We start from the raw sequence: 62,267 nt of genomic DNA, 5'->3' as shown, positions 1-62,267 counted from the left end.
TCATATGAAATACCCTATATATATATATATATATATATATATATATATATATATATATATATATATATATATATATATATATATATATATATATATATATATATATATATATATATATATATATATATATATATATATATATATAGGGGATGTATCAAGTAGGAGGAGTTTTTAAATAAGAGATAAGAGGATCCAATCCTAACCATTGGATTAATTAAGAGAGAGAAATTAAATTATTTATTAAAATATTAATATAACTATTATTTCTCTCTCTTGATTAATCCTATGGTTAGCATTGAATCCTCTCATCTCTTATTTAAAAACCCTCCTACTTGATACATTCCATATATATATATATATATATATATATATATATATATATATATATATATATATATATATATATATATATATATATATATATATATATATATATATATATATATATATATATATATATATATATATATATATATATATATATATATATGGGGAGGACGCAAGTGAGAACACTTGGTTATTATGAGAAATGAGAATAATGAATCACGACCATTAAATTTTGATTTTGTTGATTTTAATGAACGAGATTGGTTTCTCTTTCTATGTTGATTTAAAATAAGTATTAAGGATTTTAGATAGAGAAACCAATTCAGTCCATTAAAATCAACAAAATCAAAATTTAATGGTCGTGATTCATTGTTCTCATTTCTCATAATAATCCAGTGTTCTCACTTGAGTCGTCCCCTATATATATATATATATATATATATATATATATATATATATATATATATATATATATATATATATATATATATATATATATATATCAAAATTTTAATTTTATAGTTAATATAAAAAATATATAATAAATAATATAATATCAAGTAATGTTTCTATGTGTGATATTAATTGAATCTGTCGTAATATAATATCAAAATTTTTATTTTATAGTTAAAAATATTATTTTAGTTGTGTAAATAAATTATAATAATCGTTAATTATTTTATAATAATAGCCATTAATCAGTGTTTAAAACAAATAAAAAAATAAAAGTTCACACAATCATATTTTAACAATCTTAAAAATTTGTATTGAATTTAGTGTAAATGAATTTTTTTACCCTTCTAAATATCTTAAACTTCGTTTTTAGTCGCTCTAAAATATTCATCAAAGAATGGTCCTCCTAAAATTTTAAATTTTAACTTTTGATCTCTCATGTCATAGTTAAAATGGTCTCTAATTCCGTTGCTAAAATAAAAAAACCGCTAAAACTGTCGCTAAATTGCAGGAGGGATCAAAAGTTAAAATTTTAAATTTTAGGAGAATTATTCTTTGAAAGAAAATTTTAGAAACGAAGTTTGAGATACTTAGAAGGACTTGTATTTAAGTATGGAGTATCTGCCCGGGGTGACATTATGACTCTACTGATAAGGGAAACCACCTTAAGTGAAAATGTGGCTAGATTTTACATGGCACAGAGTGTTCTTGCCATAGAGTCTATTCACAAACATAATTACATTCACAGGTTCAGTTTGGTTGTGCCTATGTAGCTGTTGGCTTAATTTGTTTAATCATTGATGATGATTTATTGGATGGTTATATGGGCCATTTTAATGTGCTAATTACATGATTTTTCATCTTTCAGAGATATTAACCCGATAACCTACTTCTGGATAAAAATGGTCACATGAAGCTCTCTGATTTTGGCCTCTGCAAGCCTATCGATTGCATTACCTTGTCTACACTGCATGAAAATCAAACCATGGTTGATGAAACTTTGGCTGAGCCGATGGATATCGATAGCTGTGTTTCTGATGTGAATCGGAAAAACTGGAGAAGCCCGCGTGAGCAGCTCCAACACTGGAAGATGAACAGGAGGAAGTTGGTATGCTGACAAATTTACTCATACATTATTGTTGAGATTGGAAAAAAAAATTGTCAATCATGTTTCTAAACATTATGCTTATACTTAAAATGTCGTAATTCATCAGTCCAATAATATGTCTATTTGCTTCAGTACCCAAATGCTTTCTTCCAGCTCTCTTTTCTGAATGCAAGCTACTATAAATCGCTAATTAAATGTTCATGAAGATGGTCTGAGCTTTCATTAACATGTATCGGTCTGGTTTCTTGATCTGGATTTGCATTTTGCTACATAAATCAAACCTACATTGGTAGTGATATACAATTCCTTTTCTCAAATTGGATGGTACTAAAGTGTACAGAGGTGTGATTAAAACCTATAAATGTTCCAACTATGAGGCCTATTTTTGATTTATGTGAAGAACCTTCCAATTAAAGGAAAATTAGTTTTCTGCCTGTTGCTTGTTGCTTGTGGGAAGGTGGAGGGTTAGGGAAATAAATGTAAGCTTGATTTGCATTATCAGATAAGTAAAGATGCTGATAACCCACGCCACAATTCAACTTATTTCTAGTGAAACTGTGATAAGAAATATAGTGAAACAAATTTGAACTGGGACATATGCAATCTAACTTATGAAAATGAAAAAAACACATGAACCTTCAGTTCTAATGTTATCAATGACCATTAGAATCATACACTACTATTTGATTAGGTTGGTAACCGTAATTTTTGTATATGATTATGAAGTTACGTATATGCGGGTCAGGGATAGAAATTCATTAAGTCGAGCTTTAAATAAATAATCAATATAAAACTAATTTACCATACATACTTGTACTTAGTAACATTGAATAACTGCTCTGGAATCCTTTCTCTAAGATCATTTGAATCTAACAGACTACAAAGGAAACGTATGGACAATCCATCATATGGTAAAATGACAGTGAAATATACTAAGATTGAGCAGATGGCGTCGAAGAGTAGTCCACTTACAGATTGATCAAGTTTGGGACACTGCTAAGTGATTCTGGAATAGTCCCTTTGAGAAGGTTCTGACTCAATGTCCTAGTTGCAAAATCAAAATTAGACATTTTTAAACATTTCACAAGGATAGTAAAATGAGCTTGCAAGGACTCATCACGTACTTACATACAGGAATTGAAGCCTTTTAAGATTACCAAAGGAAGATGGTATTCCACCGGTTAACATGTTAGTTTCCAGATCCAATCTCACTAAGCTGGTAAGATTTCCAACTTCTTTTCGTATCTCACCGGTGATGCGATTCCCCTGTAAAGAACTGTGTTACCAATTCATATCATTAAAACAATATAATCCAATGCACCAAGAATGATGATACTAAGAACTATAATGATGCGGGCGGATACTTCATATATACGTACAGAGTTGTAAGACATTTTAGAGCTCCTATTCTTAGGGTCAAGGTTCCAGTCAATCCCATAAAAGATAGTGAATGATAAGTGATAGATTGTAGTTATTTATGTATATAGTTTTACGACACTTATCGTCTCTTTTCCTCAACTTGTGTGTGAATTCACATGTTTTAGTTAGATTTATACATATTGTGTATAATTTGTGTTTTTGATTCATTTATGTATCGTTTGATAGTTTTTATGTCTTTTTGTAGGTATTCATGCATGGTTGGAGCATTGAGTAATAAAGGCCAAAGGTTAAGCTTCAAGAATGCAAATTTTACCAATTTATCATAGAATAAGGCTCAAAATAAGGATGATAAAAATCATCAATTTGGTTGTCATTTTGTCATTGTTAGATAGATCATTGAATAAGCTTTCCAACGCTTCGAACCAGACTAAAATCGGAGTTACGGTTCTCAAGTTATGGCCGAAACAGTGCCGAATTTTCTGCTGTTTCTGGTGTAATTCGCCGGGCGAAATTTGGGCTCGTCGGGCGAGCCATTTAGTCGCCCGGAGAAATTGGCCTGGACAGTAACACGTTTTAAGGGCCAAAAATACATAATCTTTTAGGCTATGTTTTGAGTAATATTGGTCCCAATTCATCAAACCTTTATTTTTTTTAGGTATATTAGCTTAGAAAACAACTTTGGAGCTTGCACACGGATGATCCGGGGTGGATTGATCATCAATCGAAGCTTACAAACTGTGAGATGTTTGGTTCATTTCTCTTCCTCTTTGTGTATTTTCTCTTTGGTTGGATTTTATATATGATTTTACTTTGAACTCATGTATATTTGTTGATCATGGTGTTGTATAAAGCTTTATGTTTGGATTTGGGTTGTTATAGACATATACCTCACAAATTTTGATTAGAGATGGATATCTATTAGTTCTAGACTCTAGAGATAGTTTTTGGAGCTAATATATGTCGTGGGTATCGAAGCTTAATGCCTCTGTGTTTGTGTTGGTTGAGAGATCATCGACGCGAGCAATACGGTTGTCTTCTGTGTAGTTTTGGTTGGCTGAGAGATCGTCGCCGAGATGATATAGTAGTTCTCTTTACTTTGGGTTAGAAATGACTTAGGGTGTGAGTGATGCTTGATGATATTGATGAGTATTGTAGGTTGAGTATAACTGGTCGATAAGTTTAAGTTTGTGATAAGTAAATTATATGCAATGTTTGATAAGTCTCTTCTCTCTAAAATAATGAATTCTTTTTGTGTTGATATATACTTTTCTGTTTTTATGCTTTAAACAATTCAATCCAAACTCATAACTTTGGAAACCGTTGAACGGCAGTTCAATGCGCTAATCCCTGTGGAGACGATAAATTTCCCGAATAAATACTTCCAAAACTTTTGTTGCTTGGCGCTTTACTGCTTCAACCGTGAACTGCAATGAATTGAATAAAATCATTGACCATCAATAAGATAAACATGTTCTCCGGATCAAGAAAAACCCTTACACTTCAACAACATTGGTATTCTGGTCGCAGTAAACATTAGACCAAGTACAAGGGTTTACTTGATTTTTGTTCCAATTTGTAAGCTGGCTAGGTGAAGCATTCAGAGATAGGGTACAACATATGAAACCATATAGGTTAGTAGTAACGGCAAAATAGAGAAGAGATACAAAGGCACCAACAGGAATTTCATTCCTAAATTAAACTATTTCCTATTGACAAAGCATAAACTATAAACAAATATTCCTTACCTCCAGGTCATCATAGTTCTTACGGTGAGATGGAACGTTATTCTATGAATGAAAAAAAGAGAAAGTTGAAACATGACAAGAATAAAAGAGAAAGATTCAATTGAGAAATAATGACTAAATAACTAATGATAAATACGGCTCATGCAATCTGATAAATTGTATTAAAGTGAAGTCACTGTGATCTATTCAACATGTTTGAATAGGAATCAAAATGAGTTATCTTCATCCATTCTTAATAAAAATGGAAGAAAAAAAACGAAAAAAATAATGATACAGCAGGATACATGATAACTAACCGACTCGAGGATGACTCATAATATTATCACTGAATTTAAAATACATAACATTATAAAATCACACTCTGAATTCAACATTTGCAGCAAGGATATGAAGGTTTATGAATTCCATACCTTGAGTTAGATTCATTCATGTTGAAGTAAAAGCCCTGAAATAGGAAGAGGAAAAGGAAGATGAAGAGGAAGCATATAAATAGATAGAGAGAGAAACATAATGGGCAAGTGAGAGAGAGACACAGTTAATGAGTCAAGAATGTGAATTGAAGAACCGTTTTCGAAATAGGAAGACAAACTGTTTATGTAACCGTGTGTTGAAGGATTTGTAGAAATCAAATTGAATGGAGGAGATAAAGGCCGATGTGGAATGATAGAATAGAAAAATCACAATATTTACTCTCTTCTCAAGCTTCCACATGGCGGAACCAGAACAAAAGTTGAGAAAATATATATATATTTTTCTTATATTATAGATAGATGTAACATGTCAAAAAACTTGTTAGATATAATATTTCTTGTTTAAGTAAAAAAATTGTCATGTTTTAAGTTTAAATTCAAAATATAATTACCGATTCAATAATATAAGCATTTGTAAGTTGAATTAGACTACGCAAATATATAAGTATATGAATTTGGATTCTCGGCAGCTAGAACTTATGCAGCGACATAATAACCATCGGATTGGTTGAAATTATTGAATTTGAAATCCGATCATTATATTTTAAAGTTGATTCTTTTTAGAATAACCACTATTTTCAAAAAAATTACGTAAATAACAAATATTTCAAAAAAATTACAGAAATGACCATTATTTCACTCATTTTACACATTGTCGCAATCCTAGGTGGCGAATACACCTAAAAAAGAGACCAAGTCGCCACCCCATGTGACGACAACACTTAAATTTAAATGTTTTGTAAATTGTGGCGGTTCAAAACCGCCGCAAATTTAATTTTTTAAAATAAATAAATTTGCGACGGTTTTGAACCGCCACAATTTATAAAAAATAAAAAATAAGTTTGCGGCGGTTTTGAACCCCAACAATTCACAAAAAAATTTAAATTTAAATGTTGTCGCCACATGGGGTGGCGACTTGGTCTCTTTTTTAGGTGTAGTCGCCAACTTAGGATGGCGACAATGTGTAAAATGAGTGAAAAAAAATGATATTTTTGTAATTAATTTGAAACATTGATTATTTACGTAATTTTTTGAAAAATTTAGTTATTTTAAAAAAAATCTCTAAAATTATCTTTTATATCTTTAATTATTATTACCTATTATGAATCAATTAAATATTAATGATTCAAAATGAAATTTTTTATTTTTCAAATTTATCCATAACTAATTTTATTGTTCAATTTTAAAATGTAATGCAATTATTTTAGCGGGAGTTATTTTTGGGAGTCCAAAACTCCCACTTTTTCAATGTTTTTTTATATCTACTATTCATTATTGTTCATCATGTTTTGAAGTTATTTAGCGGAGATTTTATTTATTGAGGATTACTAACCGCCATTAAATTGTTAAAAATGCAAAAAAAAAAAAAAAAAAAAATTTGTTCACGTTAGAAGGTCTTTCACCGTGCCTGAGTCACCATCGAGTCTGAAGAAACTTGAATGAAGTTACTAAAAGATGGTACTCCCTCCGTTTTTTAGTATAAGTCGTTTTGGAAAAAAATTTGTATTTAAATATAAGTCGCTTTACAATTCCAATGAAAAATTAATGTCATTTTTCTTATTATATCTTTAAATATTTATTATTCTCTCCTTTTAATTATATAAATTTATCTTCCACATGTCATTAATGAAGGATAATTATGTAAAAACCTTCATAATTTCTCATTTTCATACAATAATTAATATTTTTCTTAATATGTATGAAAAGTCTAAAACGACTTATAATAAAAAACGGAGGGAATAGTAAACATACAAATCCAGACGTGAATCCTTATGATTTTGTTTCAAGCTGTCTTGAATAGAATTTACAAATGAAGAAGGCTTCCAATTGTCTTATATCCAATGCCATTTAAATTATTGGTTGTCTTTTTTGTTTATTTATCATAAATAATATATCTGTCTAACATGTATGCACCCTAATGGGACATCACTCTAATCATATATTAATTAAGTTTGTTAGTTTGTTTATGGAGTAGTATCTTTCCTGAATCAAACCAACTACCTTAAACTGGCCTATGATTAATGGATAACAACACAACAGAAAAATACAAACCATAAAGTAGTTAATATATGAAACTTATGAGTTGGATAATTGAAGGTTAAAACAGAAGGAGAAAGTAACAAGTGTGTTTTTGTATGTTGAGCCAAATGCCAGCTTTGAAAGCAGCATATATAATATCTGGTTCCAGCATTTTTGTCAACTAAGTAATGATTTATTGTTTATTTTATTTTAATAGAGAATATTGTAGACATGATCTAAGATAAAACTCAAGCACATTCATGCGCACCCACCCACCCACTATATATGCGCGTGTCTTATCTGTCTCTATAGTGCGCACCACAATCACAAAACTATTATTCACAATCATTATATCAAACTTTAAAATCTCAACATTTTTAAATATTATTTAAACTAATTTAAATTGTTAAATAGATTCTAGATTTCTTTTTCAAAATTTCTAAAGAGCCATCAATATGATAAAAACAACAACATATTATGCTAATAAATATACAATATGATAATTTATTTAACATAAATATTGTGGCTTAGTTGGAGCCTTGGAGGGCTATTTATCATATTTTTCTAACAAGAATGCTAAGTTTACACCTATTTATGACACTACACCGTATTTCATACGGGTTTTTAATTTTTTATAGTATTTTATTTCAACCTAGAAATATGTGCCTATATTTAATTGTATCTTACTCTCACATAGTATCATACGGTGTAGGTTTTAGGTGTAAATTTTAGTGTAAGTATAGCATGCCTCTTTTTCTAATGTTCATGGTTTGAATCCGCAAAGTCTATTTCTTTTTTGTTACATGAGAATTTTTCTCATTGGTCATATGATGCTTAACCTATTAATAAGTTACACATTTGTTACATTAACTTAACTCATTTGATAACCATATATGAATATTTAATTGCATAAATGTGAGTTTGAATCTACAACATTTTATTTATTTATTTTTAAAAGGTAAAATTTTGGCCCTTAGACTATTAAAGTAAAAAAAAACTAAGAACTTTTATTCTGTGTTCAAATTTGTTTTGGACGGGTCAAAATAGACCAACATTGATTGGGAATCGAAATTAGTGGTAGTTTATATACAACACTCATATAACTTAACTTAACAATACATTTTTTTGAAGGACAAGTCTTTGAGAGTTTTCACACCCAAAATAGACAATACCTCACACCCGCATTGACGCAAACTTGAAGTCGATCGAAACATTGGTGTCAAATGTGGGAACTTGAAGTTTGCATTGTGCTCCTTAGCCTCAATGGATGGGGAGCAATTGTTACGAATTGGTCAAAATAGTCACACATTGTTTAGAAATTGAAGCTAAATATAATTTATATATACAACAATCATATAATACACTCAACGAGGTGTCTTTTCTAAAATATAAAGTCACGATTATTCTCACATCCAAAACTAACAATCTCATATATATATATATATATATATATATATATATATATATATATATATATATATATATATATATATATATATATATATAAGATAGTTAAATGCCTTTCATGTAGAAAGGATGCACCAAGGTAGACATAAAAGTTCCGAATCAAGGACAAAAAACAAAGGGCTTAACACACACACACACATCAATCGGGGCCCAAACACCTAAACACAAAGACAACTGATATAATTCAAGAAAATCCGAGGCAAAATCATCTCCCAAATAAAGGTAAGGTTAGATATCATCCTAAAGGAACCCCTGTCATCATAAAAGATTCTTTTTGACGAGCACTCAAGAACACTACACTACAAGGTCAAAGACACTCAATCACTTGTTGGCTCAGACACAGAACTGGGTTCTCAAGCCAGATTGAAAAATCAAATAAGATTCATGCAAACCTACCAAGATACCATTTCAAAGCTAGGAAAATGCTCTTATCTTTCTCATCATTCAAGCTAGTAGAGGAACATAAAAAAATATAATTATGGAATTTCGATATTGATCCTATTGTTGAATGCCAAATCATAGAGAAATTATCCCTAATACTAGACCTACCACTAAATGATATACACATATGAAAAATAGTCGAAAGATCCATATAAAAGACGAAGCACCACCTAAAAATTGTACACCAAACAAATGCTCCAAGTCGGAGGTCACAAATAAAATGTAACCAACTCAATATACAATGGACAAGAAACCCATTATAGATCCACTAACATATTAAGCTAATTAACACTCTTTCTATTAGAGATCTTATCTTGGAGAAATTTATAGTATAAAATAACTACAAAACTACATTACCATCAACACGAACCCTAGCCTGAGTAACAGACAAATCCTACTGATCAGATATACTAAAGAGTCTAGGAAACATGACAGAAAAGTGAATGTACTATACCCAAGAATTCTTCTATAAGAAGGTAAGGCGACTATATTCCACTTTCTTACTAAGGTTGTCTACAAATTATATTAGAAGAATCACTAGCTTTAGAACCTAAGATGGACACATATTCCCACCAGGTAAACACATGACGAAAGCAGGCCTACCTACCCTCTAATGATGAAAAAGTAACACATACACCATACATGGAGACTAAACATCATATTAGAGACAATTTGCTCCTTAAATAAATTTCCACCTCCACTTAGCCAAAAGGAGCAAGTTGACCAAATAGAGATCTCTGACTTCTAAACCACCGTGATACTTTGGCTTACAAACATTAAACTGCTTCACCCAAGAGATCTTAGAATCACCTTTAACCCGAGGAACCTCCTTTTGGACCCTAATAACCTTATTCAAAACCTTAATGGGTACTTTTAGGAAAGTTAAGAAGAAAATAATGAAACATCCCAAACAAAGTTAAGTAAGATCACCGACCCCAGTGTTAACATACCGATGTCTCCATGAGTTGAACTGTCTAGAAAGCAGACTAACTAGAGGTTCTAACATAAAATAAAGGCAAGGGCTAGCCCCATAGAAAGCCTTAAATACTTGAAAGAAAGGATTTCTTGCTTACAATTGAGAAATTCACCAGCTAAGTCCAAAAAAGTATACCACATTAATCCCTATAAGACCAATTTTTTGCAAAATTAACCTAAAGACTCGAAGTCAGCTCAAAGCCTCGAAGAATGGCCTTAATCGACCTTAGGTTATATACATAAGCATCTACCAAGATGATTATTTCATTTGCATTCTGGAGATGGGAGACATTAACATTTGAGAAGTCGACTCGGAAACCAAAGAAAAGTTCTAGGTCAACCTATTTGGTAAATAACCCATTAAGACCTTTAGGCACAATTATGAAAAGGAACAAAGCTAGGGTTCACCTTGTTTCAACCCCCTTTGGGTGCTAATTTCTTAGGTTGGACAACCATTGACCAAAACCGTAAGATTTCCAAAAAAACACAAGCACGAGTCCAAGATCTCTACATAGCATTAAAACCGAACATGATAAGCATATAATCTATTAAACATGAACTGACTGAATACTATATCTTTTCAAAATCCACCTAAAAATTATACAATTTTTTTAAAATTTCTTTACCAGATCCACCGGGTTATTCACACACACCACCTCATCTACTAACAATCCACCTTTATGAAAACTTGATTGATTCGGGGAATATAGGTAACCCATTACCTCATAGAGTTTAAATACCAACACTGTGACAATAATTTTATAGAGAGATCCCATCAAAGAAATGAGCCTAAAATATGCCAAATAGAATAGACTCGACTTTATGGATCAAGGTGACAAATATAATATGCAAAAAAATTGATCGAACATAACTCCCATATCCTCCCTAAGAAAAAGTCAACCGTCTCAAAAGATAGAAGTTAAACCCATTAGCACCATGACTTTTATTACCATTACAATGGCTAACCACTCAATCTAACTCCAAGAGAAAAAATGAGCAGTAAAAATATAGCATTGCCTTCCTCAAAATAGTCCAGTCTAACTGACGCTTATCAACCAAAAGTTATCTAAAATGATTAGAGAAGAACTTGACTACCTCGTGACAGATCTCAAAAGCTCTTTCTACCAAATCATCACTCGCTTTAAAAAGTAAAATTGCATTGTATTAAATGTCTATCTTTTAAGAAAATAGTTGAATAAGTTATTTTTACGGTACAATAAATGAGATATTAAGTCTGTGTTTGATAATTGAGTGACTCAACGCAATTGTACACCTAATATCGTTTTATAGTGATTTTGAAAAACTGATAAATATTTATCTTCAGGCTCAACATGAATTTTTATCATAATTTCTTTGATCAACCAACAAACCCTAAATAAAAAATAAGCAAAAAAAATTATATTAAAAATAAATTTATGAATAAGTAAAATTAATACTTTATTAATTATATATATAAAATAAAAACAATACGACTAAAACAAATATGTTAACATTTGAAAAGATAATTTCTCAAATACTATTTCTATAGTGACATTATACATACATACCATTGTTGATATTTGCAAGTCAAATTTTTAAGTCAAATTTTATACATACCATTTGAAAATTCATTTTTATGTTACCTAAGACATGTTTGTCTATATTTTATCATAAATGAAAAAGGGAAACAATCCCATATATTCAATCCGAAAAATATCTTATTATTTTTTTCAATTTAATGATTTTGATTGAATAATGTATAAAAAGGGAACTTTAATATATGGGATTGTTTCCCTTTTTCATTTATGATAAAACTAGATGTATGGCCCGTGCGTTGCACGGGATTTATTTATCTTTACCTCAAATATTATTTTAAATAATATATATTTTAGTAAATTTAATTACATATAATTTATACTCATAATAATAATAATTAATATTATGAATTTATATTTTGGTGTTTTCCGTGGAATTTTATAAATCAAAGACAGCATGAAAACTATTATGAATTTATTAAAATCTTACTAAATAAGTATAACATGTTTTCAAATTGTTACCTCCAATTTAAAAATACACTTATTTCCTCAACTCACAGCTTTTTTATTTTTATTTTATACAATATATTTTTATCTCACATATTTCATATTTTGTGGTCTACCATTCTCTTTACATTATATTTAAAATTGAATAATTAATAAAAAAAATACAATCTACAAAATATTTATTACAAAATATAATACAATTGAGATTCTGAAAAAGATTGAAAAAAATTCTATTATTCTTGTAATACAGTGTTACAATATATATATATATATATATATATATATATATATATATATATATATATTTATATATATATATAAATAATTTTTCTCATTCTATATAATAAAATATTTTATAGTAAAAGGTTTTTAATCCAAGTTCCTAACAAAGCAAACATAAAATGTAATTAAGTTAAAAATATAATCATATTCAATACAATCAACTTAAAAAAAATATAAATTTTTTAAATATAACATAATATAAATACGTTTAATGCCAAAATTTTATTATAGTAATACTGAATATTATAAAAAAATATATATCTTTCTTCTTTTATTTTGGTAAGGTAGAGGGTCAAGACCCAAAATATAAAAATAAAAAAACTACAAAACAACAACTGGCATACATCTAAATCTCTCAAACTATATAATTGGTAGCATGTTACATCCGATAAAACTTTGTAGGATATGTAATTGGTTTGCCAGTTTGTCAATGTATCTATTCCATTCACTTTATGCATGTGAATAATAAAAGCATATGGAGACTTTTATTATGCGTTGTATTTGTGCAATGAGGTAGAATAGTACTCTAACCTTCAAGTTAATTTCAATCTTGCCACCCAAAATTTCATACTGGAGTTATCATGGAAGGATACCTACAAACAACAATAAAACAAAAAATTTATCATGTAAAATAAAAATACAAAATACGGTATGTTAATGATATGTTTTCAATATTAAACATTGTTAGTCATTTTGACTAATCTACTTAAAAAATTATCTATGTGATGAGATGACTAAATGTAGATATGTGTATGATGAGATGGCCAAATAGAAATAATGAAGGAGGTATTTATAAAGAATAACAAAAATATTAATATAAATATGATTTAATATATATTTGGGAGTTACAAAAATATTAATTAATATAAATGTAAATTATATTATATTAATGTGATTAATGATGGTTAATCATACTCCACCGTTTTTTTGTTGAGATAATACGTACTCTACTGTTTTAACAAAATATATTTAGTAATAATAAAAATTAATTTGGAGTTAATGTGGAGAATTTGTAAAAAGAGTAACTATAAAAACTGAGGATACCTAGATTTTTAATATGAGGTGAATTCATTAATGATGATTAAATTCCGTTTTACTAAATTCATAATTGTAATATTTATTATAATCCACCGTTTTATTTTTTTTGTGAGATTTTATTCCACCGTTTTTGCAAAATATATTAAGCAATAAAAAAATTGACTAACGTGTGTGGAGAATTTAAAAAAAAAAAAAGGGGTAACACAAAAATTAATGTTTAATATTCATAATTTTTTATTTCAATTGTTTACCAATTATTAACTACATTACTTTCAATTATATTATTTTTTTTAATTTAAATAAAATAATGTTAATCATTTATAACAATTATTTTTTTAGAAAAATAATTAATTAATAACTGAAAAAATGAATGAAATAAGTAAAAAATTTAGTTTTTTTATTATAATTTTAAAAATGTAATGATATTAGAAATTATATGTTTAATTTTTAGATTTGTAACTGAAAAAATTACAGTTGAGTGATTTATAAAAAAAATAAAAAAATAATCCATTAATTATTTAATGGTACATTAATTGAAGAGGTGAGTGATTAAAAATGATTTATTATTTTTTATTTCTTTTCTATTATAAATTATTTATATAAAAAATTTCATATTATGTGATCGACATAATATTTATGTTGTAAATAAGAAAAATAATATTGTATAGAAGAAAGATATGTTTAACTTATATTTTAAAAATGACAAATCTATATTAAAACTTTATATATATAATAAAAAATAATTAATTATTTGAATAAATTTTTTCATTAATATTTTACTTTTAATTATATTATTTATAATATTATTATTTTGTTTATTATTATTGTTATATATAATACTTAATTATTTTAATTTTTTTATTATTAATATTATACTTTAAATATATTATTAATATTATTATTATTTTGTTTATTATTATTTTTATTATTATTTTAAGTATAATTATAATTATAACTATTATGTTTATTATTATTATTATTTTGTTTACTATTATTGTTATTATTATTATTATTATTATTATTATTATTATTATTAATTTTTAATATAGGGATAAATTAGTAAAAACATAATTAGAGTTGGATACATTAGTAAAAACACAATTAGGGTTTATGTTTAGAGTTGCTACCAAGGTGACATGTGGCTAGGGTTGCCATCATGACAACCTTGGATTTATATTAAGTAGATTAACTACATTACTTTCAATTATATTATTTTTTTTAATTTAAATAAAATAATGTTAATCATTTATAACAATTATTTTTTTAGAAAAATAATTAATTAATAACTGAAAAAATGAATGAAATAAGTAAAAAATTTAGTTTTTTTATTATAATTTTAAAAATGTAATGATATTAGAAATTATATGTTTAATTTTTAGATTTGTAACTGAAAAAATTACAGTTGAGTGATTTATAAAAAAAATAAAAAAATAATCCATTAATTATTTAATGGTACATTAATTGAAGAGGTGAGTGATTAAAAATGATTTATTATTTTTTATTTCTTTTCTATTATAAATTATTTATATAAAAAATTTCATATTATGTGATCGACATAATATTTATGTTGTAAATAAGAAAAATAATATTGTATAGAAGAAAGATATGTTTAACTTATATTTTAAAAATGACAAATCTATATTAAAACTTTATATATATAATAAAAAATAATTAATTATTTGAATAAATTTTTTCATTAATATTTTACTTTTAATTATATTATTTATAATATTATTATTTTGTTTATTATTATTGTTATATATAATACTTAATTATTTTAATTTTTTTATTATTAATATTATACTTTAAATATATTATTAATATTATTATTATTTTGTTTATTATTATTTTTATTATTATTTTAAGTATAATTATAATTATAACTATTATGTTTATTATTATTATTATTTTGTTTACTATTATTGTTATTATTATTATTATTATTATTATTATTATTATTAATTTTTAATATAGGGATAAATTAGTAAAAACATAATTAGAGTTGGATACATTAGTAAAAACACAATTAGGGTTTATGTTTAGAGTTGCTACCAAGGTGACATGTGGCTAGGGTTGCCATCATGACAACCTTGGATTTATATTAAGTAGATATAGACAAACATGTCTTAGGTAACATAAAAATGAATATTGTTGCGACAGAAAAGAAAAACATAACGCGCGTAAAAGCCGCAAACAATTGGAACATCCGCCCAAGAACACCTTAAGCTGCCAGCACTTTGGTTTTCAATCCCAGAGGAGAGAGAAAAACACTTTTTAGAGAGAGAAAGAAAGAAAATTTTCGGAAACTTTCAGGAAATTTTTCTATTAGAAAAAAAAGGGTCATGGAGATTCTCTTCCTCCTCTGATCCCTTCGTTCAATCAAATTTTTCCTGTTTGTAATTTGGTGTCACAGCTTTGTTCTGTGATTCCAAACAACAAACAACAAACATCTTTTTCTCTTTCTCTCTCTCTCTCTCTTGAATCTTCATTCTCCATTCTCAGTGCAGAGATAGGATAATTGTAGGAACCCCTGATCGAAATTTTGGATTTTTAACAAGATTCTGAATCTGGGTTGATGCTTGCTTGATTTGGGTTTTTATGGGTTTTGTCAAGGTTGGAGATATATTTCTGTGACACAGTCACACGTGTGCTGCTGCTGCTGCAATGATTAGGAGTAGAAATCAGCAATTTGGGTCTCCTCCTTCGGGTGTTGGGGCCCATGATATGAAACCGAGGAGGCTCTATCAAGTTTGGAGAGGAGGCAATGTCAGTTCTTATTTCTTTTGTTTTCTTTTGGTTATTGCTAGTTCCTGATTATGACATCAAAATTTGATTTTGTATATGCTGTTGATTGATTGCTTGTGTTCAGTTTTTGTTACATTTTTACTTTTCTATCAATGTTTTTTTTTTCTCTTGCTGTGTGGGTAAGGGTTTTTCAGCATGATTGTTATTGCTTTATTTGCATAATTGATGTGTATTGAATGCTTAATTGCTTGCAATGCTATGAATATGTTTGGTTCTGCGGTGTTGCCACGAGAGGCACGTTGATGTGGAAGCTTAGTTTTGGAGCTTTGATGAATCATAGTGGAAACAGTCTATGGTGCAAGATTAAGATCTCTGACGCGAAGCTAAACATATGCTAAATTTGGTTTTGTAGTAAATTACGAACGTTGACTGATGCATGCGATTACAAATATTTGGTAGTTAAACTTGTTTGGTTGTTGTTTATTTTCCCTTATGTCCGTTATCGTACGGATTTGAATGCAAAATCCATGATGTTTTGATATCGTGAAGCTGTTGAGGTACCTGTGCTATTTCAATTGAACACTTTTCTCGTCGGCAATTTTTTATTTCAATAAATGCATTTTTTGTCATGGATGTGGACTTTTAAGCTTTATATGTCTAACTTTGGAAGCTTTTACGCTGTTGTATTGGATTGAAAATAAGTGAATTTCTTTTTTTACGTGTGAATTAATGACGCATTACGCATATGTTATTCTTTACTAATTCTGCTTTGTTTTTTTCGCTTCTTTTTATTCAGAAGTTTCTCTGTGGTGGGAGACTGGTTTTCGGTCCTGATGTAGCTTCCTTGTTCCTTACATCATTCCTAATTGCTGCACCTGCAATTACATTTTGTGTCAAGATGTATCTTAAAGCCAAGAATGAGAATGCCAGTAGTGGTCGTGTTTTTTGGTGTCCCGTAGTGATTGTCGGTCTAACTCTCACTATTCTGGTAGATTCCTCGATTCAAACGCCTTTCTCTTTCGAAAGTTAAAATTTAAAACTGATATGTAAGTCAACTCTCATGTGCAGGATTTCCTATTCCTTCTCTTGACTTCCGGGAGAGATCCTGGAATTATCCCTAGAAATTCAACACCTCCTGAATGCGACGAAACATTTAATATACCTACTCCTTCCATGGAGTGGATTAATGGTTCGACCCCTCATCTGAAACTACCTCGAACTAAAGATGTAATGATTAATGGTCACACGGTGAAAGTGAAGTTCTGTGATACATGCTTGCTTTATCGTCCCCCTCGTACTTCTCATTGTTCTATATGCAACAACTGTGTCCAGAAATTTGATCATCACTGTCCCTGGGTTGGCCAGTGCATCGGAAGAGTAAGTCCGCGTTACTGCAAAATGTCTTCTTAGATTTTTGTTTGGATTGATTTTATTGTCTTATGCATTTCATTTGTCACAAGAAGTAATCGTTGTACATGGTGTCATAATTGCAGCGAAACTATCGGTACTTCTTCATGTTTATTACAACATCAACCTTTTTGTGCCTATATGTCTTTGTGTTCTCTTGGGTCAATCTTTCCAAGACCAAGGACGATGTTTGGGACGCAATCTCACATGATTATGTATCGGATTTTCTCATTATATATTGCTTCATTGCTGTCTGGTTTGTCGGGGGCCTCACAGCTTTCCATTTCTATCTTATTTGTACAAACCAGGTGACTATTTTATCCCTCAAAATGCGCAAAATTTCGTAATCATTTCTGATTTTTGATTCATCTCCATCGCATGTTTGTGGGTTTATTGTCCAAACTTACGGTGTTTACATTTCTTTTCTTTGATTGTGCAGACAACTTACGAAAACTTCCGGTACCAATATGATAAAAAGGGGAATCCATACAATAAGGGACCACTGGCAAATATTGGAGAAACACTCTGTTCCAGTATTCCCGCTTCAAAGAATAATTTCCGATCATTTGTACAGCAAGATGAACATACGGTGGCTGGGTCATTGACTCCGAATAATGCGGACGGACTTTTGACACCAAAGGAGAAAATTGATGTTGAAATGGGATCAAGGCGTGCTGATGACGGTGGTTTTCCGATTCCTGAACTTCTGCGGAATTTTGATTTTGATAATTTCGAGGATGACATGAAGTTTGGAGATGATGAGGAGGGACGAGGCTCATTTGATCCATTCTACAGTGTCGATGAAAATGTTAAGGACTCGGCCCGTACATCTGTCGCCACAGTTTTAAATTTCCACAGCATCACAGTTGAAGATGCAACGGAAGAGTCTGTTCATAGCTGCCGTGCTGATTTCGAAGTCAAAGAATCTGCTAAAAGGCCTGTCGCTATTGATGAAATAAATGCAGTTAAAGAAACTGATGACAGAAATGACTCATATTAAGCCATAATGCCGGCTTTTGCTCTTTAATGCACAGAGGTTTTCTTCTTAAACTTCATACTTTTTTTAGTTGATTTTTGTTTGGAATTTTTGAACCAATAAAACCATAGGCTTATGTGAACCACGTCCACTACACGGATGCCAGAAACAACACAGACACATAGACACTAGACATGACATGGACGCTAGACACTACACAGACATGTAGACGTCATAGATGACATGGACGCCAGACACAACACATACATGTAGACGCCAGACATGACATGGACGGCAGCCACAACATAGACACGCAGACGCCAGACATGACACGGATGCCAGACACATAGATGCCAGACATGAGACAAACACCAGACACGTATACGCCAGACATGACATGAACACCAGACACAACACACACAAACGGACACTAGACACAACACACACATATGGTTTACCATAAATATGAATAAAACCATAGTTATATTCATTCATAATCTGCTCATTATTTCAGGTCCTCTCTTTTGATTTCTTGTTTACCTTGAGGATTGAAGTGAATTGGAGAATAGGTCCCTTCCATACTGGTTTGCAGCGATGATTGATGCTGGAAATGAGGAACTGACTTTGCTCTTCCTTTCTCATTTTGGTATAAATATTTGGCAAGTGTGTTTGTTGTAAGATGTGTAAACTCCACTTGCATTCAAAATAATGCAGAAAGATTTTTCTGGCTAAGTTTTATGATAGGTACTGTTGTAGGTGTGTCTGTCTCTTTCACTCAGAGTCTTGTTAAATTCTAGATTGATTGATTTTTTATTTATGAGTAGATATTTAGAATTTCTGTAACTAGTACTACATTGATACTTATTTATCTTTTCTGTGATTCAGTTTATCTGTCCCTCTCAATAGGTCCTTGCTAGAGAACCATGCAATATCTTAGTGTCACCTTAAAGTTTTTGATGTGTGGGAAAGTGCCATTCAACTTTTATCAAAATTAAAAAGAGAACAATAAAACTCTCTGTCCAGAGTTTATTGTATTTTCATGGTTGAATTTGAACTTGAAACCACATGATTAAGTCAGAAGATATCTAAAAGTTGTGAAACCTGTGAGTCTAGTAGAGTTTATGAAAAATAAAAAATAACCTTTTTAGAGACATGTAAATGACAGAGACACATAATATAATACAATTAATACTTTTAATTTTAAATTCCATAATAAACAGACAAAATAGCAAAAAATAGAGCACATAAAATTAGCAACAACATAAAAACAAAAAAGAGCACACAATGAAGATTTAATTTCGTGAATAATATAAGTAAACAGGGGATAAAATTACAATTTTACTTTTTCATATAATGAATCCTTATTATGGATGATCATGAGTCAAAGATTGATTGATTTCTTTTTGTGAAATAGAATTTTTGATCGTCGAAATAGATTGATCACGAACATAGTATGAACAACGAGACCTCTGCTAACCTTACACAAAAAAATCTATAAGAGAGCTAACCTTACACAAAAAAATCTATAAGAGAGTCACCCGCCTATAGTTATGACACTACGAAAATAGTTTATGACACTTACATAACACACCATCTAGTATCCTCATGGTGAACCAATCCATTATAAATATTACTCATAATATTTATGCATAAGTGAAGACTCAATATTTCATATCCATGCCTCATGAGATATGATCATCAATCTACTCACATAATAGTCTATACACATTACTCCCTGATGTGAGAGACAAGTGGATATTTTTTTAGCCTTGCCTCATTTTCTTCCGCATTGAACTTTGAGCGCCGCCAAATGGACATTTTGATTTCATTAGGCAACATGGTGTCTGCTCCGTATACCATTGTGAATGAAGTATCTTTCATGGTTGAATAAGGAGTGGTATGATATGACCACAACACTTCATGAAGGTGTTTAGCCCAAAGTCCTTTGGCGTCATCTAACTTCTTCTTTATCCCCTTCAATACCACCTTGTTTGCTGATTCATCCTGTCTATTTGCATGTGGATGGAAAACATAAATTAACTCCGTTAGCAGTCCTAGGTCTTGACAAAATTGACTACGGTAGAGTTGACAAACTGAATACCATTGTCTGAAATAATAATGCCCAAAAAAATCGAACTTGCACATGAGTTGTTGCCAATAAAAATGACAAACTCTTTCTGCTATGATCTGGGATACGACTTCAGCTTCTATCCAACTTTGTGAAATAGCCTACACCGACGTTCATAGAATTTAGATGACCTGACGCTAATGGGAAATGGGTAAAAATATTAACGGCCCATTGGTAGAATGGCCAAGGTGCCGTGACAAAACGAAGGAGTTTAGTTGCTGCATGATGCAAATTGACGTGCTTCTTGCATTTATCGCATTTCAAGGAGAAAACCTTAATGTCCTTCATCAGGATGGACCAATAATAGCCCACCCATAACAGTTTATGGGCCCTGGCTCGTCCACCAATGTGACTTTTGCAAGCCCCCTAGTGCACGTCTACAACGACGAGGGTGATTTCATTATCCCCTAGGCATCTTAGCATGGTGGAAGCCCTTCCCATTTTATAGAGCTTTCTTGACCTCATGGTGTACTTAGTTGTGTGCTTGTAAATTTATTCTCCTCTAACTCGTCCAATGGCAATTGGTCTTATTGTAGATAGTGTATTACGGGTGTCATCCAGCTGGTTGTTTGGGCGACTTTAAAAGTATTGGCTTCATCTGCCTCGATATTGGGGGGTGAATAGAGTCTATTGAATTACAGTGCGATTATGTCCTGATCTCTTTGTGCTGGAGATTTTGGAAAGAAGGTCCACCCTAAAATTCAATTCCATGGGCACATACATTACCTAGAAAGATTTTAAACGTTCTAATAAGTCATGTAAATTTTTAGATATTTGACGAGTTAGGGATCCTTCGCTTGATATTCTTTGACGATTTGACTTGCCACCAATTAGGAGTCGCTTTTGGCCTATAGACTCGAAGCACCAATTAAGAGTCACACACGATATATGAGACAATGTGTATAACATGCTTATAACAGATAAATAGATAATAGAAAGAAAATCATAAAGTAGTAAATAACACAGAAGATTATAAGCTCAGTTCGATGCAACGTCACCTACGTCTAGGGAGCTTCCAGCCTAAGAAAGAAAATCCACTCTTAATAAATTAGTACAGATAGTCTTAGATGACCAAACCTTGTTCAATGCCTCTCTTCCTAATACTACCTGTGTCTCTCTATTTAGAAATTTCCCTTAATATGAGAACCCCTCTCACTTTCTCTTAATCATTGATCCTTGTGATTAATACATAAAACAAATCAATAATTGTTGAATTACAACTCAACTAACACAACCATCCTTTATGCTTTTAATATGTAACTTAGGCATTATGGAGGTGCAGAAAGAGCAACAATTACAATGACTCAAATAACAAATCCTAACACACTAGATCTTGAACTCTTTCCCTCTAATTCAATGTTAGGATTGAGTCTTCTTATACAACAAATCATCTGTTGGGATTTTCTCCAATGGGCTTTTGATTTGAGAACAACCAAATATGATTTTGATGTAGATTTAATTTGTTTTTCTTAAATATCCACCAAGAGATTTGATCTTTATGCAAATTAAATCTTATTTAATTTGATTTGGTCTTCGAAATTTTTATAGAAAATCTTCCTTAATAACATATTGCTAAAAGATAAACAACAAAACTCCTTGAAATCAAACAAAATCACACTCTGATTTACTCACGAAACCTGGTTTACAAACTGAGGCCAAATGTTGCACACATGTTGTAACATCTTGTCCTACATGATGCATATTCCCAATTTACATCTTATATCTCCCATGTTATTTTACCTAAAGCATCCAATCAAAAGAACAACAAAATTCAAATTTTAAAAGGGTATATCTAGAGTTTGAAATCTAGACATTTTGTTGGGAAAATGAGGCGTCTCTTTGATAAAGTGGCTTTGTTGCAAAATGGGTGCGTCATGATTTCAATCTCCAGACACTATGAAAGTTATTTTTGATTTTCGATAGGGTGTGCTATCACTACATATGGTATAGTGAATACCACCCATTTTAAATGTAAAAGAGGGTCAATCCGTTGGCAAATCTCTAGAGTCATTTACTGTCTTAGTAAAACTCAATACAAAACTCCTTTATGACGAGTATGGTAAAAAATAACAAATGCACATGTAATATTTGATAAAGAAAGTATCTCCCGTTCTTATTATTCACTTAAACAGGTTTCATCACATAAAATTTAATTCAGAAGTTCAAACTAATAATAATACAAATCTTAGGGTTTTAACTTTACATAATGTTTGTTCAAATTACCTGAGACTGAGTTGACAGGATGAATCAGACGGGGATGAAGTTCTCGCTATTTCTGGCGTGGTGTAAGTCATAACAGTGTTTTAGCGGTGGAGACTTGGTTCGTTGAGATGATGGTGAAGGTGAGGGTATTTGAAAAAGAATTTTACAAAACCTTGAATATTGAGTGAGGTGTTTTTGACTCCAGCCGGGATCGAACCCGGGTACTAGCCGGTTCCGTCTCTTTTTGGAGAAAGCTCATTTGCCAACTGAGCCAACCCTTTGAGGTTAACTGAAGTAGATTTTTTATTAACACATAGTTAATTATTACGTTCTTAAATATAAGATTCCATAAATTACATTGCGGGAATTAAGAAAATTTATTAGAGTATAAATTTTATCGACTATTTTATATAATTTTATAAGTTTATCCTCGAAAGAAATAATTAATGGGGTATGTAACTGTATTTATTACATATTGCCTAAAAATATATAATATAAATAGATGAATTTTTAGAAAAAAATAATTAATGCATTTTGACTATTGAATAGAGTCTTATGAGGAAGGACAAGAAAAAAACTCAAGTGTATCTTATAATTTGAGACGGAGGTAGTATAAATATAACTTATTTTCAAATATAAAATTTTAATTCTATTTTATTTACTACTTTGTGAAGTTAGATTTATTTATTTAGAAAACTAATTTATAGTCATAATAACATAAGAGATTATATGAGAATTTTTTATTGTGACATGATTCCAACATTTAGTAACAAGCTAAATACACTATTATTAATTTTAATTATACGTGGATTAATTTTATTTAAAATAAAATAAAATTAGAGTGCAAATAGTGTAAGAGTAAAAACAAATTGAAGTAATATCGTGAAGAATTTCATGTTTTGATTAAATGAATTTAATGTCATTTGTTTAATATTTATAGTCATATTATCACACTTATAGTTTTCATACAAGTAGTTGGCTCTTTCTATATTTACAATATACCTAGTACATGTCATACTTTTTTTAATTTTAATATGAGTTGTTGATGCATGATTAATTGTGTTCATATCATATTTTTTAATCTTAATGCCTATGATATGTATTAGCATGGTATCTCTATGATTAATGAATAGCGTTCTCTTTTATGAATTTAACAAAAATTCTTTGTTTTATTTATTTTGAGTTTTAATTGGAGAGTAATCTTTTTTTTTGTCAAGACGTTACCTCGTTTTTCTTGTAAACAGGTTTGAGAACCCTTAATTCTTTATTGAATATATCTCGATTACAAAAAAAAATCTCTTATTGAGTGTTATCGGGGCCAGCCTGAGTGTTGTTGGGTTCAATAAAAATATAAACTTATATCCACCTATTTTAATAACGTGTAACTTGAAGAATAAAAAAGAGAATAAAATTTGACACTTCTATTGCTACGAAATGCCTTTAAGCAAGCAAGAGGATGGGCAATGGAAACGGGTTGAACAGAGGAAATTCAAGGGCATGATATGGGATAACAAAATCAATAGGCAAAAGGCAGATTTGAAGAGGCTGGAACAACATATTTCTCTACTTTGTTCCCATCGAAATGCGGAGCTAAGGAAATATTTGAAGTGTTCAAAGATTACGGAGACATCGACGAGGTTATCATTTCTTATAAAAGAGACATTAAGGGAAGGCATTAGAGATTCATTAGATACTTTAATTTCGGTGACAAGAGGAAACTAGCCATTAAACTAAATAATGTCTTCATCGGGAACCAAAAGTTGTTTGTCAATCTACCAAGATTCTAGAGAAGCTTCCAAGGGGAAGTGTCCAGAACTCTCATTAAGATGCATCAAGAAAATAGCTCAGGTGCCGCTCTGAAAAAATCTTTAAAATCCAAGACTCTTCCTATTAAATAATTAGGTGGTGGTCATTTCACTAGCGGACCATAGGATACAAGGTCGAATGCTCGTGTGGTTAAAATTTCAATAGAAGGTGGATCGAGAGGAGCAACACAACATTTTATTGGGGAATCCAAGTAACACAACATTTTATTGGGGAATCCAATTTTAACCATCGATGGAAAGACAAACAACAACTTGCTTATTTGGTTAAAATTTCAATAGAAGGTGGATCGAGAGGAAGAAGATTTGATAAGGCTCAACAAAGCTTTTATAGGGTTGGTTGAAAATCCAGAATTGACTTACAAGTTACAACATTCAAAACATATTCAACATGAAAGGCTACTTCTCTATTAAAGCTACAACTCTAGGAGCAAACCTCTTTTTGCTGGAAGATCAAAAAAAGGGTGAATTGGAGACACTATTGGAATCTAGAGGAAGTTGGTTGAATCAATGGTTTAAGGAGGTAAAAAAATGGAATCAAAAGGATGTCAATCCAAAAAGAGTTTATTGGTTGCGGATTTACAGAATATAGTGCCATGCATGGACAACGATTTTTTTTGAGTTCATTTCCAAACCTCTGGGTTCTTACATATATTCTGATGATGAGACTAGTAATCACTCTAGTTTAGATGTGGCTAGGGTCTTGGTTAGAACCAAATGTCCAGTGATTCACAATGAAATTTTCTGTGTGTTGATAAAGGAAGAAACGTTCCAAATAAGGATTATGGAAACTTTATAATCAGAAAAATCTAGAGCTTCATCGGAGTCAGAAATGTGCTCCGACGACTAGACATGAAAGAAGAAGGTGGATTCAGAAAACAAGTAAGAAAACCATGATGCCTACTCAAACTTTAGAGGTGCGTGTCAGACTTGGAGCTAGGACTTGGATCTACGTTGTTTCGACTTTTTCACAATGATGCACACATATTTCTTTTTCACAATTCACACTTTTTTTTTTTTCAATTGTTGTTTTTCTTCAATTTCCTTGTCTTCTTTAAATAAATTATGAATAGGACTGTTGGAGGATAAAATTGGAAGATGATGATTAGTACTTTTGGAGAGTGAAAATAGAAACTTCATCAATATCACAACTATAATAGTGGTGCGAGGTTGAGTTGTAAATCGCGAAGATCTGTTGGTAGTACAGTCCTTTAAGATTACTTGTATATTTGTCTTTTTAAAATGAATGTTTGATTTTGCCAATTTAAATGTACTATCTCCAAGAATATTCATTCAATCATTATTCTCTCAATCATTTGCTTCGGATTTAAGATGATTTGAAGCTTGACCAGAGTTCAAAGCCTTGTAGATATAGACTTCCGAGTCTAATGAAGATGAGGCTTGATTTATCATAGATATTCTGGATTGTTTGATGTAGAGGTTTGTCTTGGTTGTCCAGATACTTGACCATCAGAGAAACACTTCTTCAGAATTCAGCTTCGCTTCAGAATATGATGAAGTTCGGAGTCCAGAGTTAGCATTATTCAGACTTCAGAGTATGCTTTCTTCATATTCTGCTTTGTTTAGTGAATATTATTGCAGAATAAGAATTCAAAATGCTTGTGATATGTGAAGGAGATTTTTCTTAAGATTTTGATCTTGGAGATGTTATAAGCCTTGCGAGCTATGTGAAGTTGAAGAAGAATAAATAATTAGTCTGTGTAGCTTAGTGGTTAACTCTAAGTATTTCAACGTTTTGTTTTTCCTATTAACCATATAAAAGGACACTATGAATTTAATAGTTGGAGATTAACACCAAAAGTTTTATGGTTTATCATCAAAGACTAGATTAAATGCCAAGCAATAACAAGACACTGAATTAGTATAAATCTCAGCAAACAATCTCTCTAGCTATCTCTCTTTATTTTTCTCCTTAGATCTTGCATCTGATAGTTTTATTGCATTTGAGCACTCTGCATAATTTTAGATTTACTTCTTGTTTATAGATTTACTTTCTATGTGTAGGTGTATTTAGATATAGTCTTGTAGATTTTCTTTCTACTGATTATATAAAGACTTGTAACTTTAGAATATTTAATTCGTTAATCCCGTAAGATTCAAATTTCTTTGTTTAAATTTAATTAGATTAACTCTTCCATCGTTACAAGTTAATTCACATTGATTTGCAATTCCTTAATATTTTCATTATACATTTATCTAATTGTGTATTCTTTAAATTAGGGGTGTGCAAAATATCCGGTTGTGATGCCCAAATCTATAACCAAACCTAAACCATTTTTAAATATCCGGATATATTTGAATGATTATTAACCGGTTTAGTTATTAATGGTTTAGTTTTCTGTTCATATAATATAGATATAATTAAATGGTTATTGACCGGTTAAATTATTTTGGATTTGGTTATAATCCGGTTAATATTCAAATCCAAATATTTTAATTCTCTGAATTTTTAAAAAAAACTGGTTATATAATCATAACCAAATTTATAATCGGTTTTATAACCAATTTTAATTAAAATGTGATTATGGTTATAGATCCAAACCATTTAAATAATTTTAAAATAGTTATGGTTTGATTTTTAAAGATAACCAACCATACACACCCCTACTCTAAACACGATTTTCAAACCTTTGCTTCCATCCTCAACTCTGTTTTGAAAATATTTAAAAAAGGAGAGGTTTGTTTATGCTTATGTGGTTAACTTTTATGGACCAACATTGGCTCCAAATATAAGTGGGAGGTGAATTGTGACATTTGATTTTTAAAAATGCTTTTCAAAAGATTGATTTTATGTTAATTGAGTTTAAGGAAAGGGGTAGAAGTAGAGATTTAGGTATCAAAGACAAACAAATTAAAGAGATAGAATTTGGGAGATCACACAAGAGATTATATTGTTTCAATTTACTCTTATCACCCAAGAGTTTTCATTGGACATTTCCACTATTGATAACTTGATTTTTTACCGAGGTTCATCCCAACAATCTTTCTAACACTATTTTTTTTCTACAGATTTAGCTTTCAACCTCTAGGTCAATTATAAATGCACATGAGAGCTCTTGAATAAGCAAATGAAGCACACTAACATAATTACACAACTCACGTTTTTCACTCTATTAGCACTAAGACTATGTATAGTATATAAAACTCTTTTTTTAAAGGAGAGAATAAGTGAGATAGGATAATATATAGTTCAAAAAATTTGTTCCGAAGTGAGTACAACACTCCTTTGTATAAAATAAATTTAGCTCAAAAAGACAATAATTCACTGGGCTAACCACTCTCTAATTGATTAGAAACAACATGTTAAACGATTAAAAATACTAAAATTTACTCTTGCTTATCTTACATATCACTGATTAGAAATACTAAAACACTTAAATATTAATTTCTTTCAATGTTGATTTTTAAAATTAATTTGTCTTGTTTTGCCCTCTACAATGAAACTTGATTATCTTTACTTTTTATAACTTTCCGTCTCATTCGACTTGTTCAATTCTCACATTCGAAACCTTCAAAAACTTTATATAACACACACATTGCAATCGTATTAAATATCATTTTAATTTTTTAAATATATTTGCCATCGCACATATTGCAATGTTTTGATATTTGTCAAGCTAATTTATAAAAAAAAACATTTATTTTTCAATTTTCATTTTCCTAATCAATTCTATTTTCTAAAAATTAATTAAGATTTTAAAAACATGACTTAAACTCTTACATCAACCTTATATTAATACAAAAATATCTCTACTTTACTACAAAAATATTTTAAACTCTTACAAGTAAACATTTTCTTAGAACTAAACTTAAAAGATCTCTACTTTACAACAAAAATATTTTACCTTTTTAAAAATAATAAAAGAAATCCCAAAACTAATTCCTCCCCATGTTAGTTCAGCACACAGTAATCTAAAGAAACAACCTTAATTTTTCACTAATAACTAAAACAACCTAATCCAAAACAAACCAATCTAAACCAAAATTAAGAAACAAGTATCCAATGAGAGAGTAAAACAAATCCACAAATTCTCATCTACTACATGTAATCACCACAACCAATCATGTTTCCTTAACAAACCTACAACAACTGCCACATGTCATGTTTCAATTAACTTTCAAAGATTTCATTGGATGAGATTCTATCACACAAACTCATCTAAATTACACTTCTTTCTCACTTCTTAGTCCTCACAAAACATCTTCAAAGTTCCGATTTTTAGACAAACCCATCAATTCTTTTGCTCCAATTATGGCAGCAGAAATGGCTCTGGTGAAACCCATTTCAAATTTCAGCAACATCACTCCAAAGTTCAACCCTTTACGTAGAACAGTTTCATACTCTATCAGAATGTCTGCTACTCCAACTTCATCACCTGCTTCAACAAAACCAAGCAAGAAGCCCAACAAAACTGCAATCAAGGAGACCCTTTTGACACCGAGGTTTTACACCACTGATTTTGATGAAATGGAGACGCTTTTCAATACTGAGATTAACAAGAACCTTAATGAGGATGAGTTTCTGGCTTTGCTTCAGGAGTTCAAAACTGATTACAATCAGACTCATTTTGTTAGGAACAAGGAGTTTAAGGAAGCTGCTGATAAACTTGATGGGCCTCTTAGACAGATCTTTGTGGAGTTTCTTGAGAGGTCTTGTACTGCTGAATTCTCTGGGTTTCTTCTTTACAAAGAGCTTGGAAGGAGGCTTAAGGTTTGGTTCTTTTCTTCATAAACTTTGTTTAACTTTCAACTTAACAAAATTTAAAAATGATATCCGACTTGATAGGATTAATGAAGTAAATTTTTTTTTAAGGGTTATTTTGAAATATTAATAATTTTAGGGACTGAAATGATAATATCCTGCATTTTCAATAATTGTAGTGGAGTTTGAAACAAACGTTATTGTTCTGCAATATGCTATTTAGTATAAATTGCTGTCAAATAGCAGCTCTAGCATAGCAGAATTTGACCAAATCGCCATTCTCCATGGTTGATAACATTCGTTTAGCGTCACACTGCTATATTTATGTCTAATAAGAAGCTGTTTTTGTTTATATACTTTTGGTTTTGTGTTCATGGATTGATTTATTGTTTGCCATTTTGATATTGTAGAAAACCAACCCTGTGGTGGCTGAGATTTTCTCTCTAATGTCTAGGGATGAAGCTAGACATGCAGGGTAAGAACACACCTTCTGCTATATGACTAGTATTGAGAACCTTGCAATGCACGAGAAGAAAATCATCAAAATAATAAATGTTAGTTACAACTTACAATTTGTTGTATTCTGTAATTGACCTTGCCCTTTTGATTCTATGCAGATTTTTGAACAAGGGTTTATCTGATTTCAATTTGGCATTGGACTTGGGATTCTTGACAAAAGCAAGGAAGTACACTTTTTTCAAGCCCAAGTTTATCTTCTATGCTACATATTTGTCGGAGAAAATTGGATACTGGAGATACATAACCATATACAGACATCTCAAGGAAAATCCTGAGTACCAATGTTATCCCATTTTCAAGTACTTTGAGAACTGGTGCCAAGATGAGAACAGGCATGGAGACTTCTTCTCTGCCTTGATGAAAGCACAGCCGCAATTTCTTAACGACTGGAAGGCCAAGCTGTGGTCACGATTCTTCTGTCTATCGGTATCTTTTCTTTCTTAGCATACAAACTTTTGCTCTTCCTTTAAGGTTCTTTAGTCGAAACCTTAATAGCTAGTTTCAATTGGTCTTAAGTTACATGATACTATACAAACCTTAATTGAAAATGGACATTGGATGAAAAGCTATGTAGCACCGACATTTCAAATGGAAAGTTTATAATGTGTTTGACACCGATAGTGTATTGGCACATATGATTACATTCAATTACTTAAAACATAGATGTCAAATTTGTGTTGCAGGTTTATGTCACAATGTATCTGAATGATTGCCAGCGCACGGATTTCTATGAAGGAATCGGACTTAACACTAAAGAATTTGACATGCATGTCATCATTGAGGTATGTTTCTGTTTGCATCTTCACTATAATTGCAGTTGACAAACATTCTTCTTATCGCCCTTTTTTCCGTGTTATTCTTAAATACATTATAACGAATTTTGTGACTGACTTGAGAGTTGATTAACAAATAATAAATGTTGAACTCATAAATCACAAGCAGCTAACCAGCTTCATTTCTGGATTGTTTTTGCAGACAAACCGAACAACTGCACGGATTTTCCCAGCTGTTCTTGATGTTGAGAACCCAGAGTTTAAGCGTAAGTTGGACCGGATGGTGGTGATAAACCAGAAGATTCTTGCTATTGGTGAGAGTGATGAGAATTCAGTGATAAAGAACTTGAAGAGGGTTCCACTGATTGCTGCCCTGGTGTCTGAACTCTTGGCTGCATATCTGATGCCACCTATTGAATCAGGATCTGTAGATTTAGCCGAGTTTGAGCCGCGACTTGTGTACTGAAGTTGTGTATAAATTCCTTATTTGATTTTGATCTCTATTGTAATGTTCATCTTGAGTGCTACTAGTACTGCTGCTACAAAATATTGAGGAAACATTTACCATGATGAGATCCTTATTAGTTTAAATCATATTTTCTCATTTTTGTTTTTCCATCTCTTCTTTAGAAGCTCCTTACAAATGTTCACATTATGAGTTGTTTATCATGACATGATTCTTACCTCACTCTTATATTCCAATTGGATGATCTAACTAGAAAAATTTCCTGTATAAATATTGTTACTTGGCTGTTGTCTGTTAGGGACTGAATTGTCTGTTAGAAATATCGGAAAGATCAAAAGGATCCAGGCTGAATCGTGAATGGAGTCACTTTCCTTAAAAGTATTTCAAGCACTCTCTTAATTGTCTTAGAGTTTGGAAAGCAAGAATACCCAGCATAATGTCAGCCTTACTAGAGTCTGCACAAGACTGGTGAAGACCTCGAACGCAAGGAAGAGTGTCTGGAATAATGAAGAGGATTTATGATTTTGTGTGTTTTATTTTGGATTCATAAATGTGTATTTATAGGCCTTGCATGTGTTGTTTCATAAGTTTGCAACTCTCGATGAAACAACACCTTTTCACCATATATTGCAATGGTTCATCTATAATGACACAAGGCACCCCTTCATGAAATGTTGTAAATTTGAATTCAAAAAACAAATTTATGCAACAACCAAAAATCTATTCCCATTTTTTGTCACATTCCAGAAATAAAGATATAAAGAGTGTTAATACAGTTAGGTATCTTTCGATTTAAAACTTAACCTTAGTGAGAATAACGCAAAGTTTAATCGGAATATTAGGTAGCAATGCTTTTAAACCATTAATCCATGTGATTAGACCGGCGTTACATTACACACACTCTTTAAAGGTTCTTCCTCTGCATATCTCGCTTAGCACTTATTTATGGCCATATGCTACCCTGTTTTCATGAATTTTTCATGAGAGAAACTCCAACTCTCACTTTGAGACGGCACCATCTCGAAATTCACATAGGTGATGTTCATATTGTGTCTTTTTCCATGAGACACGTACCCTCGGTATTGAACTTCCTTAAGAGTTTGAAATAAAACTCAACCCTCGTTTTAAGGTCAACATTATCACGTAATGTTTGACAATTATCCAAATCAACGACTTGTTATTACCCATTGAAAATCTTGAGGTTAATGTTCTGTTAACGTAAGATTGGGTTTCCGCCGCTGTCGGAACTCTTACTCAAGGAGTTTCAACCCCATACCTCTCGAGGTTGTTTTTACTAAGTCTCTGGTCAGTGGCTTAGTAAACGGATCCGGATCTGCCAAATTATAGCTTGTTCGTATATAGGTGAGTGAAATGATTCCATCCTTAATCAATTTTCTCACGAACGAATGTCTAAGTCCAATATGCATAGACTTTCCATTGTACACTTCGCTGAACGCTCTTGCTAAAGTGGCTTGGCTATCGCAGTGTATCATCACCTTTGAGACATTGTCCTTAGCCAATGGAACTTCCAACAGAAGATCCCTCAACCATTCTACTTCTTGACCAGCGGAAGCGAGAATCACGAACTCTAATTCCATGGTCGAAAGCGTAATGCATGTTTGTTTCTTGCTCTTCTAAGAAATTGCTCCTCCAGCTAGTGTAAATATCCACCCAATTGTAGATTTATGATCTCCAACATTAGATATCCAACTCGCATCGGTATATCCTTCTAGTATGGCAGGGAACCTACCATAGTGAAGGTCAAGATCTTTGGTTTTCAATAGATATCCAAAAATCCCCGTGATTGCCTTCCAATGTTCATTACTTGGATTACTAGTAAATATACTCATTTTACTAACTGCAAATGATATATCGGGTCTGGTACATTGCATTAAGTACATGAGACACCCTATTGCACTTGCATATTCCAATTGAACCACTGCTCTTCCATTGTTCTTTTGAAGTTTTACGACATCATCAAAAGGAGTGGTTACCTCCTTAAATTGTAGGTGTTTGAACTTATCAAGCATTTTCTCAATATAGTGTGTTTGACTAAGTTCATAACCCCCACTATTTCTCTTAACTTTGATCCCTAGAATTGTATAAACAAGTCCAAGATCTTTCATCTTGAAAGTGGAAGTTAGAAACCTCTTTGTTTCTAAAATTTCATTCAAATCATTACTAATTATCGCATGTCATCGACATAGAGACAAATGAATGTTACAGTGTTTTTGCACACCTTTGTGTATAAAGACTTATCACAAGAATTAGGAATAAATCCATTAGAGAGTATCACAGAATCAAACTTTTGATGTCATTGTTTTGGTGCTTGTTTTAAGCCATATAAGGATTTGATAAGCTTACACACCTTTTGTTCGTTTCCAGGAAGCACGTAGCCTTTTGGTTGTTCCATGTATATTTCCTCATCGAGATCTCCATTTAGGAAGGCTGTTTTGACATCCATCTGATGAACTATAAGGTCATTCAAAGAAGCTAAGGCAAACAACAATCTAATTGTGGTTGTCCTTGCTATTGGTGCATAGGTGTCAAAGTAATCTATGCCTTCCTTTTGTCTAAATCCTTTTGCCACTAGTCTGGCCTTATAAGTGTTTAAAGTACCATCACTATGGTACTTTTTTTAAACACCCACTTGCATCCAATGGGCCTTGATCCATTTGGTAAGTCAACAAGTTCCCAAGTGTGGTTTGACACGATTGAATCCATTTCATCTTGGATAGCATCCTTCCAAAAGGAAGAGTCCCTTGAAGTTATTGCTTCCTTGTATGTTTTAGGATCATCCCCTACTTGGAGAATGACCGGAATACTTTGAACGAAATTCTTACAATTTCCTTCAACCAGATAAATTGAGGATCAATTTCACCTGGTCCTAGATTCCTTGTTTTTCGGACTCTCTTGCTTATCCTAGGCTCAGGTTGTGATTCAATGATTCGAGGAGTGCCTTCAGGTTGTATTTCTGCAATCCGAGAAGATTCTTCTTCACAAGATTCTTTATTCGCGGCCGACTTCGATTCTTTATCCTTGGTGATAAGATTTTCAAAGAATTCCACATCTCGGGATTCTATAATTACATTAGACTCTAAATTTAACAGTCTATATGCCTTACTATTTTGTGCATATCCAATAAAGGCACATCTTATCCCTCGAGGACCCAACTTGGTTCTCTTAGGATCCATGTTTTTATAGTAAGTCACGCACCCCCACACTTTAAAGTAACTGATATTTGGCGCTTTGTCTTTCCATGCTTCATATGGAGAAATATCGGTTTTCGTTAAAGGAATTCTATTGATTATATGGCAAGCAGATAGTAGGGCCTCACCCCATAAATTGAGAGGTAGTTCAGAATGCATCAACATAGCATTCATCATCTCTTGATATGTTCGATTCTTTCTTTCTGCCATGCCATTTTGTTGCGGTGTGCGAGGTGCCGAACATTCATGTATTATGCCATGTTCTTCACAAAACACATCAAATTCAGTAGAAAAGTATTCACGCCCCTATCACTCCTAAGGACTTTTATACTTCTACTTAATTGATTTTCCACTTCTGCTTTATAAATCTTAAAGGCATTAAAAGCACCATCTTTATGCTTTAAGAGATATACATGAGTGTATCTAGAGGAATCATCGATGAAAGTAATAAAGTATCTATTTCCTCCGCGTGTTAACATGCCATTAAATTCACACAAATCTGAATGTACAAGATCAAGTAGATTTGTATTTCTTTCAACACTTTTGAAAGGTTTCTTAATCATTTTTGATTTGACACATAATTCACATTTTTGGAAATCATTTATATCGCATGAAATCAATCCAGATTTAATTAGTCTCTTCATAAAACTAATAGCAGAATGTGCTAATCTATTGTGCCATAAAAAAAACAGACTCAAGCATGTAAGCAGAATTAGAAATTTTATTAATAATATTGTCGGTAGTACATAATTTGATCATTCCCTCAGCGGAATATCCTTTTCCAACAAACACTCCATTACGGGTCAAAATAAGTTTGCCCGATTTATAAACAGATTTAATACCCGGTTTTCCCAATAAATCTCCACTAACAAGATTCCTATTCATGTCGGAGACATGAAGCACATTGACAAGAGTAACTTTCTTTCCGGAAGTGAAGTTGAGTTCGACCGATCCGGTTCCAACAACCTTAGAGCGAACTTCATTTCCCATTTGTACTTCTTGTCCATCATTTGCCTCAGAATAAGTTTTGAATGCAGCCTTGTCATAGGAGACATGTACCGTAGCACATGTATCATACCACCAACCTTGAACTTTCCCTTTGATTGTCATAAATTCGCTCACCGTAGCAGTTATGTCTAGGGGTGGCAAAACGGGGCGGGGCCCGCCGGACCGCCCGCGCACCCGCCAAAAATTGGCGGGTTGGGTTGGGATTTTAGGCTCGCCGCTCGCCAAAGCCCGCCCCGCCAAAACCCGCCGCCCGCCATACCCGCCCCGCCAAAGCCCGCCGCTCGCCAAAACCCGCTCCTCCTCCAAAACTCACTCTTTTTTTAGTTAATTCTAGTAATTGCAATTCTTGATGGTTTATTTTATACATTTATTTATAAATATATGTAATATATTTTAGAGTAAATTTGTTAAAAAATTACTTTTATAAAAAATTGTTTTATAAAATAAGTGAAAAGTTTAATTAAAAGGTAAAAAAAGCATATTAATCTATTAAAAAAATAGGCTTAAATACACTTTTCGTCCCTGTAAGTTAGCGTGTTTTTGATTTTCGTCCCTGTAAGTTATTTTTTTTGGTTTTAGTCCTTATATTTCAGTTTCGCGTTCGTTTTAGTCCCTAAAATCAAAATCCGTAGGAAAATTCACAAGAAAATCCGCAGGTAACCTGCAGATTTTCCTGCGGATTTTGGCTTTAGGGACTAAACCTCAAGCAAAAAGTAAGATATAGGGACTAAAACCCAAAAAAATAACTTACAGGGACGAAAATCAAAAACACGCTAACTTACAGGGACGAAAAGTATATTTAAGCCAAAAAAATATAAATAAAAATAGGCGGGTAAGCCCGCCGCCCGCCAACTCGCCATCTTGGCGGGGCGGGCATGATTTTGATGCCCATTTTACTTGGCGGGCATGCCCGCCCCGCTTGTTTTTTGGCGGGCATAAGACGGGGCGGACGGCGGGCGGGGCGGGCAGCCCGTTTTGCCACCCCTAGTTATGTCATCATTGGCCCGAACTGCATTGATCTCATTTTTTGACTTGTGCCTGCAATCTCGAGCATAGTGTCCAGGTTTACCGCACACATAACATCCATTTTTGGACCTTTAGGACCACCAGAATTCTTGAACTTGTTATGTTCCTTCTTTGGTCTAAGATGACTCTTCATGTCATCATGTTTCTTCTTTCCTTTGGTGGTCACAACATTTTCTTTGGAAAGACCTGCATATTCTGATTTCTCCCTTTCCTTCGATTCCTCCTCGATTCGAAGATGTTTTTGGATTTTCTCCAAAGAGAAGTCCTCAGAACTGTGCAACAATTTCTTTCTGTAGCCTTTCCATGAAGGTGGTAATTTTGCAATGATTGCACCAACTTGAAAGGTCTCAGGGACGTCTATTTTTACTGCTTTTATTTTATTCACAAGGACTTGCAATTCATGCACTTGGGGAAGAATGAGCTTAGAGTCTATGAATTTAAAATCAAAATATTTAGAAATTAAGAACTTCTTCGTACCTTCCTCTTCAGTCTTGAATTTGAATTCGAGTGCTTTCCAGATTTCTGTTGCCGACGGATTATCCGTATAGAGATCATAGAGACGATAAGACAGCGTGTTCAAAATATGTCCACGGCATAGCAGTTCGTCCTCCTTACATTTCATGCGCTCCTTCTTGACTTCTTCAGAATCATTTTCGGTTGGTTCAGGAATTGGTGTTAAGTCGGGATCCAAGACATAATGAACCTTCAAGGCAATCAGTAGGAATGTCATCTTGTCTTGCCATCTGGTATAGTTAGTTCCATCAAAACGATTCAATTTGACAAGATCCTGGTTCATAACTTTGATGCTTGAAACTGCAGCGTCGGAAGCCACTGAAGAATAAATACTTATAAGATTGTTAGAAATATCGGAAAGATCAAAAGGATCTGGCTGAATCGTGAATGGAGTCACTTTCCTTAAAAGTATTTCAAGCACTCTCTTAATTGTCTTAGAGTTTGGAAAGCAAGAATACCCAGGATCAAGACCGATGAAGAACTCGAATGCAAGGAAGAGTGTCTGGAATAATGAAGAGGATTTATAATTTTGCGTGTTTCATTTTGGATTCATAAATGTGTATTTATAGGCCATGCATGTGTTGTTTCATAAGTTTGCAACTCTTGATGAAACAACACTTTTTCACCATATATTGCAATGGTTCATCTATAATGACACAAGACACCCCTTCATGAAATGTTGTAAATTTGAATTCAAAAAACAAATTTATGCAACAACCAAAAATCTATTCCCATTTTTTGTCACATTAGAACACACTATGGTAATTATTGTTTTATAATTTCCAACATTGTCTCTTACAAAGGGGAAGGAAGTTTAGTTTTAGGTTTAAATCATGATAGGTGAAATTACTTTGAAAAACTAGGTCTGATGGAAGATTTACTTCAAAATTAAACAGGATAAAGATTGTCTTGGAAGGATGAGAAAGAAGTTAGTTTTAGGTTTATAAGATTATATGAAGATGTATATGATGTTTTTCACAACAATTTTCCGGTAAGCATATTTATTGAGCATGATATGGAGGAAACATGTGGACTAGTAGATGTTCTTAATTGTGTTAATGCTAGTGAATCAGGTGAAATATCTTAGGTTTGGATAATGATAATGGCAAGGGTGTTTTGGTATAGTTTGAAAATGATAATGAAGACAACATCAATGATGATAATTTAAGTAGTAGTGAGGATGATGTTAGGGGTGTAACCTTTGATAACAATGAAAAAAAATCATGGGGATTAATGATAGGTTTGATTTACCTTATGTTCTCTTTAGAGAGTTGCTAAAGGCACCTCATGGATTGCTACCACATCCTCGTGAAAAATTGTAAATATTTCTAGATTTCGTAAATATATTTACAGACGCATTCACGCACACACAAGTCATTTGTTTTTGAATTACACCTTAATTATATGACTAGATCTATTTCAAAATTGTATTTTTAAAATCCGAAAATACATTTTTGAAACCTACACTATATAATACACAAATAACGATGATTCTTCTTATCAAAGGATAACTACAAACTTAATGTTTAAGATGGATTCACTCACAACTTAGTGAGATAACAATTGAACATCTATTTAAAACAAGCAACAATGAGAAATTAGATTGTGGTGAGACCAAACTCAGTCAAAAAAGTGTTAAGCTTGACTTTAAAATGAAGTGTGTTTTTATTGTAAAAGAAAATAAGTTCATAATAAATGGAAGATGCAGTCTCACATCCAATAGCTGAATCACATAGAGTAGTTGTTAAAGTGTAATATTATCATCATAAAAACAACCAGTAAAGTTGATCTTTTAGATGATGGTTTTAGATGGAGGAAATTTATAGGTTCTAGAAATTCATATCGGAGATATATATCCGGCATAAATTTAGGTATGAAATTGAAGCGTAGTTTAAAAAAGAATAAGTTGTGTGTTTATAGGTGTGTTCGGAGATACTTTTACGAAATAAAAAATTACCTTTAAATTTTTATAAAGTGTTTTAGCAATTTCCCTCTTTAAACAATACAAATAGAGACATTATTGAAGGAAAATCATATTAGAATAAAGTAAATAGCTAATCAAATATCCAACTTAAAAAACTCAAACACCTAATAAACACGACAAGTCCCCAAAGTGTGACGTTGTCTTGGAAATAGAATAGGCAGTGATGAATTAAATTAAGTTCCATTACGAGTGAAAATGAAAGCGACACACCCATGAAGACATGGTAAATGGTATGCGAATCACACTAGAGTTTTCATTAACATATAGTATGTCATTTACCAAGTGGGTGTCTAAAGTTGAACTTATGTCACTAGTGTTAGGTCACACATATTATGACAAACTTGAGGAGAACACATTCAATTGGAATAACATATTCAAGATTTTGGAAAACAAAAATCAGGGATGAGGATCTTGTTTAAAGGTGTGCAAGAAAGTAATCTACTTTGCTTTTGAGATATTCAAATCAGTTTACGAGAGCAGTGTTTTAAAAATCGAACATCAAACTGGTGAGGGTACTGGGTCATTGGTTCATTGGTTAAATCACTGGGTCACTGGTAGAACCGCATGACTAAGTTGGATTAAACCGGATAACTCGGTTGAATAAACCGATCTATATTACAATACTATATATTTATTAAATCGGTCGAACCGAATGACTTAGTCTCTAAAAAATATCACAACACCTACAAAATTTTACAATTTTAAAATATCATAATTTCATATGTTTACTTTTTACATTCAAATTTTAAATAGCATATCTTGTCCATCAATCAGACCAGACCGGTGACCCCTCTGATTCCCGGTATGACCGGTCCGACCGGCTAGTTCGGTTCGGTTTTTAAAACACTGTATGAGGGTTTCTATTTGAAACACATTAATATAAAGGGAAATCTAACCAGTGTCCTTGAGACATTTTTTAAGTGATAAAAGTGATAAGTATTTTTAAAATTGCGTGTATTCAATATATTGAAAATGTATTGAAAATTGAAATATTGATTTTTATAAAAAAATATTTTTTTTATATAATATCCTTAAAAAGTGCTCTAAGGACACTGGTTAGCATAACCTTAATATAAATATATAGACTAGTATAGACCATTCAACCAAGATTCAATAACTTCAACTTTATCGTTGATGTGTCCAAAGAAGTTTCTTTTATGATAGTTGGTATAACCTTTATTAGTATAGGTGTCATTTGAAGACAAAGTAGGGGTGTTCGCGGTGCGGTTTGGATGGTTTTGAAAAAAAATCATCCGAACCGCAAGAGAAAAAAATCATGCGGTTTGGTTTGGTTTGGTTGGCTTTTCGAAAAAAACCGAATCAAACCAAATTAAACTAATACGGTTTGGTTCGGTTCGGTTGGTTTAGTTTTTTACAAATATTTTATTGAGCCATACATACACATATAGATGACAACATAACTTTGTATTTAGACATTCATACATTATAAAATAACAACAAAATTCGTCATATTTTGACAACAACTTTCTATTTAATATGTAAAAATTAAATTAGACAAAAGTCGAATAATAAATATAAAATAATAGCATAAAACAATCTAAAAATTATTATAGTGAAAAAAAATAGAAGAGACAAGAGATTAGTGAAGATGAAAAAGAAAAAAATAAAAGAGTTGAGAGATTAGAGAAGAAGATGTGCGATAAAAACGAAACTGAGATAGGGAACATTTGCATAAAAATGAGAAGGTGAAAAAGAAAGAATATAAGAGGTTAGAGATTAGAGAAGAAGAGGAAATATGTATGTGGCAAAGAAGGCGCGATAACGCTATTAGAGATTTGAGAAGATCGGGACTGAAATCATATGTGTAAGGATGAGAAAATTATTCGTAGTCATAAGGCTATGGTATAATAGGTTTAAGTTTGAGTTGGATGTGAGTTAAGTAAAAGTTAGATTGTAACTTAATGCAGTTTGATTCGATTTGGTTCAATTTACAAAATACAAACCGCAAACCAAACCAAACTGTACGGTTTTGTTAAAAGATGACCCAAACAAATCCAAATCAAATGCGGTTTTTTACGATTTCGATTTGGTTTAGTTTGGTTTGCGGTTTTTTATTGGGTTGGTTTGATTTTGAACACCCCTAAGACAAAATACTTATCAAGGTCAACTTTTAATTTATAAGAAAAAAGTACTTTTTTTTTTTATTTTACAAATTATAAGAAAAAAATATCAATTTTATTTTATTTAACCATTTAATTCTAAAAAATTCATCTTTTCCAAAATAAAATTAGATGTGAATTACGTTTAATTTGATTTCTCTCGCATTTTTTTTCATAAACAACAACCAATTAAAATTGGTTTTACAACTTTTCCATAAAATATATATATATATATATATATATATATATATATATATATATATATATATATATATATATATATATATATATATATATATATATATATATATATATATATATATATATATATATATAAAGACACAAAAGTTTAAAATTTTTTAATAAGTTTGAAATATTGTAATTTTGTTTATAAATTGGTACGGAGGGAGTATTACGATAGATGTCAATGATCCATACTTTTAATATATGTTTAGAGTCATGAATGTAATTATTGACATTTTTGTCGGAGGATATTGGGTACTAAAAAAAGCCATGTCCGACTCCTTATATATGATGAACTCAAAATATCTAATTTTAAAGCTAATAACTTTTTGACCAGCTTGTTAGATTAATTAATAACATTCTTCATTTGTTCAAAACTTATTACATTTGTATTTTTTAGTCAAAGTCAATATGATATCTATGTGACACTGATGTGTAATCTGAAATGGTTATAAATTATTTTATTTTATCAAGGTTGAAGTCAATTATTTTTTAAGATAAATAAAATATATAATAGAAAAAAGAAAGCACCATCGGCCAAAGTACAAGTGAAACACGATAAAAAGTACAAGTAGTACCAATCCTGGGATCAAAACCAACAAAACACAAAAAGAAACACATGTAAATACAAACAACTACAACAACCCCAATCGCAAGAAAGGAGACACATTCCATAAAAATCTAACTAAAAAATTATAGAACCAAAATCAAACAAAGCTAGATCTCTCCAATCCGAGGACACCTACAATCAATGAAACCACCAAAAAATATAACAAGAACACATCTAAGGAAGCCCGAAGCCACTAATACCGCTATTAGCTTAGAAACATAATATGGTTCTTAAGTCGGGCTGAGAAGACACATGAGTTTTTCACAGACCTACCAAGATACCATTTCCAAGTCAAAATGATACTCATGTCTTCAACGTCTTTTGGTGTCACCAATGACCCAGAAAAACTATATCATTCCAAGTTTTCCAAATCGACCAAACCCTGGCATGTCAAATCATTCTCAACCCTCCTTTAGTCCTAGAACCTCTAGACAAAGGAATAAACATCTGAAAAAGAGTCAAGATATCTCTAGGAAAAACAACACACCACCCTAACCACCTAAAAATTCTATACCAAATAGAGGATGCAACCTCACAAATCACAAAGAGATGAGAGGATGAATTAATGATCAACTAGCATAAAAGAAAAGAAGTAGTCCCAGCGGTCAAGGAACACCCCTCTTGAGTAAGTTATCTCTTGTTGGGATATGATCCTGAAAAAGCTGCCAAAAGAAAACTATAACTTTAGATATGGCCCAACTACACCAAATAGTCTAAAGAACTAACTCTACGGGAGATACCTAGCGACCAGAGGAAACTCTTGGGCTAGAAGAGAAGAGTAGGCAGAAGACACAGAATAAGCACCATCACTCAACTCACGCCACTTCCATACATCACTCTGAAAAGAATGGGTAAAGCCCTTAATAACAAACTGTAAATCGCTAAAAAGATTCATTTCATGGTCAAAGAGAAAAGGTATTCTCCACTTGAGGTCGCAGATCCGACTCTCCTCCTCTCATATGTCGATCTCCCCTACAAATTTAAAGGCTTGGTTAGAAATCAGAAAAGTCTAGGAAATCTAAGACGAAGGGAAGTATTCCCAACCTAAAGATCCTCCTAGAAGGAGCTAAGGAGACCAAAACCAACTTTCAAGGATAGCTCATCCCTAAACCAATAAGAAGTATCATCAACTTTAGATCCTAAAAGGGAAACCCCTATCTACCAAGGTGAGATCGATCTAAGGCAACCGATTGTCCCACCCATAATAGAAGTCGTAGAGATGACTCCATATATGGTCGTGAGAATATCACGCCATGTGCTAGAAGCCATCGAAAGCATGCACCATATTCACTTACCCAATAAGGCCATGTTAACCAACTGAAGGTCACGAACGACAAGGCCTCATAACGTCCCAGGCTTGCAATCATCCATCCATTTGAACTAAGCAATCTTAGACTCCCTTTTCACTCTCCCAAAGAAACTTTCTCGGAATCTTCACTATCTTCTGTCAAACCTTAACATGCATCTTTAAAAAAGATAAGAAAAAGATATGAATGTCATTAAGAACAAAGTTAAGGAGGATCACTCTCCCTTCTAGGGAGACATACCTATGCTTCCATGAAATGAGCCTTCTAGATAATAAATTAACTAAATATTTTCATGTAGACGCTAGGCGGGGGTTAGCTCTGACCGGGAGCCCAAGGTACTTAAAAGGAAGAGACTTCTTCTAACAATGGAGAAACTAGCAGGCAAGGTCTAATAAAGTCTGATCAGAATTCACCCTAATGAGAGAGGTTTTGGAAAAGCTAACACGAAGGTCTGAGGTGTGCTCAAACCCATAGAGTATAACCTTAATGGTCCAATGATTATTTATAATAGTATTCGCTAGGATAATAGTATCGTCTGTATACTAAAGATGGGAGACCATCAATTCCTAGGATCCGACTCTAACTCCTGATAAAAAGGTGTATCTCTACAGCCCAATAAATCAAGCCACTCAGGCCTTTAGCTACTAGAAGAGAAAGGAAGGGGGCTATGAGATCTCCTTGCTTCAACCCTCTTTGGATACTAATCTCTTGGGTCGGACAATCATTAACCAAGACCACAAGATTTCCTGAAAACTCACAAGCCCTAATCCAGCTCCTCTACTTATCATTAAACCCAAATATGGAGAGCATATAGTCAAGAAAAGACCAGTTAATAGAGTCATAAGCTTTCTCATAATCAACTTTAAAGATGAGACAAGAATTCTTACCTTTTTTGACAAGATCCACACGTTCATTCATAGAAACCACCATATTTACTAAGAATCTACCTTTGAGTAAGGCACACTCGTTAGAGGAGATGAGATTATCAATAACCCAAAAAAAAACTTAGATAGTATTATTTTATTTATTTTTTATTAATTACATAAATTAATATTATAAAAATTATTTTTTTATTTTAAAAATGTGACGATTGCATTGTCTGATGTTGTACTACCACATAATTATTATCATGTCAAAAGGAATAAAAAACTCAAAATATATTAAATAGAGAATTAAAAGAGGGAATTGTTACTATTAAGACTAAAAAGTTAGAAAATATTACTCCCCAGTTTCATAATAGGTGTCCTCTTTACAATTTTCACATTTTTTAAGAAAATGATTAATTATGTTGATTTTAATGATAAAACGAATATCATTTATCAAAATAACTTTATCAATAATAGATAGTGGAGTAATGATATGAATTAAAATACAATAAATAAAGACAAGTTAGTGGAAATAAATAATAAATATCACATTGGTATTTTAAAAGGACAAATAATTTGAGACAAATAAAAATTAGAAAGAAAACACCTGTTGTAAGACGGATGAAGTATCTCCGTACCTAAATGTAAGATCTCATAGCGTAAATTGCACAAATTAAGATAGTTTAAATTTATTGACACATATTTTGTATAATTTTATAAATTTATTATTAAGAGAGAGAATGTATTTATTACTAATTCCAGGAAAATATGTATTAGGGATATGTTTAAGAAAAAATAATCAATATATTTTAATATTTTAAAAGTTGAAGAGAATAATTAGGGAGAATGTAGTAATAAAATTGAGAACCATCATTTAAGCCTTTAATTTAGTATCATCCTTTTTGGCATTTCAAAACAAAATGCAACATCATAAATAACTATTGAGGATGGCAAAGCTCTCCCTAAAAGAGTTCTTTACTATATCATCCAAGTGAGTGCAACAACAACATAATTCTAACACAATCACTTCTTTAATATCGCATGAAAAATCACTTTAACCACTTTTATACATATATTTCTTTCTTATCACTACACACCCACTATCCCTTACCACTTGCATCATCACCTCTCTTCACATCCACACCTTAACACACACATCCTCTCTTTCCCTTACCTCATTCGCACACTCACAGGCAACCCATTTTTCATCCTCAATGTCAAAGACAAAACATGTTCAGGAATCTTCTCCTTCTCCACCGCAACAACCTCAAACCTCTCCATCACAGAAGCCGCAATACTCTTCATCTGAATATACGCCATTTCCTTCCCTAAACACATCCTAGGACCCGCATGAAACACCGGAAACTTAAACGCACTCTCACTTCTACAAACACCAACACCACCCTCACCCTTCTCATTCTCCAACCACCTCTCAGGCTTATACTCATTACAATCTTCCCCCCACACACTCTCCATTCTCCCCATAGCATAAGTATGGTAAGAAATAAACCAACCTTTCTTCATTCTAGTCCCGTCCGGCAATACATCGTCGTTCAAACACGCCTTCGTATCAACCGGAACCGGAGGATACAATCTCATCGCCTCTGTAATCGCCGCGTGTAAGTATTGCATCTCCCTCAACTCCTCGAAACCAAACACAGCCATTTTGTCGCCACTTCTTGAACGAACCGTTTCGATTTCTTTGATTATTTTCTCTTTAACATCGATCCTAGAAGATAGGATCCAGAAAAACCAACTCAATGCAGCCGACGTCGTATCGCGTCCCGCCAGAATAAAGCTTATTACGATATCACGTAGAAACTCCGGTGAAGCTTCTTCTGTTGCGATGAAACGTGATAGTAAATCTTCACCTTTTCTGGACCCGTTTTTCTCTTCCATTCTTGACCGTATGATCTCGTCAGCGAATTTATGAACGGTTGCGATTGATTGTTTCAATCTCCCTTCTGCTCCGACGTTGAGAATTTTTTGCACTTTCCATAACATTGGAAAAAGAGACATGAACCTTCCGGAGCTTAACACTGCGGCGTCTTCGAAAGCGCGCATGAATGACGCGTTTCCGGAGGTTCCGTCGCCGCTGAGACATCCAGGGTCGACGTTGAACGCGAGTTTGCAAACGTTGTCGAATGCGAAACATTCTAAGATATCCTGCAAATCAAGGATGTTGTTTTTCTCCGCTGCTTTTGAGAGAATCGGAATGAGCCTAGTTTGTGTTTCTACTGTTACATTTTCCACGATGAAGTTTCTTAAGGATTTCGTGTTGAATTCGTAGCTGGCGGTTTTTCTCTGAAGCTTCCAGAGATCACCGTCGGAGTTAAAGATTCCTGTGCCGAGAAAATCTTGCAGGAAAGAGATGAATCTTTCGCCTTTCGGGTAGTTTTCGAATTTGGTTTTTAAGATGTGTTGTATGTTATCTGGGTTGGCTGTTAGGACGCCGTGGATTCTGCCGGGGCGGCGGAAGACGGCGGTGTTGGTGGGACAGGTGCGGAGGACTTGGGTGGACCATTCGAGGAAGCGGTGGCGGTTTGAGATGAATGAGGGTAAAGCTCCGAGGAGAGGGTAGGTTTTGAAGCCGGGTTTGTTTGATAGGGTGAAGAAACAAAGGGAGAGATAGAAGAAGAGAAGAGAGAGAATGGATATGAAAAATGATTGGAGGGAGAAGAAGAGTTCCATAGTTTGAGGTGATAACTTTGTGTGTGTGATTGATATGTGAAGTTATAAAGTGAAGGAGATAACTATAATTTATATGAAAAAACCTTTGAATTTTGTTGGTACTTGCATCTTTAACCAATCAAATAACAAAATTATATTTTTAAAGAAAAATGTTTTTAAAGAACAAATTATAAAAACATTACCTGTAAAATTTTAAAAACATTAACTAAATTGTTTTTAAAGAACAAATTATTTTTAATTAATATTATTATAGTTAAATATAGAAGAAAGTTATAACTAATTATAAAAATTTTCTTTTTAAGAAAATGTTTTTGAAGAATTTAAGAATAAATTTAAATAATTAACTAGGTGGTTCTAGAAACTTTTTGAATTTTTTATAATTTAATTATATTTATATATACATAGGAAATTATTTAAGAAAATGGTTTAGAGGAAATTTAAGAATAAATTTAAAAAAATACATCAACTTTGTGGGTCTAGAAACTATTTAAAAAATATTTTAATTAAATTTATTGTAGTTATACATGGGAAATTTTTTAAGAAATGGTTATGAATAAATTAAAGAAAAACATTAACTTTGTGGTTCTAGAAACTATTTTTTTAAAAATATTTTTAATTAAATTTATTATAATTAAATATACAGAAAATTGTGTATAAATCCTTTTTAAGGAAATGTTTTTGAAAACATTTAAGAATAAATTTATAAAAAAAACTTTAACTTTGTGGTTTTAGAAACTATTTTTTTAAGGAAGTGTTTTTAAAACATTTAAGAATAAAAGAAACATTTATTTTGTAGCCACTTTAGATCATTTCTTCATTTGTCTCTCATTTCTTTTCTATTTCTCTTAATTTTGCTCTTTCTTTTAATTATATTTTTCGTTTTCAATAATGAGTTAGAATGAGATTAAGAGAGAAATAGAAAATTTAATGAGAAAAGGAGAAAAAAAAAGATACTTTCTTAAAAATTTATTATAACTAACTTTATTATATACATAGAAATCATATTATATTATATTATATTATATTATATTATATTATATTATATTATATTATATTATATTATATTATATTATATTATATTATATTATATTATATTATATTATATTATATTATATTATATTATATTATATTATAGAAACTTCCTTTAAATAAAAACGTTTTTGAAAAAAAAAACGTTTTTGAAGAAAGGAAAACATTATTTGTGTGGTTTTATAAACTTTTTTTAAAAAAGTTATAATAAATATACATAGAAAATTTTGTATAAATTTAGAAAACTTCATTTTAAGAATATTTTTTTGAGAAAATATAATAATAAATAAAAAACAATAATTAAGTGATTCCAGAATTTTTTATCTAACTTTATTATTGATAAGTCTACATAAAAAATCAATTAAGAAATGTTTTTGAGAAAATATAAAAAATATTGAATATGTGGCTCTAGAAACTATTTAAAAAAAAGTTATTTTAATTTATAAATATTAATAATTGTTGCAGTAAAGATTAAATTTTAGACAAACAAATTACACTCCTCTAACTAATTTCATTATAGTTAAAATATAGATATTGCTCTTAAGCAAATCTGGGTATTGTATGTTTTTGGTTCAATGTCGTGTCCTCCTCTTTCCATGGGGGTTATTCTTTTACATTCAACCCTCACCTTCTACTTTTATGAGGTAGCAACTTTTCAGATACCGCATTAAAGTTTTCCTAACATCTGTCGTCACAATCATGAGAGTGAATTGTTTTCCTCATTAACTTCTCTAACTTCCATGCAACTTTTAAGCTTCCATGACTGTCACGTCTTTGCCATCTCGGCCCTCAAACTAGGCATGTTTATTGTTCCCCCGTCTTCATTCACGGGCCCTTGGTTAAGGGATTCCCCCCGTCCTACTGACTTCACATTCCAGCTCCGGGTAGACCTGTAATCCCTCGCATTCGGCCTCATATCTAGATCCGACTTCCTACACTCATACGACCTTCCTGCCATTAATCCTACCTCCAGGTAGACTCCTCATCCGACTTGTAAACCGTCTTTAAGAAGTTTAAGATGTACATAAGCCCCCCGATCACGAGACCTAACAGGCCGATATGTTCGGTCCATAAATCCTAAAGTTCCTAGGCCGACGATCCATATCGGTCGTCCTATATCCGACGGCCACCTGCCGTATACAGGTGTCAGTGGGTTTTTAAAAGAAATGATGGGCGCGTGTCCCATCAAAATCCTTTGGCTTTCTCTTATAATGATGACCTTTATGGGGAAATAACTATCATCATACCCATATTTGCTAGACTTCTCAGCTTCCTAATCAGGTTTAAAATAAATACCTACCCCACTACCTTCTCTTCCTTATTCGCACTTCTTCCTTCGCTTCTCCAAGAATCTCTTTGTTTTTGCCTTCTCCTCTTCAGTGACGCATTTCATCCTCCTTTTTCTCATCACACGGGTAACCCTTTACTTAATCTTTATCTTTCATTTTTTAATTATGATACTCATACGAGAGTACGACGATTCGGGGAATGTACCTGTTCCCTGGAATTCCCAAGAGATAAGTGAGCTACGAGCCAAATGCATGAAAGAGTGTGAGAGAAATTTGGGATAAGTTGATTTTGATCAAATTGTTAGGGAAGTTTATGGTGATGTTTTCTTTCCTTTTAGAGACACTAATTACGAGCCCCTCTCCCCGGTTCGGTGGAGGTCTTGATGGAGATTAGCGGATCCTACATTAGTTCTGAGGTTTTGAGCTTTAACCACAACACAATGGACACTAGTTATATCTCCAAAATCCGTTCCAACAAGAGCCTCTCGACCAATGGGAACAAACTGGACGTGATTCTAGAACCTTGCATTGATGGAGAACAATTTTGTATCTACCGGCCTAAAGGAGTGGCCGATGAGTACTTTTACTTTTACATCGGGGTACTCGAGGATTTTAAGATCCAAATACCTTTTATTGACTTTGAAGACGACCTCCTGACCGCCCTAAACATAACCTCTTCAATTTAATCCTTTTATTGACTTTGAAGACGACCTTTTAATGATTTTAAGATCCAAAAATAATATTTATTTAATCCTTTTTTAATTAAGTCAAAAATGATGTTTTTTATACCTTTTTTAAGGCCTTTAAATCAATTGTTTTTAAATGAATTTCTTCACCATTTGTTTTGATTAAACTTGTGTGACTATTTTAAGGTTAAACCTAGTTTCTTAGGTAGCTATACCATGATCCCATAGTTTTTCACTTAGGGTTTTATTTGGCTTTAGAAATTAATTAGGTTTGTGTACATATACTAAACCCTAATCTTATGATCCTTTGATGCAATATCATATGAATATAAACTTGATTACCATGATCTTTTGTTGATTATCCACTTGTATATACATTCTTGATGATTTATGCCTTGTTCTTTATACCTTGGTCATGTTATTATATATATATATATATATATATATATATACCCGCATCCATCTGACGTTCATCCATCATCACATTATACTCATACATATATGATATGATCTTGAGGTATGTCATTCCTTTTATTCATAACATCTTTTACACTTGAGTTGATTTTATACATTGATATCTTTGTACTCACCTTTGATTGTACCCATGATACACATGACATGTCTCACACACCACTTGAGATATTCACCATTAATGCTTGCTTGAGATGGTTAATTCCTCTTTGATGCTAAAACTCCAAAGGAATGAGAATGGTATTGACTAAAATTATAAAGGTACTCACTCTCTTTTCCTCCTCTTTTACTTTGTGCTTAGTATTGATAAAGCTTAGCACTTTCTCCTTGTTTTAAAATGGTTTTGTATTGTTAAATATTAACCTCTTTTAAATCAACTTTGGTTTTGTATTGTTAAAACTCAACCACCACTCTTTTAAAATACCCTTTGCATTGTATTGTTAAAGCTTGGCACCTTTAAACTTGTTAAGTCTTATTAAAGCTTAACATTTAAAATCCTGTTGAGTATTGTTAAAGCTAAACACCCAAAAAGATTTTGACACTTGGCTCTTTTAGTTTCCTATTAAGAGGAACTACAAATGCTCTGACTTTCCTCTTGCACTTAAGGGGTATGTAGGCACAAGATGCAATGTCTTGCCGATCACACTTTTAATAAAACTTCTTTTCCTACCATCCCACTCTTTTTAATCAAAAACACATAAATATTTTATAATAACAATAACAAATATATTTACAAAGGGGTTCTTGTAGAGTACTACAGATGTGAGGGGTGTTAATACCTTCCCCTTGCATAACCAACCCCGAACCTAGGATCTCTGTCTGTTTTATTAGTTTTATTTTAAAAGCTTCTTTGGGTTTTATTTCACTCTTTTTCCCATTTTCTTTGGAAACAATAAAGCGCGGTGGCGACTTTCACTAAAATACAAGTCGGGTCAATCAAATGGCCTCCGGTCTCACCTTGGAACATAAGTTTTATTTTGAAAAATTATCTTTTTAGGATGATGATGCACATGACTTACTTTGTTCACTTTCCTTTTAATTGGCTAATCACTAGCCTTAACAAAGATAGTTTTACTAGAGCTTGGTTTATAATTTGTAGAGTATCCAAGTCCACTTTTGTCATTTGCGTATCTTTGACGACTAAGTAAATCATCCAGTCCAACTTTTCCCTTTACATATCTTTCTAAAATTCTTTTTAACTGAACAATTTGGAAGGAAAGTGATTCACACTCTTTGCATGTAGTCCTTTGTTTTTCTTTTTCAAAATTCTTTTCTTTTTCCTTGTCAAAATCTTTTTGCATACTATCAACTTTTTTTTTCAAGAGAGGAAATAAATTTCTTTTAACTTCAGTAGTTCCTTCATGAGTTTCTACTAATGTATCCCATATTTCCTTCACCATTGTGTATTTGGAAATACGAAATAATTCATCCATGCTAAGTGCACCTTGAAGAAATTTATAGCTTGTTTGTCATAAAGAAACGTTTTCTCATCATCTTCATCCCATGATGCTTCGAATTTTATGGAGGAAACACCATTAGCAACAGTTTTTGGAACGAAAGGACTGTAACACCCCATATTTTCCCGTATTTAATTCACTTAGAATTTAAATGATTTATTGGGATTATTTGGAATTTTATTGGATTAATTGGAGAAAAGTGAGAAATAATGTTGTTGGGCTTGGTGTCGTGGTTAGTGAAAAGGGGGTGCTAAGTGTTAGGCCCTTACTAAAGCTATTTTTATTTTTCATAAAATAAGGAAAAGAGGAAAATTGGAAATTTGAAGCAAAAGAGCAAAGAAGAGAAGGAGAAGAGAAGTACATGAAAGCGCGAAGAACAGAGAAAGAGGAAGAACCCAAGAACTAAGCTAAGGTAAGGGGGGACTCTTCCGATTACCATCTTTTATGTATTCATGAGTGATAGAATTGCATTAGTGTATTGTTTGATTCAATTGGGATATGTTAGGTTTTGGAATTTTTGGGGGAAAATGGTGTAGGTGGAAGGAAATTGATGAATTAGAATGAATAGGAACTATATTGATGTTAAGAACCCCTAAATATGATAGAAGTGTGTTAATCTATGTGAATTAATGTTGTTTTGGTGAATATAATCAGACTGGTGCGAATTGGATTGAGTTGGAAAACTGAGTTACTGTCTAAAAGCTAATTGCTGATGTTGGGGGTGTGTAATCGGTTACGGTAACCGGTTACACTGAGTGTTATTTCCAAAAATTTCTATTTTCGAGCTCGTAATCGGTTACGGTAACCGGTTACGGCTGTTTTCAAATAATAGCGAATAGGTTACGTCAAGTGTAACCGGTTACACTATTCCTTGTAACCAGTTACATTGGGCACATGTTGAAAAATAAGTGATTTTCGTGTGTGTAATCGGTTACACCATTTTGGTAACCGGTTACACTGTAGCTTTTTGAAAAAATTAAATATTTTCCAAAACTCATAACTTTTAAACCGTGTACCCGTTTTAAGCATCATTTTGAGTGTTGTGAAACTAATTAAATATTTTATGTGATAAAATGGCGAGATGGGAAGTGACCCGATTTTACTTTAAAATCCCGATTTAACTATTTTGGCGAAGTTATACATGGTGTGCATACGATGTTAGGTATGATAATGTAATGATGTGGTGATGGGTTGGTTGTGTTGTTATTATTATGATTATTGTAATGATGTATGATTGATTTGAATGAATGTTGAGACATGTACATACTAAATTCGGTTATGTGGTGTTGAGATGATTATGTTCATCGTGATCGGTGATGATGGTAAGTATTGAAGGATAGAAAAACACTTAGAAAGGGGGGGTTTGAATAAGTGTAGCTTTAAAAACTTGACCGATAAAAATAAATTGCACAGTTATTTTTATCCTGGTTCGTTGTTAACTAAACTACTCCAGTCCACCCCCGCAGAGATGATTTACCTCAACTGAGGATTTAATCCACTAATCACACGGATTACAATGGTTCTCCACTTAGTCAGCAACTAAATCTTCCAGAGTCTTCTGATCACACACTGATCACTCCAGGAACAACTGCTTAGATACCCTCTAAGACTTTCTAGAGTATTCTGATCCACACGATCACTCTAGTTACAACCTGCTTAGATAACCTCTAAGACTTCCTAGAGTATTCTGATCCACACGATCACTCTAGTTCCTTACAACTTAATGTAATCAATTCTAAGAGTATTACAACTGCTTCTTAAAAGCTATAATCACAAACTGTGATATTTCTCTTATCGTTTAAGCTTAATCTCACTAATATATTACAACAGCAATGTAGTGAGCTTTGATGAAGATGAAGATTCTGAGCTTTGAATAGAACAGAGTTTCAGCAAGTTAATATGAGTTGTTTTGTTCCAGAATCGTTAACCTTGCTTCTCATCAGAACTTCATATATATAGGCGTTGGAGAAGATGACCGTTGAGTGCATTTAATGCTTTGCGTGTTCCGTACAGCATCGCATTTAATGTTATACGCTTTTGTCAACTACCTCGAGCCTTGTTCACGCTGTGTCTACTGACGTTGCCTTTAATAGCTTCTAACGTTCCTTTTGTCAGTCAGCGTAGCCTGCCACTTGTACTTCCTTCTGATCTGATGTTTGTGAATACAACGTTTGAATATCATCAGAGTCAAACAGCTTGGTGCAAAGCATCTTCTGATCTTCTGACCTTGAAGTGCTTCTGAGCGTGATACCATCAGAACTTCAGTGCTTCTGATCTCATGTTCTTCTGATGCTTTCATAGACCCATGTTCTGATTCTGCTTCGATCATCTTCTGATGTCTTGCCAGACCATGTTCTGATGTTGCATGCTGAACCCTTTGAGACAAAGCTTCTGAGCACTGAATTATGCATACTCTTTATATATTTCCTGAAAAGGAAATTGCATTTGATTAGAGTACCATATTGTCTTAAGCAAAATTCATATTATTGTTATCATCAAAACTAAGATAATTGATCAGAACAAATCTTGTTCTAACAATCTCCCCCTTTTTGATGATGACAAAAACATATATAAATGATATGAATTTGCGATCAGAAAGAGCAGACGGCAAAAGACAAATTACACAGCTATAGCTTAAGCATGTCAATATGTCTCCCCCTGAGATTAACAATCTCCCCCTGAGATAAATAATCTCCCCCTGAAATAAATACTCGAAGAACTTTAATAAAAGACTTCCCTGATTATTTCGGTAGAGACGATCACATAAGCTTCTGTCTTCAGAGAATTCATAGCTTCTGACTTCTGCTTCCATTGGACAGCTTCAGAACTTGAATTTCTTTAGATCCCTAGAACACTCATAGCTTCTGATTCCTACTTCCATTTAGGACAGCTTCAGAACTTGAATTTCTTTGATCTTCAGAACATTCACAACTTCTGATTCCTGCTTCCATCTAGGACAGCTTCAGAACTTGAATTTCTTTGATCTTCAGAACATTCACAGCTTCTGATTTCTGCTTCCATTTAGGACAGCTTCAGAACTTGAGTTTTCTGGATCTTTAGAACATTCACAGCTTCTGATTTCTGCTTCCCTCGGATAGCTTCAGAGCTTTGAATTTCTACCAACATCACTTCATGCTAGATTTGTATCAGAACATTGTTGAATGTACCAGAGCATCATCAGAGCATCTCTACATCCTGAAATGTTACAGAACAAAAACTAAACGACAAAAGTCAGCATGAACGAGTCAGAACATAAAATGTATATTAGAACACATGATATGTATCAGAGCCATATAGGCTAAAATAATGTATCAGAGCAAATAGAATTTTGTCAGAGCAAATAGACAAATTTTGGATCAAATTCTATTATCAGTGCTTCTGATTCTGAAGCTTGACAACACTCAGCTTGCTTCAGTTTCCATAAGCTCAAATTCTATTATCAGTGCTTCTGATTCTGAAGCTTGACAGCACTTAGCTTGCTTCAGTTTCCATAAGCTTATTCTTTTTACAGAATAACGCTTCTTATGGTTTTGCTTCTTGTGTGCTTTGAAGATTCTCTTCACTTCTTTATACCTGCAAAACACTTAAACCATATAGAACTTGCAGTTCCTGTTAGTAAATGTGTGGGAGCTTTACCCAGCAACTGATAGATTAATCAAATCATTTATCATTTATCTTCTCCCCCTTTTTGTCATAACATCAAAAAAAATATTCCAAAAGATTCAGATGTATAAAACGACAAATAAAATCACTGGAATGTAAAAACAAAGAAACTTTTCATTGATAATCAAAAGATATTACATGAGAAGATGTTTAACAAGCAGATGCAACAAGGAAAGAAAACTACTAAGACCAAAGACTAAGACCCTAGCTAAGACAAAATCTGCGCCAGCATGTCTTGAATCCTGTCATAATTTGCAGTTTTCCTTGCCATGAAGGAGTGAAACGCATCATTGACTGCTTTTTGTTTCCTTGACATTTGGATAGAGAGTGGATAGAACATCTTCCCAATCTGCCCTTTTATCAATCTCAAAAGCCCCTTCAGGGTTTTTCAGATCAAACATCACTCTTAGGATGTTTTCAGTAATAACAACAAACTTTCCATGGACGAAAGAAAGTATTGATTTTGGAGCAACCACAGCATGTGCCCAGAACTCCTTGACAAGATCCGGATAAACTGGGCCAACGAACTCAGCAAACAACGAGGTCCATCCTTGAAAGATGATGTCTTCTTTAAGATGAAATTCATGTTCTTCAAGGTTGTCAAAATCAACAATAAGTTCACATAGAACTTCTAATTTGTCTTTGGGAATAGAGCATGCAACAACAGGAGTAAGTTGCAAAATTTCTTCTTGGAGATGGTGAGGAACAGATGTATCAACATTTTGGGATGAGAAGGCAGCCATGGATGCAGGATGAACAAAAGACGAACAAGAAAAGAAAACTGGGTTTTCGATTAGGGTTTTAGAAAACGGCTAAGAACTTTTCAAACGAGAGAATGCAAGAAGAAAGAGAGACAAGGGAGCGAAAAAGATATATGATATGATTTGAAAAGAATATAAGGAGACGAAATAAAAATAGAGAATGAAAAAGAATAAATAAACAAAATGAATAGTTCCAGAATCAAAAGAAATCATTTTCATTAAATGACGAGTGACGTGAGGAGAGAGATCGTGGTAAAAGAAATGATTTAATACAGTTACCTAGGTCGACGTCTTTTCAACTGGACGCTTCGTACTGACCGTAGAGACACGTGTTCATCATCAGATAATGGATGACAGGTGTGAAATATTCAATAGGCTTTACGCCTTCTGATTCCGATCACTGCTTCTGAATTGATCAAGTTTCTCTTCTGGAAACACTCCTTCTGAAGTGTGCTGATGTAAATCTGAATGATCTTCTGATCCATTACTTCTGATATACACAGCTTCTGGAGATTCACTTCTTTGTTCTGCAGCTTCTGATAAGACAAAACTGTATCTGCAGAAATTCTTAAGCTGCTTTGTTTCATCAGAAACAAGTTTATCATCAAACCAGATATTTATTGATTCGTCCACAATCAATGTTTCAATATTGTATATTCTGTAGCATTTAGAGCATTCAGAATATTCAAGAACGAAACACCATTGCTTTAGAAACAAACAAAACAGATGGTTCCAAGACTAATAAACTTTCTTTTCTGATCTCCTACAAACATAGTTTCTTCAACAGATTTAAGTACCAGAACTTGGAAGACAGTCCTTCTTCCCTTCAAGTGTTGAGACCAACTTGAGTCCAGGTGACACGACATGTTGACTTTTATCTTCTTTGTCGCCAAGAGAATCTGCAAAAGAAATAGTCTTTTTCTTTGGTACCCACATCTTCTTGGGTCCTTTCTTGTTAGTTCTCCTCAAGTTCTGATTGAACTTGGGTTAACATTGTAAGCAGAAGGAGGAACAGCATGATAATTCTTAATATGAGTTTCATGATATTTCCTAGGTTGTGTCACATGCTTTTTGGTGTGTGTAATGTGAAAGCTTTGTGCATGTGATGTGTGCCTAATATCATGTGAGTGGCCATACTTGAACTGATCATACAATGGCTTGTATGTGATTTTCATCTTATCAACAGGTTCAAGTTTGTATGGGGTTTTACCCTCAAAACCAATGCCGACTCTTTTGTTTCCAGACACAGCATATATCATAGAAGCTAGCTGACTTCTGCCAATACTTCTAGATAAGAACTTCCTGAAATTTAAATCATATTCTTTCAGAATATGGTTTAGACTAGGAGTGGATTTTTCTGAATCAGAAGGAGATCCAACATTATTGGATAATTTTAAAAGTTTTTCTTTTAATTCAGAATTCTCCAACTCAAGCTTCTTTGTTTCAAATTCAAATAGCTTTTTCAGCTTTTTGTATTTGAGACTAATCTGAGACTTGTATTCCAGAAGTTCTGTTAGACTGGAAACTAACTCATCTCTAGTAAGTTCAGAAAATACCTCTTCAGAATCTGATTCTGATGTAGATTCTGATCCGTCATCTTCTGTCGCCATCAGCGCACAGTTAGCCTGCTCATCTTCAGAGTCTGAATCATCTTCTGACTCATCCCAGGTTGCCATAAGACCTTTCTTCTTATGAAACTTCTTCTTGGGATTTTCTTTCAGAAGTTTTGGACATTCATTCTTGTAATGTCCAGGCTCATTGCACTCATAGCAGACAGCCTTCTTCTTGTCAAATCTTCTGTCATAAGAAGATTCTCCACGTTCAAATTTCTTTGAACTTCTGACGCCTCTGAACTTCCTTTGCTTGTTCTTCCAGAGTTGATTTAGCCTTCTGGAGATCAAGGACAGTTCATCTTCTTCTTCAGATTCTGATTCTTCAGGATCTTCTTTTCTAGCCTGAAAAGCGTTAGTGCATTTTTTAATATTAGATTTTAATGCAATAGACTTACCTTTCTTATGAGGCTCGTTTGCGTCCAGCTCAATTTCATGGCTTCTCAAGGCACTGATAAGCTCTTCCAAAGAGACTTCATTCAGATTCTTGGCAATCTTGAATGCAGTCACCATTGGGCCCCATCTTCTGGGCAAACTTCTGATGATCTTCTTTACATGATCAACCTTGGTGTAGCCTTTGTCGAGAACTCTCAATCCAGCAGTCAAAGTTTGAAATCTTGAAAACATCTTTTCAATGTCTTCATCATCCTCCATCTTGAAGGCTTCATACTTCTGAATTAGTGCAAGAGCTTTGGTCTCCTTGACTTGAGCATTTCCTTCATGAGTCATCTTCAAGGACTCATATATGTCATGGGCCGTTTCCCTGTTAGATATCTTCTCATACTCAGCATGAGAGATAGCATTCAGCAAAACAGTCCTGCATTTGTGATGATTCTTGAAATCTTTCTTTTGATCATCATTCATTTCGCTTCTCGTGAGCCTTACACCAGTAGCTTTAACAGGATGTTTGTAACCATCCAACAGAAGATCCCATAGATCAGCATCTAGACCAAGAAAGTAACTTTCCAGTTTATCTTTCCAGTATTCAAAGTTTTCACCATCAAATACTGGTGGTCTAGTATAACCATTGTTACCGTTGTGTTGCTCAGCAGAGCCAGATGTAGATGGAGTTGGATTTGTTGGAATTTCACCAGCCATCTTTTACTGAAGCGTTTTTCTCTTCCTGAATCTTTTCTAAACACGGTTAAGTGCTTGCACCTTAGAACCGGCGCTCTGATGCCAATTGAAGGATAGAAAAACACTTAGAAAGGGGGGGTTTGAATAAGTGTAGCTTTAAAAACTTGACCGATAAAAATAAATTGCACAGTTATTTTTATCCTGGTTCGTTGTTAACTAAACTACTCCAGTCCACCCCCGCAGAGATGATTTACCTCAACTGAGGATTTAATCCACTAATCGCACGGATTACAATGGTTCTCCACTTAGTCAGCAACTAAGTCTTCCAGAGTCTTCTGATCACACACTGATCACTCCAGGAACAACTGCTTAGATACCCTCTAAGACTTTCTAGAGTATTCTGATCCACACGATCACTCTAGTTACAACCTGCTTAGATAACCTCTAAGACTTCCTAGAGTATTCTGATCCACACAATCACTCTAGTTCCTTACAACTTAATGTAATCAATTCTAAGAGTATCACTACAACATTTTCATCTTACGGCAACGCAGGAAAACCGTTGCCAATAATTAAAAAACCGTTCCTATAAGATACCAGAACGGTTATCAGACCGTGGTAAATCGAGGCGTTGCCTTAACTTTTCAGAACGGTTTTATACTAAATAGCAACGCCTGGTAGATAACCGTTGCCTTAGGTCTTTAGAGAACGGTTTTCATAGTTTCCTACAACAACTGTTCCTATCCGTTATGAGCTTAAAACCGTTGTAATAGACCCAAATCTATAATTTCTCAGCGGCCAACGTGAACGGTTTCTATGCTATAGCAACAGTTTCTAACCGTTGCCATTATAAAATATTTTTTTTAACAAAAATTATAAAATAAGCTGTAACTATTATTAGATTTAATGAACAATAATTTTACTATAATCTTTCTCATATAATAATTTTATATAAAATTTTGATATGATCTTAAATTAATAATTTACATAACAAAATGACATTCGATATTCACATATACATACATCCTTTAATATCAAAAAACATCTTTAAAATGACCATCAACAACGATTAAAAAAACTTAAAAGTTCAAGCATTTTGAACAAGACTTGTGACTCAAATTTCAAAAGAGTAAAGTAGAGTTTGTGAAATTTCTTGGTTCACAAGGCTAGGTTTCGTGACTTCTTTTGAATGGATCATGTTTCACCCGTGCCTTCCAATAGCTTCATTCATCTTGAGATCGACATGAGTACTCTGAACAGATAAATACCATAGAGATTCAAGTTTAGCATAGATGACATTATAATTTTATAAATACTAGAACAACTTAATGTTAGGCCACCTAAACATAACAATGTTTTTGAACTTTACATCATGAACAACTCAAGCACAATAATTGAATCTACAAAAGAAGAGTATCTTTCTATTTTATTAGTGTAATGGTGATATAAACCTGAAGTTTTAAAAGAATATTAACCCTTATGATTAATCATGTAATTTAATCTAAAATCCATTTTATGAAAGGAATTAAAAACTAAGGTAAAATCCACATCTTTAACTTATAGTCTTATTTTTTTTAAATAGATGCCTAGTCACCTACCCATCTTTAACTTTAGCATTAGCACACAAAATAGTTAAACTATTTCCATGAAATACATAGGATTTAATAGTAGCATTAACACACAAATGTTAAAAGCAACCAATATTAAAAAATTTCACTTGAATTGCAAATAACAAAGACAAACAATATCAGCCATGTTTTGATTTTTCAATTCAGTTTCACAACAAAGTACTACCTCCTCATTTATAAGTTTATTGGTATAGGCCTCCCTCTTCACAACAAAGAAGTTTTTTACCTTTAAAATGTAGTCAAGTGAGGACTTGAAATCTACACTTGCACTAATTTATTTCTCTAGTCTGTTGTCCATATTAGACATGTATGATCTAATATTATTGGGTTCTTTTAAATTAAGATATAATGGCAGCAACAACAAAAGAAAGAAAAAGGATCATTTATAGTGTATAACAAGTTTGGTGAAAATATGCAAACGTAAAAGAAACAAGACAACTTTAAAAATCTAGAAAGACAACATAGCATATAACAAAAAATGGTTAAGCATCTTCTACACAATAAAATCCTAGAAAAAAATAGATCTAAGACAAATAAAACAAGAGCAGTATAAACAAAAACATAAGCTGAATAACTTCCCATAGTTGTCAGACACAACACTTATATAACTTATGAAGCAAACTCAGTAGTTAAGTATAAATTGTACCACCTCCAAACCTAGAAAAAATTTCTTAAAAACACCCTATAACATTCAAGATTTAAGATGTATCCATACAATGATGAACATATTCAATTTGGGAACAAACAAGTAGCAGATTATAGCATTGTCACAATAGAATAACAAGTCAGCGTTCAAATCAAAACAAAATAGAATAGGGACCTCAAAATAAGGAACTTAACCCTTTTTCTAAGACCGAATGACCGGTGACCCTAATTCTAAGACATAGTTCTTTCATTAATCCTTCATTGATCAAATCGTGAAAAACAGAACGTCAATAACAGAGGAAAAAACCCTAAGTTTGAATTAGAAAAGAGATAGAGAGCTTACATTTCTAACGAGGCAGCATTTAAAAAACGATGAGACAACAACTGATGGACGATGAGGCAACATTCGTGTGAGACGGAATTGAAGGGTGAAGCATCTTCTTCAGTCATATTCATCAAATCTCATCCTTGTCCTGTTAGTTCTGTGCTGCTAGAGAGAAAACATTGCGAGCATTTGAACGAGAGACTGAAATGAGGCGCCGCTTACAATGGGAAAAGAGGAAATTGAAGAGCTTTAGGGTTCTGAACAAATCTGGGCCCTTTGTTTTAAATTTTAAAAATAATAATTTTTTAATTTTTTTTTGAAATTTTCTGTGTTACTTTTTAATATAAAAAATTTCTTTTAATTTATTTTAAAATTAAAAATTAATTTTGAACTCTTGAAACATAAACACTTATTATTAATTAACAATTAAAATATAATCAAAATTATATAATTTAATAAAAAACTATATCTTTTAATAAAAATTATTGAAAATAATTTTGGATATAAGTGATTTTTTAAATATTTAATTTCTCATAAGTCATAACATAATGAAATTACTAA

The 62,267-nt window shown here is 32.4% G+C and overlaps 4 protein-coding genes across 4 annotated transcripts; 2 read left to right on the top strand and 2 right to left on the bottom strand.

Annotated features, from left to right (window-relative positions):
• Window positions 1–2,298: 2,298 nt before the first annotated feature.
• LOC131623752 (probable LRR receptor-like serine/threonine-protein kinase At5g10290) lies at window positions 2,299–3,282 on the bottom strand. Its single transcript, XM_058894775.1, has 5 exons — window positions 3,268–3,282; window positions 3,021–3,154; window positions 2,861–2,932; window positions 2,691–2,765; window positions 2,299–2,443 (listed from the first exon to the last, which is right to left on the bottom strand). Exons 1-5 carry the CDS (start codon window positions 3,280–3,282, stop codon window positions 2,299–2,301), a joined length of 441 nt encoding a protein of 146 aa, XP_058750758.1.
• A 12,586-nt stretch (window positions 3,283–15,868) lies between these two features.
• Window positions 15,869–19,743, top strand: LOC131623710 (probable protein S-acyltransferase 4). The gene is made up of 6 exons (XM_058894725.1): window positions 15,869–16,492; window positions 17,268–17,459; window positions 17,540–17,848; window positions 17,965–18,186; window positions 18,318–18,914; window positions 19,369–19,743. Exons 1-5 carry the CDS (start codon window positions 16,391–16,393, stop codon window positions 18,876–18,878), a joined length of 1,386 nt encoding a protein of 461 aa, XP_058750708.1. The 5' UTR covers window positions 15,869–16,390; the 3' UTR covers window positions 18,879–18,914; window positions 19,369–19,743.
• Window positions 19,744–29,197: 9,454 nt separating this feature from the next.
• Window positions 29,198–31,640, top strand: LOC131623709 (magnesium-protoporphyrin IX monomethyl ester [oxidative] cyclase, chloroplastic-like). Its single transcript, XM_058894724.1, has 5 exons — window positions 29,198–29,739; window positions 30,141–30,205; window positions 30,348–30,675; window positions 30,933–31,031; window positions 31,225–31,640. The coding sequence occupies exons 1-5, from the start codon at window positions 29,281–29,283 to the stop codon at window positions 31,486–31,488; spliced, it is 1,215 nt and encodes a 404-aa protein (XP_058750707.1). The 5' UTR covers window positions 29,198–29,280; the 3' UTR covers window positions 31,489–31,640.
• Window positions 31,641–45,231: 13,591 nt separating this feature from the next.
• On the bottom strand, window positions 45,232–47,114 carry LOC131623707 (cytochrome P450 CYP94D108-like). The gene has a single exon (XM_058894723.1). It carries the CDS (start codon window positions 47,063–47,065, stop codon window positions 45,545–45,547), a length of 1,521 nt encoding a protein of 506 aa, XP_058750706.1. The 5' UTR covers window positions 47,066–47,114; the 3' UTR covers window positions 45,232–45,544.
• Between the last annotated feature and the right edge of the window lie 15,153 nt (window positions 47,115–62,267).

The sequence above is a fragment of the Vicia villosa genome, unplaced genomic scaffold, assembly GCF_029867415.1.
Source record: "Vicia villosa cultivar HV-30 ecotype Madison, WI unplaced genomic scaffold, Vvil1.0 ctg.000077F_1_1, whole genome shotgun sequence".
Classification (NCBI taxonomy): Eukaryota; Viridiplantae; Streptophyta; class Magnoliopsida; order Fabales; family Fabaceae; genus Vicia; species Vicia villosa.
This window is presented reverse-complemented; position numbering and strand designations above follow the sequence as displayed.

Excerpts from the sequence above, each read along its gene's own strand:
- LOC131623710 (XM_058894725.1), top strand. The coding sequence starts at position 16,391 with ATGATTAGGAGTAGAAATCAGCAATTTGGGTCTCCTCCTTCGGGTGTT. Across the intron at positions 16,493-17,267 it reads AAGTTTGGAGAGGAGGCAAT|AAGTTTCTCTGTGGTGGGAG; the intron begins GTCAGTTCTTAT and ends CTTTTTATTCAG. Across the intron at positions 17,849-17,964 it reads TTGGCCAGTGCATCGGAAGA|CGAAACTATCGGTACTTCTT; the intron begins GTAAGTCCGCGT and ends TCATAATTGCAG.
- LOC131623752 (XM_058894775.1), bottom strand. Across the intron at positions 2,933-3,020 it reads CTTAAAAGGCTTCAATTCCT|GACATTGAGTCAGAACCTTC; the intron begins GTATGTAAGTAC and ends TTTTGCAACTAG. Across the intron at positions 2,444-2,690 it reads ACTAAGTACAAGTATGTATG|TTTCACTAGAAATAAGTTGA; the intron begins GTAAATTAGTTT and ends TTCTTATCACAG.
- LOC131623709 (XM_058894724.1), top strand. The coding sequence starts at position 29,281 with ATGGCAGCAGAAATGGCTCTGGTGAAACCCATTTCAAATTTCAGCAAC. Across the intron at positions 29,740-30,140 it reads AGCTTGGAAGGAGGCTTAAG|AAAACCAACCCTGTGGTGGC; the intron begins GTTTGGTTCTTT and ends TTGATATTGTAG. Across the intron at positions 31,032-31,224 it reads ACATGCATGTCATCATTGAG|ACAAACCGAACAACTGCACG; the intron begins GTATGTTTCTGT and ends TTGTTTTTGCAG.
- LOC131623707 (XM_058894723.1), bottom strand. The coding sequence starts at position 47,065 with ATGGAACTCTTCTTCTCCCTCCAATCATTTTTCATATCCATTCTCTCT.